This window comes from Pogona vitticeps, chromosome 5, assembly GCF_051106095.1.
Source record: "Pogona vitticeps strain Pit_001003342236 chromosome 5, PviZW2.1, whole genome shotgun sequence".
Classification (NCBI taxonomy): Eukaryota; Metazoa; Chordata; class Lepidosauria; order Squamata; family Agamidae; genus Pogona; species Pogona vitticeps.
Genome location: NC_135787.1, coordinates 26,000,840 through 26,072,928, shown reverse-complemented (window position 1 = coordinate 26,072,928; position 72,089 = coordinate 26,000,840). Strand labels below are relative to the sequence as shown.

General features: G+C 38.6%; 1 long non-coding RNA gene across 1 annotated transcript; it reads right to left on the bottom strand.

Moving 5' to 3' along the window:
* Positions 1 to 12,995: 12,995 nt before the first annotated feature.
* Positions 12,996 to 62,504, bottom strand: LOC144583198 (uncharacterized). Its single transcript, XR_013536863.1, has 7 exons — positions 62,173 to 62,504; positions 59,951 to 60,026; positions 44,529 to 44,714; positions 43,811 to 43,895; positions 42,046 to 42,126; positions 39,829 to 39,895; positions 12,996 to 26,279 (listed from the first exon to the last, which is right to left on the bottom strand). It is a non-coding gene; the product is annotated as an uncharacterized LOC144583198 (long non-coding RNA).
* Between the last annotated feature and the right edge of the window lie 9,585 nt (positions 62,505 to 72,089).

Here is a 72,089-nt window from a genome sequence, read left to right as displayed (position 1 = left end):
CCCTTCTCATTTGATGCAAACTTATTTTATACAAACAAGTGTGGCAAACAACCAGCCAAGGTTAATCATACGTGTAAATCTCTTTTCTTATTATTAATAGTACTCAAGGGATGCTGAACTTTGGCTTGATTGTTCCTCATGCCAAGACATAAGTTCCACTTGGCTATATTTATTTAAATATCCATATGACCAGAAAGATTTATGTGATATAACAACTGGCAGTTAAGTCTGAACTGAGCCGTACTTTTGAACAGTATCCAGGACCTATTCAGAAACCCTAGCAAAGAAGGTTAGCCTAATCATACACACTGCTAAAGCATTGTACATGGGGCTAAAGAAGAGAGCACAAACAATACTAAAGGAAACAGAGAGAGTAAAGTATGCAACCATCATTATGACAGCAGACAAAACATCCACACAGCATCTCCCACTTCATCCCACACACTGTATACACAGGCTCTCCTTCACAATCATTTGCAGGGCACTAGAATGTACTTTTGCTTATGGGACTGAAGTGGAACCAAAAACAGAACAACACTAGGGGATGGTTGATACTCTTGATCTGAACTAGGAAAATGGGTTTGTGGCCTATTATATTTTGTGTACGCTTTGTGCCATCAAGTTGGAACTGACGTATAGTGATCCTAATGGGGCTTTTAAGGTAAATGAGATATTTAAGGAGATATTTACCAGTTCCACATCCACAGTGAGTTTCCATGGCCATGTGGGTATTCAAACCCTGTTCTCCAGAGCCCTAGCCATCACACTATCCACCACATCACACTGGGCCTTTCCAGTATATTTTTGCTTAGATATAATTCCTGCTAAATTAAATAGGTGTTAGTCCCAGATAACTGAGTAGTAAAGATGGGAGTTTCATATTCGTCTCCTAGTGGAGACAAATACAAAGCTCACCACTAGATGTGGCCAGTCCGATTGGACTCCCCTCCAAACTGGCCATCCACTTACCATTTTTGGTGTGGCATGGATGGCTATTGAAGAGCCTCATGGCGCAGTAGTTAAACTGCTGTACTACAGTCAAAACTGTGCTCACGACGTGGGGTTCAATTCTAGGTAGCCGGCTCAAGGTTGACTATTCTTCTATCCTTCTGAGGTCGGTAAAATGAGTACCCAGCTTGCGGGGGGGGCACTATGTGTAGCCTGCATAATTAACTTGTAAACCGCCCAGAGATTGCTTGAAGCACTATGGGGCGGTATATAAGCAGCACACTTTGCTTTTCTTTGCTTTGCTTTGTCCTTCATGCCACACCAATCGTAGAGGGAGTCCAGCTGGGGTTTCCCCATCTCCCTACACTACTGACCAATCCAGTGAAGGGGCAGGATGACAAGCCTCCTCACTCAGATGTTGATTGGTCAACAACACAGGGAAATGGGGAAGCCCCAGCCCGGTTATTTTTGCCATTGTAACAGTGTGAAGGACAATGGCTGCATGCACCATGTGGTAAGTGGACACCTGGTTGATGGGTGTCCAAGCTGACTGGCCAATTGTGCTGGTGAGCTTTGTATTCGTCCCCCCCCCCGGGAGACGAATACAAAGCCGCCATCTCTACTGAGTAATCTTCAAACTGTTTCTTATTGTAGTCCCTCCACTACCACCTTGAAAACAGAAAAATATAAAAATTCATTATTCAGTTTTCACAGGTTTTTATCCAGAAATGTTGATATCCTGTCCCTTTGAAATATCAGCCCAAAGGCAACTAGAGTATGATGCTTTCATTATCATATCTGTATGTACCTGGACATATTTTTTTCTGCAGTTAACAGTATCCAAAGTCTTGATTTCTTCTTTTAGAGAGTATTGGCATTAGGATAGTATTGCTAGTACTTCTGTACATCTTGTTTTTGCAAATATATTACAAGTGGGACTTGCACCAAATGGTTTTACTGTGAAATGTTTCTGTTTATAGCTCCAGTCAGCCTTTTTCAAGGACATTTCATTTGTTCCCTACCAACCCACAATATCTGTTTCACCCCCCAAAAATAATTTAATATTTAATAGCTACTGAGTACATTCAGTGCCTAAAGGACTTCTTAAAACAACAACAACAATGCATTCTCTGAAGGCTGCTAATACTTCATGTGAGTCAATGGTGTCATTTTGAGTACATATGGATTGGCACTTGGACGATGAAGCTGCTATTGTGATATAGGACCTCCATTTTTAAGCTCTTCTTAGCCAAAAGGTCAAACTGTTAAACAATAAAACGTGTTTGAAATAATTAGCAAAATACAATCCTGAAATCCAAATATGAAAATCAAGGTGAAAGTAATACGGATTAGAACTCTTCCAGTCTAAATATCAAAACATAAATAGCCGGTCTGTTAGACTGGTTTCTCAAAGGGTAAACTGCCTGCAAAAAAGTAATTTTCATCAATGTACAATGGGTTTGGCAAATCTGTGAAGACATCTGGTGGATATCAGAAGCTGTGGACTGTTCAGCAGGCTCTCCTTGAAGATCATATATATCAGAAAGACCATTTTGGAGGAAGTATTACTTCAGAAAAACAGGCTAAAATGGATTTAAAGGTTAAAACCAGAATTTTGTATTCTTCTTGGAATCAATCAGTGAAATGCTTTAAGGAGCAATGTGTTAGAGAGCTAAGTGTCAACAATTGTGCTTGTTGAAAGAAAATCTGAAGAAAGATTAGTCTCTAGTTTCTCTAATGTTTTATGAAGACATTTTGGAGCATAGTTTCCTTCTTCAGGAGACTTTATAATTTAAAAAATATTTTAAAGGGAAAACATGGATATACAATGTTACCGCTTTTAAAAAGAACTTTAAAACAAACATAGAACCCAAAAAACCCACAACAACCATTAGATCCCGGCCGTGAAAACCTTCATGAAAACGTAAAACCATTCTATATCAGGCATGTTATAGCCACTTGGCCAATTCACTAATTCGGCCATATAGAGGTAAAACATATGGCACAAACCCACTTTGATTTCATGTCCAGTGCTCTAGAATCAGGAATTTATATTCTGCAATGTGTTATTCTCAGGAAAACACCTGAGATGTTTGCATTTGGAATGAGGCAGTCCTAGCCAGTCTCCAGGAAAAGTTCAGAAGTTAATCAATTTCTCTTGAAAAATGTAGTTGTATTTTTTTTTTCTAGATGTTGAATTCTGGGGACCAGCTGTAGAACCTGAACAGTCTTTCTAGGCAATATTTGTTTGTTTGTTTGCTTGCTTGCTTGCTTGCTTGTTTGTTTGTTTATTTATTTATTTAAACAGCAAAGATGGGGCCAGTCTGGCCTCCTGTGGGAGGGAGTTCCAAAGTCTGGGAGCAGTGACGGAGAAGGCCATCTCCTGTGTCCCCAACAGATGCACCTGTGAAGTTGGTGTGGCTGAGAGAAAGGCCTCTCCTAAAGATCTTAAAACCCGAACCAGCTCATTAGTGAACAGATTTCAAACTTGCAAAATCTAGTTCAGCTGTTTCCTTGACTCCTAACATCCATCATGTGATGCTAAGTGCAGAACAGGAACTTAAAAATAGGGGTGAAGTTAAAATTAAGTAACAGGAGCTGTCCAAATGCATTTCAGCCCTGAATTTTTTTTTCCAGTGCTGGAACAGAGGCCATAGCAATTCCTAGTTCCCTCCTCAAGCTTTCTTTGTTTCATTAATGTCATCTGAGAGAAATTGATACGAAAAATGCTGAACAGTTCTGACTCAAAATTCTTCACAATCAACCGTAAATGATCTATTGGTAGGTCCTATCATCTGCCTATCACTTATGTAAAGGGCATGACAGAAAACTAATTTAGAAATACAGGCTGTACTCTAGTCAGATTCTTTTATGCTCTGTATCCCATAGCCACATTTTCAACAATCCTTCCTGTTGCCAACTTCAGCTGGAAAACGTTCAGCACAGTGAGTCTGTGAATTTGTTCAACAGTGAGTCTGTTATGTATTTTTTAAGAAGGCAATTAATTGCAGTCTGATGTTTAGAAACACAAAGGATTTAGTATGACTGTCACCAATGCATTATAAAATCTGGACACTTTCATTGTCAACATGAGAAACTTTAATTAGTGTCACATGGATCTACTGCAACGCTCACAGGGATTTCTGTTCCTTTAAATCCCATATTTTAGAATCACCAGAGGTCAGGAGAACCACATAGAAATCATTTTGTGTGTAACACTTTTGAACACCCCCATGTCTGAATCCAACACTTAACACTCCACTAATAGTAACTGTATTTAATTCAAACTGCAATTACACATTTAGGTTGCAGCTACACTGACAAGCTGAATCAAAGTGATTCAGCTTTGCTGTGGTTTGATTTGCAGCCTATTGTACGGTTCCATTTGCTTTTAATGATCACGTGGGGCTGCAGTACAATCTGCATTTTAGCCCATAGCACTCCTTCCTTCCTTCCTTCCTTCCTTCCTTCCTTCCTTCCTTCCTTCCTTCCTTCCTTCCTTCCTTCCTTGTTCTGTGTTTTTTCTTTTTTATTCATGGTGGTTGCCTTACTAAATTCTTCAGGTAATTATTACTAATATTCAACAGACTATCTCAGTACTGAGTTCCTTCTAAAATCGGGCCTTCTTTGCAGTTGTTCCTTGGCTGTGGAATGAACTTCCCTCTGAGCTTAGCTAGCCTACTTGATCAATGTTTAAATGTTCTAAATATTTTATGCAAATATGTTTGTATGTTTCGACTGCACTGTTTGTATTTTATTAATTTTATTTACTGTTCTGTTAAATAGTATTTAAATTATGCTATTTATGTATGTTGTAAACTGCCCAGAGTAACTTTCATCCAGATGGGTAGTATAATAAACAAACAAACAAACAAAAAACAAAGAAATACAGTGTTAAGGAAAAGGTGGCATCTTTCCAAAGTTCTTCACAGCATACACAGCATACACAACATATACCTTCACTTTACAAGAATATGTAGTCTTCTGTACTTTCATGAGGTTGTTTCTATTTCATATAATTTTTAAAAAATTATTTTTGGTGCAGAGGTTATCTAATGCTAAACGAATGTATCAATGCAATGACTCAGTGCTACACTTATTTAATTAAAAAAAACCTACGAAAATTGGGGGACTCTCAGGCAACACATTGCAGGGATTGCTGTTCCCATGGTTCTTAAACATCAAGCCCCAATTACATATGTCACCACAACACCAACTGCAGAAATGCCCTGTGTCCTTTGCAAAAGGAAAACACTGGTCACATGGGCGGGGGGGAGTCCATTCAAATTGTCCATTTGAGTCATTCCAGAATGAAAAAAGTAGAAGTGGCAGAGAAAAAAATCTCTTAAGTTGTGGATAATTGATCTTTTATCCTTAAAAACTCTGTAGAAGTCACAAGACACATCATTAAAATGCTTCCAGTTCATTAAGATGATATTTAAGCATGTATCATATGTACAGTTCTGACGAAAATGCCAAGTATAGTGGAAGGAATGTAATAAAGTTTAAGCACAAGTTGATCTGGCCCAGCTCCTAAATTGAGTGTTCTATGGGAAAAGTGATTCGGACAAATCTTGACCACTGCACAATATAGAATCAAGAAACAATCATGCTACACTCATGTTGCAGCAGGTATCTGTAAAATGAACTGTATAAAAAACCCAAAATAGACAAAAGCCAAATTCACATCTTTAAGACTAGTAAAAACATGTTTCAGTGGGAACTCTCACAGATCACAATCCACTTCCTCAAACACAAAGTTTCCAAGTTTAGTACTGTTTTTAAGACGGTACCAAATGTTCCACTCTGAACCTTTTAAGCCGTAGTACTGACACAGAGGAATGCAAATATTGTTGGAATCTGCTTGTTTATGTTTTTCAGACACTGTTCCCGCTGTATCTATCCCCAGTTTGCAATGTTGATGCCAGTTTTACAAAAGACAATAGAAGGCTCCACAAAACCACCATGGCTAATCAAGCATTTTGAAGACAATATAGGGAAACCACCCTGTAGTCAATGAGATTGCCAACAGGAGCAAATCAAGAATGTCTCACTCTAAATATGTTTCCAGAAAATGTCAGATAGTCAATTGCATTTTGCCACCAGATATCATAAAACCAAATCAAAGTGAGGACAGTCCTTCCTACCCTCATTCTATATAGGGAAACATTTCCACTCAGTTTTATAGATATTTATGAAGAATTACCCAAAGGTGGTGGAGACAAGGCATATATTCCCAACAAGGCATTTTTTAGCATTATACACATACATGGTTTTCACTTGGCTGTAATTGAGGTGGCCACCTATTTTTGACTGCTCTGGTCAATATGCTCTGGAATTTGTTCAACAATTGGAGTATATGAACTACACAAATAATGGAGAGAAATTACTCTTTTTTTAAATGCCCATTGAATCTCCCATACATCAGAAAGCAATGCAGCAATACTGGCATTTAAGTTGATGCTATATGATTGTGCTTCATATTACATTTCAAAAGTTCAGCTTTTTAGAAAGAGGGATCATGAAAGTCAGTGATTTCCAACCTTGGGTAACCCAGGTGTTCTTGGATTGTAACTCCCAAGGTCCCAGCCCACACAGCTAGAAGAGAAAGCTTCTTGGAACTGCAGTTCAAGAACACCTGGATTACCCAAGGTTGGGAATCACTGATCTAAAATGATTGAGGGTGATTACAGTCTAGTACCAGCAGAGTGATTCTTAAATTCCATTTAAAAAGGTAAAGGTAAAGGTTCCCCTTGACAATTTTTGTCCAGTCGTGTTCGACTCTAGGGGGCGGTGCTTATCCCCGTTTCCAAGCCATAGAGCCAGCGTTTTGTCCAAAGACAATCTTCCGTGGTCACATGGCCAATGCGACATAGACATGGAATGCTGTTACCTTCCCACCAAGGTGGTCCCTATTTATCTACTCGCATTTGCATGCTTTCGAACCGCTAGGTTAGCGGGAGCTGGGACAAGTGATGGGCACTCACTCCGTCGCATGGATTTGATCTTACGACTGCTTGGTCTTCTGACCCTGCAGCACAGGCTTCAGCGGTTTAGCCCACTGGAGAAACACTATGGACTTTTAACTATGGACTTCTGTGAAATTCCTCTAAAGTTGTATCTTAGTAGTCTTTATGAGTAACACTTGGTGTTATTACTTGTACAACATCTATTGGCTTCATTTTAAAAAAAAAACCTGGAATATGGAGACATTACTTTTTGGACTCCTCAAAATCCCTGAACAAACATGGCTGGCTAAGAGGTTATGGGAAAATGAAAATGGCTCTTCCTTATTCACCATTCTTCATGCATTTTGGTGACTGAAGGGTGAAAGAAGCAAAGCTGGGGAGGAAATAGCATTCTATGGGGGTGGCAGCATCTTATATCAGATGACGTGTGTGGAGAGAAAACAGGGCCTTGAGGTGCTACAATGCATTCTGGGAACTCTTGATCTGGTATGTGGTATGTAAATATATAAAGACATGAGAGCTTGAAGTAGAGTCCACTGAGCTGAAGGATAAACAGGTCCCTGCTGACCCGAGTTATGAACACTCATCCTAGTCCCCCATTCCAGATTCTTTTTCATGATTGCACTAGAATGGGATGGAATGTTGGTTGGTAGAACGGAAGGAAAGAGATGAAATAAGGTTTGTATAAATAGTTTCCAAGCCTATTCCATTCCAAGGACTCAGAATGGATAGAATGACTAAAAACCACAATGATAAAAACAAATAAGTAAGCTCAAGTACAACACGGAAGTGCCCCACTCTGCTTAACATTTTGCTGTAAAAACAAATCTTCATAGGGAAAGGCTCCCTTCCAGCATGGGTCACTGAGCAAATGTTCCTTGTGTCACTGGAGAGCATTTTAAATTTGGTAAGCAGGCAAAACCTGTTGGTTTTGCTTTATTGGTTGGGGAAATTGGGACCGTCCTCCATTTTCCAGCTGCCCATTACTTTTGTGTTGATCCAAAATAATAACTGAACACTGGGTCTGGATAAATCCCTGTTTCTTTATTAATCTATTCTAAGAATGGGATTGTGGCATTTCATGGCATAACTATACAGTGGTAAAGGCAGATGGATGCTACTTAGGTTGCCACTACACCTCATGCAACTGACAGCATTGAGATATGACTCAGACTTCACTTTTGATCTCTCCTAAACAGTAGAGATCAGTAGAGAAGCTGCTTGGAACAATGGTTTAACCTAGACGTCTCCTAGGTATTACAAAAACAGTAATCCTTATATTCAGAATCTCCAATGAAACTTCATTTTTCTGCGTTGCCATACCTTTTGACTGATTTTCCATATGAAAAATAAAATTAATGCTGGCAAGTACTGACTGTGTAATTGTCTGGTTATTGCATAATTATATATATGAAGCTATTGCTAAATGGGATATTTTTAAAAGAAAAATCTGCTTCAAAATACTAAGTTGTCTTCAATGAAGTGGCTTGTGTTGTTATTCCATGGAAAGAATTTGGAATTCTAGTGCTTGGTGTTAGTGAACTAAAGTGGACTGGAATAGGACAGTGTTTTAATCTGGAAATGACAAATTTAGAAGAAATAGAGAGGCTCTAATACTGAAGCAAGACGCAGCATGGGCAGTTAGGGCTGTAATGAAAGGTCTGACCCAATAATATCAATCAGATTCCATGGAAAACTCATCAACACAATCATGGATTGACTCCCTAAAGGAAGCCAAAGGCTTGAGTTTACAAGACTTCAGCAGGGCTGTTCAGGACAAGCCATTCTGGAGATCACTCATTCATAGCAGTGCCATAAGTTAGTGGTGACTTGATGGCATGTAACACGAATTGCTGATTACTACTTTTGATTAATGTAACACATATTATTCTTTTATCTTCCGACAGTTAAAGAAAGGACATTCACCAGAAATTGACTGGCCAAGGGTCTGCAAGCTTCATGACTGAGCACAAATTTGTTATTTTAATGTGCCATCAAGTTGCCTCCAAATGAGAGATCTCCAGAATGTCGTGTCCTCAACAGCCCTGCTCAGCTCTTGCAAACTCAAGCCTATAGCTTTCTTTAGAGACTCGATCCCTCTCCTATTTGGTCTTCCTCTTTTCCTTCCACCTTTTCCAATGTTATTGTCTTTTCCAGAGAAGCCTGCCTTCTCATGAGGTGCCCAAAATAGGACAGCCTCAGTTTCAACATTTTGCCAATCCTAGTCTCACACTCTGTCCACTGTGTGTATTAAAAGAAAGTACACAGATAAAAGGGGTAGGCATAATGTTAATAAAAATAGCAGAAAAGTAGCTTGCAAAAAAACAGAGATTCTGAAAACTTGTAAAAAAATGAATTCTTCTTCTTCTTCTTCTTCTTCTTCTTCTTCTTCTTCTTCTTCTTCTTCTTCTTCTTCTTTTCTTCGTCGTCGTCGTCGTCGTCGTCGTCGTCGTCGTCGTCGTCGTCGTCGTCGTCGTCGTCGTCGTTGTTGTTGTTGTTATTATTATTATTATTATTATTATTATTATTATTATTATTATTATTATTATTATTATTATTATTATTATTATTATTATTATGCTGCATTTCTCCCAGCAAGGGACCCAAAATGGCTCACGACATTAAAATTCACACAATTTAAAAACACAGTATTAAAAGATAAAGTAAACAATATACGATTTAAAATAAAATTAAAAGACTAAAACATAAAAACATTAAAAAGATTTAAATGATCTATAAAATGGAACAGAACAGTGAATGCAATGAGGGAAGGTGCATAAGACTAGGTATATCTGTGCAGAAAAAGAATTTCAAACTCTCTTTAAAACTTCTGCAGCTATCACACGTTGATATGGAAACTGCCATTCTAACCGGCCGGCAGTAGTTGACATACAGCTGACCGATGGCTGCAGCTGATCTGTCACAGTGAGCATATGGGAGAGGCAGTGTCCATAGAACTCTAACCAATTAATTTCTATTGCTTTTGGTTCAGCTGGGCACTTTCCCTGATTAGTGAGAAGCAACATGACCAGAAAATATTGTTTCTGGCTCATTCAGTAAAAATCTGAGTCAGCCGTGGAAGCATCAAGGAAAATTATAGACTGAGAATTCATCATGTAAACACTTGCCTGCTGTGTATTTGGATGGAAAATATGGTTAGTTTTGCCTTGGGCATTGGTTATAGTGGGTTGAATGCAGTACCTATAGACACTTTTATAGTCAAATAACTGATCTTCTGTTCCTATCTCCTGATTAATAATGACATCACTTGCAGATACTAGTTCAGTCTATTCAAGAACCTCCATCTTAACAGTGCTATTGTTCCTACTTTATTGAAAGTTCAAGAAGATCAGATAAGTCTCATTTTGCATGTTCTGCCTCTGCTAGGCTAGGAGGACCCAACAGTTTCTCTGCATTTGGAATTAATGAAAATGTATTTTTCGCTCTATAAGACGCACCTTTCCATAAGACGTACCAATTTTTTAGGAGAAGAAAACAGGAAAATATAATCTGTTTTCTTCGCTCCATAAGACGCAAAGACTTTCCACCCCCCTGTTTTGTGGGGGAAAAGTGCATCTTATGGTGCGAAAAATACGGTATTTGAATAGGCCACCTTGGTTTCCTCAACTCATCTGTGTGTCATTGGTTTCAGGCCCTGTCAAATCACTAACCAGAGCCTCCTGCTTGTATCAGTCTTTGAGAAGAGTAGCAAAAGGCCTCCCTAGGTCCAATAAAACTGTGAGCGGCTCTCTTGCCAGTCCTGCAATATTCAGTGACCAGCCACTTAACAATTTGATGTCATGAGAGCTATGCTTCACACAGATCTCACAATGTGAAAGATGTACCACAAGCAAGTACTGGGACAACAAACTTACTGAAAACAATACAATTTGCCTGATTCCTCCAAGGGAATCCCTTTTCCTTTCCCTAAAGCATTAGTGTCAATTGCTGTGAAAGTAGGACAATAAATATGAAGATGAATTTTTATAACCAACATAATCCCACAATTGTGTGGAGGCCTTTGTGTTCTCCAAAAATTTTCATCAGGCTAGACAGTTTTAAAAATGGAGAAGGGGAGAACTCTCAGAGTTACAGATGGGGACAAATATAAAATGGATCAGCTTTTTCGACGAAAAAAGGCTGTAGCTGCCATCTTTGCAAAGGGCAGCCTGTATTCCCTTAAGGCAGGACAAAGGAATCTAGGCTGCCCTTTGCAAACGGCAGCTGCAGCATCCCTAATCTAATTGAAGTCACAGCTGCCATATTTGCAAAGGGAAGCCAGTCTCCCTTTTTACATGCTATGGCTAGGAGGCCAGATGAAGACCACAGCAGCAGCAATTAAGGTAAAAGGGTGTCGGTGGAGGTTGGCGGGGCTAAGGTAGCGAGAGGAAGAGGTGGAGTGTAGTCCGTGGGGGTGAGTGTCTGTGGGGGGTGGCTGCCTATCAGCTGCCTATCAGCTGCCTATCAGCTGATCAGCAGCCGGTAGGCAGAATTGTTGTTTTGGTTTTTTTTAATAGGAAGAGGGTGTCTGCGGGAGGTCGGGGTGAGGGAGTGGAGGGGGGCAACAGCAGGGGGAGTGGGGGCAGCAGTGGGGGTTGGCAGCAGGGGGTGGGTTTTTTTTAATAACCCCCACAAATTGACAAATAACTTTGTTATTCATTGCTTTACGGGGGCAACTTTGTGCTTCATGAGTCATCAACTTTTGACGACTCACAATGCAGGACAACTGGCCCAAATGGTGAATCATCTCCTTTTCTAATCAGAGTATATCTAGCAACGCCTGCTGAGATGAAATGCAAATGAAGGTCTCCAATCGCTAAAAATACAAGCCCGCTTGGATCCCAGACTGCTTCCTACCTTACCCAAAACTCACAGATTTCTGTATAAAGTACAAAGAAACAACACAGCCTTTATATAATCAAAGCTAAATCCCTTTCTATTGCACTAGTTGAAGTATCAGCTGATATCAAACTGAGAGTACTACCAACTGGTTAGTGCAATAATAAAAATGGTAAGGGTTGTTCCCATCACTGCTCAGGCAAAATTGACTGGTTACAAACAACTGGATAGCTCACTGGTTTAGGTCTCTGGCTGAAGCACCTGAGGTTGGGAGTTCAGTTCCCCACTGTGCCTTCTTGAGAGCGTCTGAACTTATTTATCCATAGTGTCCTTTCCAGCTCTGTAGTTCAAAGGTGATGATGATGATGATGATGATGATGATGATGAAACACCAGGCACAATCAATCAAAACTATAAAAACATTGACTGGTATCATATAACGATACAAGTTTTAACCAAAACCTAAGTATCTGTTTAATATTGGCACAGTATGCATGCTGTTCCTAATACTGTACTGCCATTTTTGTAGCTCTGATGGTGGTATGATTTCTGAGATTTGCAGCTGCTTATAGTACTGTGTGAAATTTCTTGATAATGTTCCCAAAGCCCCAATGACTATGGGGACTACTGAAGTGTGTTTCATCTACAAGTGAGATGTTTTGATGTCCAGGTCTCTGCATTTTGTTAGTTTTTCCAGTTCTTTATTTTCAACTCTGGCTTCCCCTGGAATTGTAATGTCAATGATCCAGACATTTCTTCATTCTATTACTACTATGTATGGTGCGTTATGTTGAAGATCTCTGTCCATTTGCATCCGGAAATCCCACAAAATCTTGACTTCCTCATTTTCTGACACCTTCTCTACCTGATGTTCCCATGGGTTTCTGGAGGCTGGCAAGTTATTTTTTTTATTTTTATTTTTTTGCATAATGACCAGTGCACTAATTTTGCCACTCGCAATCTTTGGTCATTCACAGATGAGGTGTGACACAGTTCATCTTTTTCTTGGCAGAGTCGACATTTGCTGTTAGCACTAATTCCATGGATCTTAGCTTTCATTACGTTGGTTTGGAGTGCTTGTTCTTGTGCAGCAAAAATCAAGCCTTCAGTTTCTTTATTAAGGATCCCCAGTTTTAGCCATGTCCATGTTGAATTATGATCATGCTTTCCATCAATATTTCTCAGGTGTTGTCCATATAGTGGTTTATTTTTTCAGCTGTTTCATTTATTTCCAAATTGTTTTTTCTTATATTGGGCCTTTATTTCTATTGTTTTCAAAATATGCTGTATTATCGCTGCCTGAGTAAATTTTCTCTCCTTTATCCAGGCTTCTTTTTTCACCCTCTACTACCTCCAATTGGATTGGAGGTAGTAGAGGATAATTAATTATTGCAATTATTTGCAGTATTCCACTGCCTCCAATTTTTCATGGTAAATATAATCCATCCATGTCACTTTTTGGATGTACTGCGTGATGCATGTTCATTAGTTTCTGTGTTTTTTAAATCCAATTCTTCTAAATTGAATAAAAAATGCATTTTGGGTCCAATCTATTATTGTAGCTGGGTATCTAATTACTGGAACGGCCAATGTGTTTATGGCTTTGATTATATTTTCCCCATTTAATTTTGATTTTAAGATTTTTCACAGTCCTTTGGTGTATTCCCTTTCTGTCAGTTCTTTAACTTTTGTGTGCACAATGTTATCTGCTTCTAGTATTCCCAGGCAATTATTATTTTCATTGCTTGATAGTTATTTTATAATATTGCCATTTTTAACTCTATTCCATCTAGTTTTTGAGTCTTGCCATGGTGCATAGACAGAGCTGCATATTTGTCAATTTCAAATTCCTTTTGGATATATTCACTGAATATTCACACTGTGTTTAGCAGTGATTCTATCTCCATGGATTTTTATCATTATTGTTGTTGTTTCTGCCGCTGCTGCTTCAGCCAAATGATTGAGCAAGCTCTGAATGAATAGCAACTAAAATTTTCCTACATGTTAAGAAAGGAAGCAATATTTTTCAGTATACCATTCAAATGATTTTCCATTGTTCTCTGCCACAACATTTTCTTCGCAGAACTCCAATTCTCCACTCAACACAGGCATGCACACTTTGTCAACAGGGTCAGAGGAGATTCTTGTTAATTGTTAAGGTTGACCCCCCCCCCAAAAAAAAGCAGTAAGCAGTATTTCAACATACAGTGCTTTTCATTTAAAGGCTTATGACTTAAACCAAAACCAGTGGCATGATGTCAGAAATACTTGGGATATTGTTTTGTCAACACATGGACAGCACATCGCAAGCTTAAGGGGAAATTTTGCATACACTTTAAGAGACTTTTAAGGGCAGAAGACAGACAGGAATTGAAAATGCTTACAGACACACTTCAGGGCTGTCACAGAAACCTAGAACCTATTTATTTATTTATTTATTTATTTATTTATTTATTTATTTATTTATTTAGTTAGTTAGTTAGTTAGTTAGTTAGTTAGTTAGTTAGTTAGTTAGTTAGTTAGTTAGTTAGTTAGTTATTGATTTATTGATTTGATTTATACCACGCCTATCTGGACTACCAGACCACTCTAGGCGGCTGGTAGTCCAATTTAATATGTAGCCCCATGTTATGAACAGCCAGATATTATATACAAATACCGTGTGGGTTCTGTGCTGTCAAGTTGGAACTGATTTACAGCAACCCTAACAGGGTTTTCAAGGTAAGTCAGATATTTACATATTGTCAGTTCCACTCCCCCAGTGAGTTTCCATGGCCAAGTGGGGATTCGGGGGATTTGGATCCTGTTCTCCAGAATCTTAGTCCATAATTCTATCCACTAGACCAGTGGTCTCCAACCTTGGGCCTCCAGTTGTTCTTGGACTACAATTCCCAGAAGCCTTCTCCACCACTTCTGCTGGCTAGGATTTCTGGGAGTTGAAGTCCAAGAACATCTGGAGGCCCAAGGTTGGGGACCACTGCACTAGACCACACTGAGAATCCATACAAATACTAGAATTAATATATTTTAAAGGGGGATATAACTCTACCTATAGCTACAGCTGTTAAAACAGTTTTAGAAAAGTAAAATTTTGCTAGGTATAGAAACAGCAAGTCCACAATCTGTTGGCCTTGGCTGAAACATCATTTCATTACTGTTTTTTACATTGTAAACATTCATTTACATCCCGTGCATGTCTTCTCCGTAACCCAACTGAATTCAGTAGGAGTGATTCCTAACACAGTTTTATAGGAGTAAAGCTTTCAGAAAGATTTTTTTTCTATAAGTTTTTGTTTTGCCTTTACGAAGTCTCTAACATAAATAGAAAACCAACATTTAAAATTATTTGAAATTAGTTCTTTCTTTATTTTTTATGATGCTTTATCACCTTCATATGAATATAACATGATGAAAAGTAACAATTATATAGCAGAACATTTTGTATTGCATGAAAATTCAATTAGTGGTTTCATTCTACCTATAAATTCAACTCTTGCAAAAAAAAAAAAAACCAGAAAATTGTGTTCTTTCTTTTTCTGACCTATTCTATTTATTTGTGCAGCACAGAAACTATGTCTAATATAGGTTTCTCAGCACTCATGCTACCAACATAGTATAGAGGAAATGCAAAATCTGATATCTTGAGAAGACTAACTTTTAAATATAGAAAACTCTTCTATTTTCTCCAAGGTGGAACCATTCAGCTCAATAAACTACAATGCAAGGGGGGTGTCATAACTCATTGATAGAATATGTGTTTTATGTACAGAAAGTTGAAAAATTCTAGCATCTTCCATTAAAAGATTCTGGGATCAAATTATGGCAAATAGATTTGACTGAGATTGTGGAGAGATTCCACCAGTCAAAGTAAACAGTACTAGATTAGATGGACATGTGAAGGAGCTGCATATGGGATATGAAAATTATAAGACCACAGTACATCCAGGAAGCTCTTTTTTGCTGAAGAAAGTTTTTCTGTTAAAAAAACAACAAAAAGCAGTTCATCTTATCTAATATTAAGTCATTTAATTATGCCCTTACCAAATAGAAATTGCTGGCTTCAAATTTGTTTAAAAGGTAAAAGCTCTGACAGTACTGAGTACATAAAATGAATAAGACCCAAACTAGATTTGATATTAAATGCATCAAGGTGTTTAATAACCAAATACTTTTTTGTTTGTTTTTTAATTAGTATGACTGGTTCACAATTAACAGAACCAGAAGCATGGAGATAGGAAATAACTCCTTGTTGTCTTGTTCAAATGCTAGAAAATTCTCCTTTGGTTCCAATGAGGGATTCCCCCCCACAGAAGAGAATACCAGCTCCTGAAAAAGTATTTTCCTTAAAAGCAAAGCAGGAAAGGAAAAGGTTAAAAGCATTCATGTCTCTAAACTGTTTTAGCAATAGCTGCAGTAAGGAGGAAGCTTGGAACAGTAGTTTGGTGGGCAGGGAGATTAACTCTTTCCTCCCCTGACACTTTCCAGCTGAAACTTGCATCCCCAATTAGGAAAAAAAAATATAGGCATATCACACACCTGTATGTTTATTTACTTTCCCAAAAGGGCATAAAGCAGCTGGAAGGAGGGTGAATTTCATTAGGAAAACAACTGGTGAGAAACGGTTAAATCTCTTTTCCCCTGTACATCTGATCTGTTTCATGACCTCCCAAAATCTACTACTACTAAGATTATAAAAACTTTAGAAGAGATTAATTCATCTGTCTCTATCATAATGTCTTGATTTCACACAGACTGGCGATATATAGGTAATATAATTAGAAATATCCTTCACTTTTCACTGCACTCTTTCTTGTAGTGAAGAGGGCATTATGGATGTCTCTATTGGAGGCAAAGTCTTAATTTTATGGGACATTTTATTTTCAAGTACAGGAAGGTTTGTGCAGTAGTTGTAGGATTTAAAAGAGTGATTTACTTCTACTTCTACATATTGTACATCAGCCTTCTACAATCTGATGTCCTCCAGATGTTTGACTACAGCTTCTTGGAAGCCACTCCCAGTTTCTGGATCTCCCTGCTAGGTTCATTCCTGCTCTGTAATCCTTCCATTGGCAGGCAAAAAGGTTTTTATTCAGGCAGGATTTGTTATGTATGCTGGTCTGTGTTTGAAAGGGCTAAACAGACTGTGGCTGTGCATTTCATTTTTGTGTTTTTAATTTTGTCTTTTTGTCTTATGCTTTAATTAAGAGATTTTTAATAATAGAATCATTAAATTGTAGGTTCCAAAGGGTTCCGATTTATCATCTGGCCCAACTCCTGCTAAAGCAAAAAGGACCAGCTGAAAGTTCTCTAACCATAACGCTATCTTTGATTTTAAAAAAATGTAAGTAGAGGCCATCACATTATAAGGTGACATACTCCTTACTAAGTAGCACACTTGCAGGAAGTTCTTTCTAAATTTTAGTCAAACCATCCTTCCTCCTACTTTGAATCCACTTGTCTGGGTCCTCCTACCTTACAGAGCCACAGAAAACAAACTTGATCCATTTTTCATGTGTCTGATAAGAAAGGTGTGCATCTGATTGCACTAGAAAACACTACATCACTCTAGCCCAGCCCCCAAAAGTAACAGCCTTTCTGCTGGACCAAAAAGATCCATGATGCACTAATTCTTGTACATCATGTAATCATCAGGAAATCACTTTCATCAGACCATGTCACAAGTGGTCCAAAATGTGAGCTACAAGCCTATGTGATCACACCTTGAGTCTAAAAAATGTCTAGGTTTGCATATTTAGTTATGTCAATGCTGAATTATCTTTGCCATACACCCCCCTTTTTTTCCCCCTCTCTCTGAGAGCAGAGACATCACTCTTTCCATGTGAGGAGTAGCTATATATCTTCCCTATCATTAAAATCTGCTGGCAGAGCCCTCCTCTGTCTCTCTCTCTCTGTTGGAAGCTGTACATCATGTAGAGACACAGGAGAAGGCTTCTGCAGCTATAGTGCTCCAATTATGGAATGCTCTCCCCTTGGAAGCCTTGCTGGTGCCAACACTATTTTTATTTCAATGCCAAGTTCACACCTGTCTGTTCACCCGGGCATTTGGTAATTATAGAGACTCTGACTTCATAGTTAATCCTTCCATCGGTTTTAATCTTGTTTTAAGCGATTGAACTGTTTTATATTGTTTTAATTGTTCTGAAGTATTTCTGTTGTGATTATTCTCTAATGTGGTCATGCCCTGTTCTGAGAGCTGTTGATATAGGGCAGGTTGGAAGATTTTTCAAGAAATAAATAATGGTTTTTCCTGGCACCAAGTGGAGTAGAATTTCATTTCAGATTATTTTTGAAGTATTTATCAAAATTCTGATTTATGTTTTTTTTTCCCTCTAGCTGGAATGGAAGAAACTTGGGATTCAAAATATGTGAATGCATTGAAAAGAGAGAGAGAGAGAGAGATTTTACTATAACTACCCTAGTTGTAGCATCTTGTATTTATTGAGGGCACTAGGAGAAATCACGGCACAGGCAAGCTGATACAGATGCTTCAGGTATGTGGTTCTTTTAGGGGCTTTAAAGTACCAACACAGTGGCTGAAATCGAGCAGAAAGTCACTAGAGTAGCCTTACCAAAGCTGGGGATTTGGTGAGTTAACACCTATGCTAGTTTTATTGATTCAGTGGTCCTGCTTTGGTTGTGACTGATCTGATGGATTTCAGGCACTGAACTGAGGTCCAGCACTAATGTGGCAGGATTCTACCTGGTCATATTAGTAAAATTCTGACCATTACATTCTGAAGCAGCAGAACACCTAGATCAGATACCAACCTTGGGTCTCCAGATGTTCTTGTACTAAAACCCCAGATGCCTTCACCACTAGCTGTGCTGGCAGGATTTCCGAGAGTTGTAGTCCAAGAGCATCTGAGGACCCAAGTTTGGGAACCACTGGTCTAGATCATTTTCAGAATGAAAATAGGGAACTGTTAATTCATAAACAGATTATTCCATTCTTTGATTTTCGGCACAACACTTTCCCCATAATAACAAAGTGATTTTGATTTTGTTTGTTTCCAGGGAAAGATGTGCATTTTCTAACACTGAAATGTTTCATTTTCATGTCAGAAGACTTGCTAAATTTGACCATTTTGTTGACAGCTGTCAATCAATATGTCTCACAGCTACCCTACCGTGTCAGCCATCAGCTAAACTCCACTTTCCCAGGAACATCTTAGAATGGCATCTTGGTCCTGTTTTCAGATAAACAGATCCAATTTCTCAACAAACAGTCTGCTACAGTCCTTTTGATAACAATGTAATAATTCAAAACAAATGATTCCAGGCTTTGATGATAACACTTTTATGGGTCAGGGAGAAATCCTCCCACCAACATCTGTTTGATTTTATCTACTTGAACTTTATCCTCCCGGTTGAAGATTTATAAGCTGAAATCATCTCAGCCTATTAAAGTCAGACTAAAGTTAAAGCATCGACACAGAGAATGAAAGTGCATTTCACAGGCATCTACATTTGGAAAGCCTGTTTAAGGGAAAGATAGCAGAAGTTTTTGAAAGATGTGTGCTTAACTATACTGGGAATCCTGCGTTCTGTGTAAATCCATGCAAGAGAAGGAGATTAAGAATTCCATTGCTTTACAGTCAGGGCAAGCTATTCAACCTTCTTTTAAAAGGCACTGGAAAAAATACAGATGTTGTTTACATTTAAAGCCTGTTTTCTCAGCAAAACCCATGATGGGTGATGAAAATTCACTCCAGATTTGCATTTTCCTTGGCTTTTCCCTTAAAATTTTCTCACGTGCTACAAATAAGGAGCATAAGAACATGTTTATTAGAATCACTTGGTACTTATTAGCAGATCACATAGACAGTCTGGGGTGTTTTCGTTGGCATGTGGAAATATTCTTGACAACACAGAGCAACAAAACCCTATACATTCATGTAAATCATGTTATCCTCCATTCACTGTCTGTCAAATCTATTCCAGAAAGCTATGAAATCTCTCCCCCTCCCCCCTTTTCTCTCTCACACACAAACAGAAAGATCTCATAATATGTGACTAGCATGCACCTAAAGAGCTGGTTGAAATCAGTAGAGCTTGCTGAGTCTTGGGCTGTTCCAGATACGTTATAAGGAGCATTTGAGAGAAACTTTTTACAGAAAACACACATGCCATGCACTCAGAATAATGGCTATATAAATATTGTCTTTTTTTCCTGTAAATACTTTTGTACATGTTCGAAAACAAATTCCACAAAACTGGCTTATTTTTTTAAAAAAAATGCAAATGCATAAAACATATGCTTTCCCCAAATCATAAGCTTAGCGTTTCTCTCCGTCTCTTTGTACATACACAGTCTATATATGACTGTCAGGATTTTTTTGTATTAAACAACTCAAACTACTTTACACATGCTAAAGTTATTTTACTACTGTAGGAAGAGATGACCCTGGAGATTAGGCGATGCCCTTATCACTGCTAATGTATACAATGCAACTGGAAATCATGCTAGCACAGTTTAAAGTGGCTCGAAAGAACATTTCTTGGCTGCTCTGGAGCATATAAAAGCATTTAAACCTCCAGGAAAAAAAGCAATTAAATGGTGAAATACTGATAAGAGCTAAAAAGCAAACTCATGGTGCCAGTAAAATACAAATACTAGTAAAACATATTCAGTAGTATTTTAATGAACCAAGTGATCAGCTTTTATAAAAGGACATGAGCCTAAATATGTAGTTCCTCAGGTCTCTTTGTTTGAAAAGGCAAATAATAATAATAATAAAATAAAATAAAAGTACAAAGATCAATTGAACTTTCATATGGTCCTGGGTAGTCACAAAATACTGCCACGTATTTTTGCTCAAGCACATGGCCAATCCAGAAAAAGTTTCTTTCTCCAAAACTCATCAAAAAGGAGATCAAATATGTCATCTTATAAATTCACAATATTATTTGCAGGTAGCACAACAGAGCAGCCAATTTGAGGTACAGTTAGAACCCCTAAACAGCTTTAGACAGAATGGCGATGTGTCCTATTTGGCAGAGGGCAGACTGCTATTGAAAGGGCTGTCAGAGGGCAGTCCTGTACTTAAACACACCCTCTGTTTGAAGGATAATAATAATAACCTTAGAACTGCAGAGCCGGAAGGGACCCTATGGATCATCGAATCCAGTCTGTCAAGGAGGCAGACTGGGGAATTGAACTCCCAACCAGATGCCTAAGCCATTGAGCTTTCCAGCAGAGACTCTCTGAGTCCAAGAGCTGAATTCAGTTCCAGAGAAGTTCTCAAGAACTGAACTGTAGTGGCAAGCAAACAGGCAAGACCAAAGGTGGTGGGGAACCCTCATACGTTTTAGTTTAAAGCTTCCATTGTTTATAATTAAGCCTTAAAGAAAGGCATTCAACCTTTCAGAATGGGGATAAAAATATACAAACACTGGGAAACCATAAAATAATGGTGTCATAGGAAAGAGGATGGAACCAGTCTCCCCAAAAAGATAGAATGGGGACCCTAAGAGGGATGGATTGGGCCCAAAGTCCTAAAGGTCCGAATCCCTGTTCTCTTCAAACAGCTGCCCAGTCTAACCTTGGTTTTAAAAAAAACATTAAAAGGCTGCTGGCCAGACAACATTCCTTTTAAGATTTCTAATGTAGAGGAAAGGGAGCTGAAGTTTAGAGGGAGTAGTCCTGAGCAAGCAGTATAAGAGAACTCAGTGCAACTGAAGCTGTCAGTGAAGCAAGGTGTTTGCTGGGAGTTGTCTTTGGTAGTATGTCCAGATTTGTCATGGAGATATCAGGTGAACTCTTAAAATGGCAGAAGCACTGAATGGATAGCTTCCTGCTTGCAAATCAGAAATAGGGCTTCTAATCATGAAAATAAATATGCATAGGGGAAATGGCTGCAAAATCACAAAAGGTTCTTAAGTGTACATACATTTTCCTCTTGCAGTTTGAGAAGGCTGCAATTGTCCAACAAACAGCCTATTCCCTCTTACATCTGTAAAGCTTTCAACAGGACTTCTCCAGCCCATGCCAAAAATTCATGAGGCAAAAGGGCATACAGGGTGTAATACAGAAGTAACTGCTATTTTATTAAGGATATTTAGCTACAGAGTCATACAGAATACTATTTTGAACCCAGTGCACAAACAGTCATGGAAACTGGAGTTGAGGGAAGAGAAAGTCGCAGCTATTCCTGATCTGCTGTTCAAATATGATATACTTAGAGAACAAAACAAGAGCTTTTACCATTTGAGTTGGGAGTCCATTAAAGCTTGCTGGGAGATGAAGAGTGTAATAAAACACAAAAACAATTTTAACTTCCAGGTCATGTAAATAAATGTAATTAGGCTCATGCTTTGAAAATCTTTTCCCTTTTCTGTAAAGCGTGTAATAGACTTACTAGAATTTCTTGTGGGTTTGCTTCATCAGAAATAGTTGAAAGATATTCATGCAATGTAATAACGGAAAGACCTGTCTTGAAAGTGTATTTCAGCAGGGGTGATGCTTTTTAAAAAACATCTTAACATCAGTATATTTAAACTTATGGGAGAAGGCACAACATTTTATACATGCATATATTTTTGTGCACACACATGAAAGGAGGAGGAGAGACAGAGAAGAGCAAGTGTGGGAGAAAATAAAACTATTGCATACCTTTCCCTTGGGTTCTGTCTGTTGCAAGACATTAGCCAGATGAGCATATGTAATTAAGTTCATCTGATTGTCCAAGTTGAAGGAAACGTCAAGAAAATACCATACTCAGAAAATGGAATAATTGGTATCGGGAATATTTATTTAGTTATATCTCACAGGACTGAGATTCAAAGTGATAGACAAGATTTTTTAAAAAATGTACAAATAAAAAAACATATTAAAATATAAATAAGTTATAAGAACTTATAGAAGGATGTGAATAAGAGCAGTATAGCAGCTTCTGTTAAAAGCCTATTTCCTAGCAGCTAATAGACTGCCAAAAGCTCACCTGTTTGTAGAAGGAAAAACAAAGATTTTTAAAAAGTGTGTTGGTTATATACCATCCCATAGTTCTTAAAGCACTCTCTGGGCAGTTTACAATTTGATTATACAGGCTACAAATTGCATCACCACCACAATGAGCTGGGTACTCAGTTTACTGTCCTCACAAGGATGGAAGGCTGACTGAACCTTGAGCTGGCTACTTATTGTTGAACCCGGGTCGTGAGCAGAGTTTTGCCTGCAGTGTTATAGTTTTAACCACTGCACCATGAGGCTCACTACCCTATCCTCTAGTAAAAGGGTATTCTATAACATGGCAGCAGCCACTTGAACACCCTCTTTTGCATTCCCATAAAATATGCCTCTGAGGGTTGCAAAATTATTGAGAAGGTTTCTTCAAAAGACCTCAAAAGCCAGGCAGGCTGTTATACGAGAATACAGTCTTTTAGGTAGATTGGATCCAAATCATACAAGGCTTTATAAGTCATAACCAAAACGTAGATTTGTACCTGGAAACAGCCTATTAAGCTCATTTATTTATTTATTTATTTATTTATTTATTTATTTATTTATTTATTTATTTATTTATTTATTTATTTATTTATTTAATTTATATGCCGCCCACACTACCCAGAGGTCTCTGGGCGGCTTACAACATTTAAAAGGGCAAAATAATTAAAATGCAATTTAAAATATATATTCTAAAAATAGCCATCAGACCCACAGCTGATATTATTTCAATTAAAAGCCTTTTGAAACAGGAAGGTTTTGACCTGCCAAAATGTCATCAGCGTCGGCGCCAGACAAATCTCAGTCGGGAGGGTATTCCATAGTCTGGGGGCAGCTGCCAAAAAGGCCCTTTCTCCACAAGCCCTCCCTCTTATCTCCTTGAGGGACAGCTCATGCCTCCTATAGCTAGTCATAGTCTACAGTCTGACTATAGATATTTAGAGCCACAGAAATTTCTAAATGCTTTTCAAACGTTGCTCTCTGTGCAGTGTGTTATATTAATCCAAATGGAATTGTACTCAAGTATATTTTACCATGGCTAGGTCAGACACTTCCATAAAGAGACACAGTGAGCACATTAAATTTAATTGTATAGATGTACTCATGATCACCACATAAACCCAAGCATTCAGGTTCATGGTTAAATCCAGGAGTACACCTGTACTATGAGCCTGGGTTTAGTCCCATCTAAAAGGCAACAAATTCCTGTTCCTCTGTCTATGTTTAAATGACCATGAACACATTTGTTTCATCCAGAGTAAACTTTAATTTTGTTGCCACAATTCAGTCTATTATTGGCATCTGACACTGATAAATATGTTTTATGAAGGCAAATTTTTTTTGAAGGCAAATGGAAAATAGAATTAAAGCTGGATGACACTGGCATAAGGATAGCAGAAATCCCCAAAACGTCCTGATACTTTCATGAATATGCATTTAGGAGAAGACAGAACTTTGAGGGATCTCCACCAGCCAATGGCTGTGCTGTTGTTGAACAGGAGTGTCCAACCTTAAATCCTGTCTCAGAGAAGTGCACCAGGAGGATACCATATTCAGGGTCTTTGAAAACCACTGAGATATCAAGCAGAAGGAACAGGAAAGAACTCTCCTTATATAGTTTCTGGCAGAGTTCATCCACCAAACAACCAAAGTCATTTCCCTCCCACAACTAAGCTTGCACCAAAATTGGTTTAGAAAATCTGCCTCCTTCAGGAACCTGGGAGATGAGAGTCTACCAAACACTGCAGCACGAAGAATGAAAGATTTGAGACTGGCTGGAAATGTCCAGTACTGTGAAGTACAAGGAGGTGTTTTATCACAAATGTTTTACCGTTACCTCTTTTAGCACATTAGAACCTTGCCATACTGCAGAGAGACAGTCTTTATTCCTAGTTTCCTCTCACTATGCCCCCATTCCTTCCCACAAAAAAACACATTTATGAGCCAGGAAGACCATTATAGATTATAGATGGCCATATTGAGGAAATGTAATGTAATAGGAAAATAACAATGAAGGTCAATCAACTATACATCAAGTGTGGCTTCCTCAATTACCTTTAATTTATTCATTTATTAGAGTCGGGTGACCAGCTCATAAAACTTATTTATGGCTAAAATATACAAAATCCAGTTTAAAAATATACAACTAATTCATAAAACATATTATGTGGCTAAAATATACAAAATGCAGTTTAAAATGTACAATCAGTTCATAAAACATATTATGTGGTTAAAATATAAAATATCCAATTAAAAAAGTGTACAGCTAGTTCAGAAAACATATTATATGGTTAAAATATACAAAATGCAACTTTAAAACTGTACAACAAACACTTGTATATTGATTGTAAAATGTGGGGAGAATCAAATACAGCATTTTTATACAGTAGCTATCCTTTGAACCATTGGATCATCTAGGGCAAACTGGTTTGGACAGGGTTTTTGGGTTATAGGGAGTCCTTCCTACATATTTGTAAAGATCTGTAAGTATTGCCTCCCTTTGGTTGGGACCACAACATTTCTCTACGCTCGACAATAAACCACCCTCATGCTAAAACCAGTCAACCTGTGAACTCAGGAGACTATAAGGGAGCACTGTCCCATTGCTACTGCACGGAATTTTGCTGCAGAGCATGTAATAAGGGAGTCTTGATCGGAAAGAAGTAGCTTGATGTAAAAAATTAATCAGGTCTCCCTGGATATCTGAGAATGATTGGGCTCAGGAGGTTGGTGTTTAGATTTCTATAGAAAAGACAGTACAGTAAGATATGACCTAAAGTTTCCACTTGGCCATCATTACACGGACACCGGCAATCCGAGATAAGTATGTGTTGAAATCTTCCCACTATGAGCTTAGAGGGTAAAACATTAAGTCTCGCTAATGTGAAGGCTCTTCTGGTCCTTTGTAATTTTCCCTAGTCCCCGTCATACACAATCTACATTGGGAGAACGTCATTCATAGCAAAGATACTGAACTGAATATATTGAAATATAATGGCAGATTTGTCGTTCATTCTAGAAAATGAAACGTGACTAGCCCTGCTATGTCTCAGGCCAAAGACACTTTCAGGTTCACCATGAAGAGGAGATGGGCAAAGGCAAGAAGAAAGGATGGAAAAGTTTAAATTTCCTCCTGAAGAATTACTGGAATATGGATCTGAAAACATCACAGACATTTAACTCAGCTTGTGGGCTGCAAGTGTTTTCCCACTGTTTACACCATTTGTGATTCAGTAACCATTCTTGCTCTAGTAAGAACTCACTAATTCCTCCCAACCTTAGGCATATGTCATGGCGCCTGATCCGTTGCTGCAGAATTATGTGGGTTTGCTTCAAGGGTTTTTGTGCTGCTGGAAGACCAGTCTTGCTGAATCATTCAAACACTTTTATTTATTCTACTGCCCACCCACCCCTAATGGTGAAGCACATACTTTGCCCCAGTTGCATAGGAGTGCCAGCCATAGACAGTATGTTAATCTTCAATAGGATAAAACTCCAGGCACTATACAGCTTCATTTTGAATCCTTAGCTTCTCCACTTTGGTTTATCAGGATAAAGATCTGTGAAATTAAAATACCCTCCTGAAACAATAAATGAAATGTATATATAATACAATTTTTTTAAAAAAAATTCTAAAATAAATGTGCTGAAGGCACATTAGGATTTTTGTTTACCAAAAACATAAAGAGTGCATAGGAATTTGAAAACACCATTGAAATACCAGATACAGAACTGCTGTTTTGAAATAATTACTGTTGCAATCATGCTTCCTCACGCATTGAGGATTTGCTTTAAATCTGATATGACAGAGAGACCTAATACTGTATCTCAATGAAATACACGCATAGGCAGAAAAATGAAGATGCACACACCTTCTGCATACTACATATGACATTTTCTGTATCATTATACTCAGATTCTATTTATAAATGGGGTAGGTTTTATAAAACAAAAAATAAGGATCATAACCAGTATATAAAATCACCAGGCCCTTGGACCATAATTAAGCATACAGTGCTGCAATGTTACAAGATAGCATATTTACACTTATAATGTAAACATTTGGGGCAAAATAACTGATGTTCTGGGAGATAGTCTGAATTGAAACATACTCTTTCATTTTTTTTCCTTCTTATATTCTAATTTAAAATAATGTGTAGTACTGTCCTTGCTTTATATCAAATTAATGCAAATAAGAATCCCAATTTAATCATGTGCTGCAAAGGTAAATGGAAAAAGCTAGTGTTTACAGTCCAATGTTATGCATGTCTGTTTGGAAGTAAATACGGTTGGAACATACTACTAGACAGGTGTGTGTAAGATTTCTGATGCAATCACATTTTAACTCCTCTGATAAGGAACAGAACAGGATGCTCAAGGACTGTCAAAGAAATAACCAATTCATAGTTATGGTAAGTAGAATCGACTGGAATAAAAAAAATTCCTACAGGAGTAAACAAGACCAAAAAAAAAATGTGTAGGATTCCATGCCAAATTCAAGGCACTGATGTTGACATAGAAAGCCCTAAACAGTTTGGGATGTTGATACATGTTGCAGTGTCTTTCTCAAAGAACTGCTACCTGTGTCACCTCACAGGTCTTGTTGCTACGAGTACCTACATTGAAGAGGCCCAGAAGGTGCCAGCTAGGAACTGGATCTTCTCAGTACTGGCCCCATCTCTCTGGAACTCACTTCCATCCGAGGTGTGCCAGGCCCCCTCCCTCCAGGCTCATAAGCTGGTGAAGACAGCGCTTCTCAAATAAGCTTCAGTAGTATATCGTCCCTCTGCAGCAGTTTCTTGTTGATCTTCAGCTACAGTATATCTTCTACTTTAGTTGTCACCACACAGTTTTATTGTCATTGTCTATTATTTTATTATTTTCAAATTAAATTTTATAGTTCATAGCTTCCTCATATACAATGTCATATCGCAAAAATATCATTTTGCCAGTGATGAAAAATACCACATAAGGATTCCAGTTTTTTAGATCTAAATCTACAACGGAATTCTCATCAGCTTTGCTAACATTGTATGAATTACTGGATAGCTCAGTGGTTTAGAGGCTGGAAGTTTGTGTCCCCACTGTGCCTCCCTGACAGGGGCTGTACTCAATTATCTATAGGGTCCTTTCCAACTGCATTTCTAAAATGATGATGGTGGTGATGATGATGATTTTCTACCAAGTTTCCATGGACGACAGAAGTATATAATGACAGTAATAAATAACTTTGATGACTGCTGGTAATATCATGAGAAGACTGATATTAAACAAACACAGAGGTAATATTCAGGAGTTGACAGGCAATTCCTGAGCACAGTAGTCAGCTTCTTTTTGCCATTTGACAACAGGGACGATCTCTACTCTTGCCAGTATTGTGTATGCTACTACGCCTAGAGCAAATGTCAGAAGGTGATATGATAGGATCTTAACTGACATTTATGTGCAGAAATCCCCAGTGGTGGAACTTTCGTTGTTTCACGACTGGAAAGAAAATGTAAGAAAGTATTCTTGGGTAAAGAGTCAGAACTTCATTAACTACAACAAACAAGGTCTGCAATGAGCTTAAAATATACAAGGGCTGAGTGTATGCACCCTGTTGCTATGTGAGGCTGCTGGGAAGTCTCCCAACGGTCTCCTGCTGGGCAATGCCACCCTGGCTCAAAACAGATCAAATAACTTGCTGATCCTCTCCTTTCATCACCTGGCTGCCATGAAGGTGAGCCAAGGAGCGCCTGTCCTCTTCAGTCTTCCCTCACTAGCCATCACTTGATATACTAAAGGTTCTATGGGCAAAGAGATGCTCCCTTCTCAAACTCCTTTAAGACAACCAGAATGAAGAGGCAGGGCAAATGACTCTTCAATATAAAGTGCCTCATGGTACTCACCAGAGTATGATAACTCACCTTGTTGGATGTCTATGCTACTTTCCAACTCTGGTAATCTAAGTGGCAGCACACTACGATCTTTTTGTGCTTGTATTCAAGATACAAACCCAAAATTGCTACTCAGGCCACCATAAAATGGCTAAGTAACCCCTTATTTCTGCATTGAGAAGGATGGGTGTGATGACTGAGATTGCCTCACAGAGCACTCACTCTGTGTATCTCATCAACTGAACATCCACCATGAAAGGTGTTCCAATATGATCCCAAATAGCCTTCCTCATCTCATGGGAATAAGACAAAACCACCCTTATGAAGAGACAAAAGCATGACACATATCTTAAAGAATGCTATGGCCAAAATTTAACTGGATAAAAATCAAACACACATAAGAAAAATCACATTGCCATTTTTTGTCTATTTTCAGTTTCTTTTCATACATTCAAGAATGTGGCCATTTCATGTGCCTTAATTTGTTGTATTGGTCATCTCTTGGACCAATGTTGTAGCTGTTTACATAACATTTCAAGCAGTTCTAACGATTTTCAGCATATTGTTGGAATCCCCGGCCACATCATATTAAGCCCATAGAGGATTTAAAGGTTCTTGCACTATGGGAGGTGTTGTTGTTGTTGTTGTTTAGTTGTTAAGACATGTCCAACTCTTCGTGACCCCATGGAGCAGAGCACACCAGGCCCTCCTGTCTTCCACTGCCTCCTGGAGTTGGGTCAAATTCATGTTGGTAGCTTCAATGACACTGTACATCCATCTCGTCTCCTCCAGCACTACAATTCAAAAGCATAAATTCTTTGGTGGTCAGCCTTCTTTATGATCCAGCTCTCACTTCCATACATCGCTACTGGAAAAACCATAGCTTTGACTATGTGGACCTTTGTCGGTAAGGTGATGTCTCTGCTTTTTAAGATGCCGTCAAGGTTTGTCATCGCTTTCCTCCCAAGAAGCAGGTGTCTTTTAATTTCGTGGCTGCTGTCACCATCTGCAGTGATCATGGAGCCCAAGAAGGTAAAATCTGTCACTGCCTCTGGACTGCAGTTCTCATCAGTTATAGCCAGTAGAGGCAAAGATGATGGATGATGGTTCAATCCAGCAGCATGTGGAAGGCTAAAAATTAGCCACCCCCTAGGTTAGAGCTATTGGTTAAAGTAAACATAGAGCTGAGCAAGATAACTGCATCCATAGTCTTTAAGAAGAAGTAATTAACAATTGGTTAGTGCAGGTGGACTTATTTAGTCACTGCCTAAGTGACAAGAAGGACACAGCCTTGTGGAATTAACTCCTATGTGGTAAACCACTAATTTGATTGGTTGGAGGTAGTATAAATTAAGAGGCTGGTTAGTGTGCCCTTCACAGTTCTATTTTGATTGTCATGCTTACGTTCTGTCTGTTTGACTGCTGAATGCCTAGGTTTATGTTCCTGTGAGCACTATGTAAATATGTACAGCAAGTAAATATTATCTGCACTTATTCCTGGTGTCTTCCTGTGTGCCTTACTACACTAGAGCTTCTGGTCCAAACCTTTGTAAGGAGAAAATCTTCTGCTATGATTTTAAATGCTAACACATAGAAAAGAAACATAAATGGAGGATGGGTTTTATACATACAATTGTGCCCTGAATGTTTCCATCCTTGGGATTCTAATATGTTATTAAGAGCAAAGGAGATATCAAGACAAAATGCTAATAGTATTTCTGCTGACAGTCTCGGGTAAAGATATTCAGCATTTTCATGGCTTGATGTGAATAGATTCACAGTATCCAGAATATACCAAAGGGACTTTTCATTTCAGCAAAACAATAAATTATTTTATATTTGGACAGATTGAGATGATGAAAAAGGCTGCCTCCTCATTTTTTCTGAAATGTCTGAAGCTCAAGATTTTCTAAGTAATAACTTGCCAAAATCCATTTTGCACATAGTAAGTTGGTCTAAGTAGCATTTTACTCATTTTGGGAGAAGGGGAAAATAAATAGTTGTGACTATCATGTAGTAGCGGGCATGGAAGAACAAAATTTTCACCAAATTTATTGCCACTAAATTTGCTGTATAATTGGGGCAGGGGGAGGATCCCACCCTGAACCACTGGAAAGCTCAGTGGTTTAGGGATTTGGATGCAGAGTCAGAGGTTGCGAATTTGATTCTCCGCTGTGCCTCCTTGGCAGGGGCTGGACTCAATGATCCATAGAATCCTTTCTAGCTCTGCAGTTCTAAGATGATAATGATGACTCCAAAGTCTTCAGCCGAAACAAAGACTTTGCTCCTGAAACTTCCTGTAAATAAGAACACCTGACTGACCTTACTAGCCTATTTAGATCCAGAATGAGGGTATAAAAGCAAAGATTTTGTTGTTGTTTAGTTGTTTAGTCATGTCCGACTCTTTGTGACCCCATGGACCAGAGCACGCCAGGCCCTCCTGTCTACCACTGCCTCCCGGAGTTGGGTTAAATTCATGTTGGTCGCTTTGATGACACTGCCCAACTATCTCATCCTCTGTTGTCCCCTTCTCCTCCTGCCTTCACACTTTCCCAACATCAGTGCCTTTTCCAGGGAGTCTTCTCTTCTCATGAGATGGCCAAAGTATTGGAGCCTCAGCTTCAGGATCTGTCCTTCCAGTGAGCACTCAGGGTTGATTTCCTTCAGAATGGATAGGTTTGCTCTCCTTGCAGTCCAGGAGAGTCTCAAGAGCCTCCTCCAACACCAACATTACCTCATTGCTAAAAAGTGCATATATTGTTTTGTGATCAGATAAAGGCATGTCATAGAGATCATAGGGAAGGGCACTTGGGTGGGGTATTTTAGGTAAAGGTAAAGGTTCCCCTTGACAGTTTTTGTCCAGTCATGTTCGACTCTAGGGGGCGGTGCTCATCCCCGTTTCCAAGCCATAGAGCCAGTGTTTTGTCCGAAGACAATCTTCCGTGGTCACATGACCAGTGCGACTTAGACACGGAACGCTGTTACCTTACCACCGAGATGGTGCCTATTAATCTATTCGCATTTGCATGCTTTCGAACTGCTAGGTTGGCGGGAGCTGGGACAAGTGACGGGCGCTCACTCCGTCACATGGATTTGATCTTACGACTGCTTGGTCTTATGACCCTGCAGCACAGGCTTCTGAGGTTTAGCCCACAGCGCCACCACCTATTTTAATATGCATCAATTAATTTTAATGAAGTAAATATGTCATTGACCAAAAAAGTTTCATGAAAAAGATATTGTACAAGCAGTTTTTGCAGGTTTCTTGTCATCTTTCACATGCATGGACACATGACCAAGTGTCCAACTCAGCATACAATGGGGACACATAGCAGCTAGCACAATTGTATATACCACTTGCACAATAAATGGTATATACAATTTACAGTGCACAATCCTGAAAGAATTCTGGCCAATGGATACAGTGCCATCCTCAGTCATTGGGTAGAAGTCTCCTTTATTCAGCATAGGGGACAAATTTCATTTATAGAGCATTCCTGTCAAGGTGTGAAACTTTGGTCACATAGAGTGTAGAAAAAAGTGGTATAGAAAAAGCAGTCCTGCAAATGTACATTGTTTAAAAAAAAACAACAAGATTGAAGAGCAGTTTACTGAAAGTCATTGTTAAATAATTAACCAGCTCTCCAGCCAAATATGGAAACAAGGTCATTATATGAAAACCTCGCTTTGCAAAATAATTTTTTTCCATTGGTGACAATTGAACATAGGTGTATATATGTTGCAATCTGTTAATAGAGCCTCATGGCACAGTGGTTAATCCACTGTACTGCAGCCAAAACTACGCTCATGACTTGGGGTTCAATCTCAGGTATCCAGCTCAAGCTTGATTCAGCCTTCCAGCCTTCTGAGGTCGGTAAAATGGGTACCCAGGTTAATAATAATAATAATAATAATAATAATAATAATAATAATAATAATAATAATAATAATAATAATAATAATAATAATAATAATAATAATAATAATAATAATAATAATAATAATAATAATAATAATCAGTATGTTTTGCTTTTTGCTTTATGTTTTTTAATATATACAGAGATTGCAGTTTTCATATCCAATAATTTGCATTCTCTGTAGTTATTATATTCTGTTTTCACAGTACCTTGGTATACTAGATCCTTTATTTTATATGCCTTTATTCCTCAAGGCTTTGCAAATGTTAGTAACAACGATAATGCTTATCATCATGGTGTCCGCCTGCTGGATTTTGGCTTACATTTAGAATTACTTCATGTGTGTTCTTAAAATGCTAAGAGACTACAAGAGTATTTATCTTTAATATATTCTTATTTTTAAGAACTCTGATATTTTCTTTAATATACTTGTATTCTTATTTTTAAGAATTCTGATATTTTAGCGATGTATTATTTGTTTTTTCCCCAATATGACTTCTTTAGGCTATAAGCGTTTTAATTATTGGAATTTAATTAATTATTTATTTTATTTATTTATTTGATTTGTACCCCGCCTATCTGGACCAATGGACCACTCTAAATATACTTTTTGATATTTTTATTGTACCTTTTATGCTACCATATTTTGGATTGAAATCTGACTGAAGTATCTGCCGGAAACTTAAGTTTAGTTTTAATATATTTTTAAGTATTTGTGCCTAGAGTTTTTCATAGTTGTGAAAACTTTGGATGTTTTTCAACAACTCAGAAGTATTCTTGTGCTTATGAAACATAGAAGCAATATACCGGTAGATTTAAAAAAACTTGTAGAATTAGACAACCAGAAGTTGTCTGTAATTATTGCAATGATGGAAATACTTGCACTTTGATACCCAGATGAGTTTTAATATGATTGAAAATAATTGTCAGATTTCATTCTGGAATTAACCTGCAATTGGGATAAATGCCAGCTGTGATAAACATTATTATTATTTCCCTGGAGGTCTGTAAAGTTGTGTAGGACTCATAGGGAGAAGTTCAGGTGTAAGACACCCTGTCCCACACCACATCAGTGTGCTGTGGTCAGAATCCCTCCATGAGGGGGCTATGAAGTGCACCATGGTGGGATTCCTGCAACTACGTCTGCACTCAGATGGGGCAGGAACAATGGCCATCTTTGAGCTTGCCCCACCCCCAGCATAGCAATGCAGGATTGCACTGCATGCACAAGACTTCATGTTGTGCAAATGGTTGTGTTCATAAATCAAAACCAACCTTCTACTTACAAATAGCAACATCTGCACAAGCAGCATGATTTTGTGTTAGAACATTAGGGGGGGGGACTTCCTGATCAGAGGAATCTCAAGGGAATACTGAACAACATGCACAGCTATAGCATCGAAGTAACTGTGCTTGAACTCTTCCATGTAACAAAATAAGGGCTATTCCAGGAGTGGACAACTGTGGCCTTCTGTACATTGTTGGTCCAAAAATTCCATCAGCTCTAGCCACTACAAGCCAAAAATCTCTGAGAGTTCAATTTGCTTATCTCAGGCTCTTACAATCTATGCAAATTGTAGTGTGTTTTTTTTGTTAGAAAGGCAGTGTGATATAGAAAGACAGATATAAATGTAATAAATTAACAAATAAATAAAATCCACGGTATGAAATAAGATAGTATTCCTTTAAGGCACTCTTATCAGCTGAAAGCACTAGCAGGAAAACGGCTTGGGAAAATAAGTTGAATAATTGTGGGTACAAAACAGTTCAGGGACTTACATCTGCCTCTTTAACTCAAGATATCAATTTCCTTCATCCACCATGTTATATGGACTTCCACCAAAGTAAGCTAGGCAAATTTATCGTAGTCAATAATGTTCTGTTAAAAGATACATCCTTTATGAAGGTAATCGGCAATTATAGTTATGCTTTGGAATCTTGACACAAAGTTGGCCTGAAACATATAATATCTCCATATTTTATTGTGCTCTGCAGAAGAATAGGCCTAAATATAGTTTTCTTTTATTTTAACTCCTCAGGCAGAAATCAGTACTTTCCTTGCCCTGAAAATGAAAGCTGGTTATGGAAATTGTTCAAGAGACCTTCTTAACCTTCAACCTATGTTTCTGAAGTTTTGCAGACAAGGGGGTATCTGTTCCTGCTTGTATTTTCTTTCAAGAATTAATTCCGTAAAGAACTTTCACACCTTAATTGAGAACCAACTCAAGTCAAAACTTGAGTCATAAATGAAGCTGTGGCTGCAGAGAACAGCCGATCAGAAGTAAATAAAGATACAACATGGCAAATTATGCTGGCTCAATAACTACCCTCTATAAAAAGACCCTGAGTGCTCACTCTGCACCTGGTAAAGCTTCTAGTACATTTCTAGAGGATTTACAGCTATCAAGCATATGAGGTGGCAGTAGCTGGATCTCTTTCTCCAGCCTTGTTCTGAAAGCATGTCAGCATAGAAGATAGAAAGCATATGCGATATGTGGTCCAAAGACTTTACAACTAAGAGACACATGCAATAGTCTTCAGATTATAAAAAATGATAAAGCCCATTGTTTCTGCCTCTTTTGACCCAAACCATCTCCCCACCTCTGACCCCATGCAGTTTACTAAGCCTGAAGCCACGACTTCCAAACTCAGAGTAATATATACTTATTATAATTCTGGAATATTATCTAAACGCATCTATCAAGAAAACATTACGGCACTCAAATGAACATAATAAATGGACAAAGAAAGAGGTTTTTACTCTCAGTATGGACCGTATATCCAGACATTCAAAACAAGGTTAACATGTGAGATGGGGAGTGTTCTAGCTCTACCTCATCCTTTGTCACTCTCCATGTGTGGAGAGGAACTATCTGAAGAGGCAAGCCTCTGCTACAGAAGGAAATTTTCAGTGCAATCCAGGACCCTGAATTGTCAGGGTCCTGGATTGTATGGATAGTCTCCACATGTAATATTGACTATTGTTTTATATACATATGGAGAGCAACAACAGACAGCAGTAAAGCTAGCATGCTCTTCTCCTCATATGGTTGTTGTTATGTATCATCAGCTGGAAATGACTTATAGCAATCCTAATAGGGCTTCAAGGTGAGATATTTAAAGACTGTTTTTACTCGCTCCATATCCCCAGTGAGTTTCCATGATTGAGCAAGGATCTGGACCCAAAACTCCTGAATCCTAGTCTGTCACTCTATACGCAACACCACAAGGCATATCCATACTCATATAGGTTTTTTTTTATCTTTATTCACAGTGAAATTGATGAAATGAAGCAAGACAAGAACCGTTTATTGATTGAATAAAGGTAAAGGTTCCCCTTGACATTTAGTCCAGTCGTGTCTGACTCTAAGGTGTGGTGCTCATTCCCGTTTCCAAACCATAGACAGTTTCCATGGTCATGTGGCCAGCGTGACTAGACAGAGAACGCTGTTACCTTCCCACTGAGGTGGTACCTATTTATCTACTTGCATTTTTACATGCTTTTGAACTGCTAGGTTGGCAGGAGCTGGGACCAGCAAAGGGAGCTCACTCCGTCGCATGGATTCGATCTTACAATTGCTGGTCTTCCGACCTTGCAGCACAGAGGCTTCTGCCGTTTAACCCGCAGCACTACCACGTCCCTTTATTAATTGACTACCCATCACAATTTTGACTCCCACTCAATCTATACAGACAGTGGGATTTTTGTTTGTGTAAAACCAGCATTTCATGCAGGTCCAAAACAAAAACAAGAACAGTGGTTCCCTGATTGGGAATTATCTCCATCAATACAGAGAGGTGACTAGTTTAACATCATGACTTTGCTCACCTGAGCAGGGACATATCTGAAGAGGGAAGGAGGAGGCTCTATGTATGAGCAAGAGCCCAGATTTTCCAGCAGAAAGCTTTCCTCTTCATATTTGTCTCTGCTTGAGCAGAACAATGGAGGGTCAGAGCTAGCCTCTGCCTGTTAGCATGTTGATGATTCCCATTTAAATAATTGCTGAATACGGCTACTGCTATTTAAAGACAAGCTGGATTCATGCCTTAGCCTACACAACAGGATAGTCTGTTTCAGACTATGAAAGAAAAATTTCAAAGGTTTTTGTACTTATTGCTCCAAAATAGCATCCTTTACCAACAGTCTCTTCAACCAGAATAATTTAGCATCTTTCCACTAAATATTTTTATAGAATCATAGAACTGTACAGCTAGACATCTGGGTCATCAGGTTAAATTCTTTGCCAAAGCAAGAAATGTACAGCTAAAGCATCCCTGTCGTTCTAGCCTATGTTATAAGCCTCCCAACAAAGAAGAGTCCACCTCCTCCATTTCTGTCCCTGCTTCCACACACCTCTCTGAATACAATGCCATGAAGAATTGCTTCAAACCAAGCTGGACTACTTGAAATGCTTTAATGGGAAAACAAAGGAATTATTCTCATGCAAAATATCATTTAGAAAATATGTTCACAACAATTCTTAGTATCTTCTTGATCAATGTTTCCAACTATTCAATTCAGGAAAGAAGTATAAATTCTGCATAGGTAAAATAGGTTTTGTGCACGTTTTCATTAAGATTCTGGAGCTCTTGGATTATGTTTTGTAAATAAGTCAGTTTCCTAGCCAGAGATTAAGGTAAATTCTTCTAAGGACTGAAAGTTGACTTACAGCATTAAGAAGGATTAATGTTTAGCTGTGCCGAAGCTGAAGCACTAGGTTAGCATGTTTACGCAGCACTGTAGATCACAATTAATCCAAAATTAGTATAAAAGATCAACAGCAACTGCTCTTGCATGCCAGCTTGGCTTAGTCCTAAAATCAAGACTTACTTCAGGGGCAAGCTGTGTGCAAAGTTGTGTATGCCGGCCCTAATAGATTTAAAGCTTGCAAAGCAATCTGTGCATTTTAAACATTAAGCATCTATGCCCTCCACTTTAAAAATGGCACTCATCATATCAGATTGGACCCCTTTGCTGTTTTCCTTGTGTTTCACACCCATTTGCAAGAAATGTGCCACATCACAATTAAAGAAAAAAAAGCAAATAAAAGATATTGGGTGGGGCTAGTTAATAGGAATTGTTTATTCTTTTTAACCAAATACATGTAGTCTATCTACTACACTCGGTGTAGTTCCAAGTAATTGTATAGAACAACAAACCTGTTCTCCTAATTTCAAAATAAGGGCAAAATCAACCAGCACTTTCTCAGATGGATTGAAATCTAATATAATGCATATGAAATGTGCAGGAGAAGACCAGATAGAGCTTCTGTTATACAGTGTTAAAACAGAATAGGAATTTCACAATGTCTGTTCCACCTGTTACAAATAATAGCAAAAAATAAACATATATACACATTTCTTATATACACATTCAGTCACCCTGTAGAGTTGTTTGCCATTTTTACAAGAATTAAATTGAATGAATGGCCCACCAGTAGCTATTATTAACACAGCCCAAAATGTAACCCTGATTTTCAGAATCACAGTTTAGACACTAAGAATCTTGGAAAGAAATAATATTGCTTGAGAATTTCTCCAAGGACACTGACTGACCACCATCAACAGAAAGAATATAGTGTTAAATGAACTGTTGGTAGAGGTCAGGATGGCTACTCATATGTATTTATTTTCAAATGTGGATGGATTGTTGGTACCAAAGTGGGTTATTCTGAGGGTAACACATGACATTTAAGAACATGTATTTCTACACAGCTATTAAGGACCCATTAGGACACCACTCAAGTCTTGAGGGAAATGTGTATTGTGTAACTAGCAGTACATAGCAGTGGCAGTGCTATATAAAAACATAGCAATGCCAGCATGATTTCTGTGTCAAAAAAGGACACAGAGACCAAATTTCCTACTTGGTTTAAAGCCAGACGTCTGCCTTTCATTACCTTGCATTCCACTATCATCCATAGTCAGTCAATTCCTCTTTACTGTGGTCTGTATCCCCACAAAGTGTTTTATGATCCTAAGCCAGATAATCCAGGTAAGGAATAGATCATCAGCCCCACCAATCATGCTTTTACTGGAATATTGTATATTGCTGTTTCTCCTGCAAATTAAGCTAGAAAAAAAAACTGGGACAGCTTGTGTGTCATACAGGTAGCAAGCACTCATCTTTAATGCCCAGCACTAGAAGAAAGCAGGATGAAGTGACCCCCCCAAAAAAAAACACCTCATCTGGATTCCCTTGAACATTATAGCAAGAACTAGGGTCTGTATGACATTTTTACCAGCTGTGTGCTTTAAGGCAGATGACTACAATCTTGATACAAAATTTGGAGTATTCAGAAGTGGTTTACCATTCCCTTCTTCTGGGAGCATCCTCCGGTTATGCAGCTTGCCCATGGCCACACAGGCTGGCTCTTCTTTTCAGGGGGGAATTTAATTCTCAGTCTCTAGCTCTGCAGCCAGATACCTAAACCACTGAGCTATCCAGCCAGACATATACAGTATATCTCAAAACAGTCCCAGATCTGTTATTCACCTCTGTCCTCATGCTTCCATATCTCATACCACAGCAGCTACTGTTGCTATCACCTCCCCCCAAACCAGCATTATTGCTTGCTTGCTTGCCTGCCTGCATAACCTGAATACTTCCCCTGTAAAAAAAAGCATTAGCCACAAACTGGCCAGTGCATTTTCACACATCTTGTTGTGGCTGTCACATCTTTACAGAATGTGTTCTCAGGGTAAATAACAGGACAGTGAAGAGAAGTAGCTGAGAGAGACAGCAGCAAGGAAGAAGGGCTGTTAGTGATGGCAACCCTCTTTGGGGCACCTTTTTTAAATTCACGATTCAAAATGAAAACAAACCAAAATGTGCTGCTTAACGCTTCAAAGCACTTAAAGCATTATCTGAATACAGACAGAGCACAGACAGAGTTCTGACTCCTGTCCTCTGAAGATGCCAGCCACAGAGACCGGCAAAATGTTAGGAAGAAGAACCTCAAGAATATGGCCAGACTACAGATCCCGGCTGTGAAAGTCTTTAGGAATACATTCTCTGAGTAGTTTATAATTTAAATGCCCAGGCTACACATTGCCCCAGCCCAGCAAGCTGAGTATTCAATTTACTGGCCTCAGAAGGATGGAAGATTTAGTCAACCTCAAGCCAACTACCTGAATCCACAGAGTATTCACTGCAGTACTGCAATTTAACCACTGTGCCATGAGGCCCCTAGAGGCCAATGAAGGTTCTAGAAGCCAAAGAGCACCACTTACTCTTCCTCTATTAAAGTCCCTTTTGGTCTACAGTTTCTGTGGATCTGCCACTGTATTATTCAAGGTGAAAGATAAGCACTTACTTCCCGGCTTTCAGTGTTTCAGACTCTTAATATTCTTTTCTGCTGTGTCAGCTGCATGCTCTGGCACCTGAGTCATGTAAGCAACACGGGAAAAGATTAGAAAACATTTTTGAACAAAACATACACCATGGCACAGAACATCAAAAGAAAAATTGCACACAACAAGCCTTTTTGACAATTGACAGGAAAACAGGAAAAAAGAGCAAAATTAGCTGCCATAAAGGCAACAATGTTAATACAAATATTCCTTTATAGGTCTCTCTTTCCTTCTTTTTGTTTTTTACCTCTGCTAGCTGTCAAAGAGCTCAAAATGTTCTTTATCATTCTTGGTTCCCTGTAGAACTGACTAGGCCTGGGCATCCACTGTAGGTTTCACAAAGGATAGCAAGTTCTTAGCCCTTAAGCCTAGGCCTTAATCTGTTCCCTCAGGGCTTAGAATCATTTGTCTCTTTATCCTGGAAGCCTCAACTGCCACCCATACAGTTGCAGGAGAGGGGAGCAACTTATTTTCTTCTGGAGATAAATCCTCATGTGTCTCTTTGGCTTTTTTACCTAGAGACCCACACACAGGGATGCATGCAATACCCTTCCCCCTCCCTCAGCTGACCACAAGTTAGCCCACACTGTTGCCTAGGTTACCAGCTGGTCAACACCTGTTGTCCTCTCCTCCGACATTGTGCATTGCACAGCCTTTCAGCAGTTTGCACTACCAAACAGTTTCACTGCATCTGGCTCTTAACATTTGGGAATGATGGTTGGAGAGTGGAGAGGCTACCTTACCCCAGCCCAATAAAGTATATTTATAAACAAGTCAAGGTTCCACTGAGGTTTTTCTCTCCAGGTCTCAAAATGTCTCTGTGTTTGGAGACATGAAAAACATGAGGCTCTACATATTTAGGATATTAGATTCCACACTGATGCAATATTAGGACACACAGCATTTGTTGTTTCTTTTGTATTGTCAGAAGAGATAGCTGGAAATGTGATTAAACTACAAATTTGAAGTGTAAAAGTCTTGATGGTTTGTACCCTGGAATCTGAGATTTTGCACTTACTGTGCCACTTCAATAAGCAGAGTAGGATTTCTTTTTTAAAAATTATGTTCATGTTGTCAGTAGTATAAATTAGATAATGGAATCACTAGTCTCCAAGATCCAGGTATATTTATAGCAAAAGTAGATGATATTGACTGAATAAGTTGTAACTGTGATTCTCAGTGTGGTGTAGTAGGCCTAGTGATGGACTAGGGCTCAAGAGAACAGGGTTCAAATCCCCATTCAGCCATGGAAAACCACTGGGGGAGTGGAATTGGTAAAACCATTCCTTAAATATCTCCCTTCCTTTGAAAGCCCTATTACTGCTATAAGACAGTTCCATCTTGATCACATGTAACACACAAGTTACAATTAAAGTAGGCTGTACTGAATCAGTGGAACGTGAGGACGAGTTGACTCACCAAATCCCCACTGATTTAATAGGTTTACTCTTTCTTACTGTGCTAAGCAACTTACTCTGCTAGGCAACAGAATTTCAAAACTCTCTATGCTATACAATTACAGCAGTCTGATGCCATTTTACATTTGTGGCAGTATCCTCTGCAATCCTGGATTTGCAGTTTGGTGATTCCAAATTTGCAGTATGTAGGATTCCTTGCTAGGGAATTCCCTAGACTTAGTGCAGCGAGATTTCTCACAAAGAATTCAAACTACAAGTCCCAGGATTCCATAGAAGTTAAAGTGATATCAAACTGCTGCAACTGCATAGTGCACAGTTTGCTCAGTCAACTAGCTGTTCACCAAATGTGCAAGCTGTGTAAGAAAGGAAACAGGGCAAATGAACAGTTGCTGAATCCCACAGAAGTAGTTGCATCAGCAATTCAGTCAGCTGGAGTGTCAAAGTAGAAAGAAAACTGAAGCCTATCTTTCTACTAAACTCTGTCAGCAGCTGCTTCTTCCCAAGACCAGCATACAAATCTGCAGTGGGAGATGGATCAACTAGCTGCTCACCAAAAGGAAGATATATAGTTCCATCTACAGCTTGGTACACTTAATATATATATTATCCTTCAGCATCTTTTCACTGTATGATAATTTTTATTACTAAATGCATTAATTTAATTTCCACTTTAATTATAAATACACGGAAACTGTTGTGATTTTGATTATTAGTATTTTTTCCCTATTTTCCCAGAAAAAAATTAATCTGCTTTTTTCCTACCTTATTTTCTGGTCTCCTTTTCGAAACATGCATTCATTTTGGCAAGTTATGCCTCTCATACCACACTTCCATGATGGCATCCTGAAATTATGCATCATAATGTAACATTATCCTGTCTAGTGCATAATGACAATGGTAACATCACTAGGTGTTATGGTTGCTCCCACACTCCAGAATAAAGACATGAAACAGCAAATCGAATATTTCTTCTCTGTGTCATGTACATGGAATTTCAATGAGCAGCAACTTAACTATATCTACTCATGCAGGCATCCTGCAGCTTCTGCAGTTTATCCATCCTGTAATTTATCCATGTTTTATTTATATCCTGCCCCTTCTCACTACATATATGATTCATAGTATAACATGCAAGCACCATTAAGACCATAATTTTAAAATCACTGATATATAATAGAAAATAATAAAATAATCAACAATAATCAGCAGTGAGACACATGAAACACTTGATTAACTCATGAGAATGCACAAAAGTATCGCATCTGGTGTCTGAATGAAACAATAAGCAGCAAACTCAGATCTCCCACTGGGACTGAATCATGCCACATGTGGTCACCCTTGTGGGCATCACAAGCACAGCCTTCCTAAGCAATATGAAATCCTATATTGGCAGATGCTGAGGAACATTGTTCTTCAAATACTTCATCCTGTATACATTAGAAGATAGCTGGAATGACCTTCCAGATCTCTACTTTTGCTGGGAAACTCCACCTTGGATAAAAGTGAAAGATCAGTCATTTGACTGACTTGTTCTTTTTCTTGCCTGCTTTTTCTTGAAAGTATGCTTAGAAGGGAGCCCTCACCATCCCACAATAATTTCTAAATGAAACTACATTTTGTCCAAGGCAAATGAATGTCATTCCTTGAAGCATGCCAGTATAGGACATGGCGCACTATTATGAAACCTCCGTTGATTTATAATTTGATATCCAATTGGATATACAAAATACACATCTAATTTACCAAATGAGATATAGTTTATAGAAGTCCTTGCTAAAGATTGAGGTGAGAGTAATGGTAGCATACCATAAATGTAGGGAGATTCACTAGTCATTCCACCTTTCCACCCTAAGCCATACAAATTTAGAACTGACTAAAATCCTGAGGAAGTCTTGGTGATTTCTCCATAAATAATATGGCTAATTGTCCACCTGCTGAGATCTTCCAAAATGAAACGGTTGCATTTTTACTGTTGTTTAACCTGTACTCCTGTACTGTGTCTGCAAGATACTTAGCTACATTTTGGTGCTCTGAGTTTATTATGTGTTGAATACTGTATCCTTGGTGTAGCTGTCTTGTTAGGCTGGCAATTCTTCAGGCAGCATGGTAATTTAGATTTCGTTAATTCCATGCCCTCTGGCAATCTCATCTCTGCAGGGCTGACCAGACTGTAAAAGCATTTGAAGCAGTCACTTGAAGCAACATATTTTTAGGTACAGTACATTCGGGGCTTAGGGAGGATTGGGGATACTCTTTGCAGATTTGCATTTGGGTCCCACCCTTTCTCAATAATCACTGACAGAAATAGGCAATGAGTTGGACAGCAGCACAGACACCACACACACCTTGCCCTCCCATGCCAAATTAAGCCTCAATCCTGAAATCCTATGAGCTCAGTAATGAATATGCTATGTAAAGGAACCTTTAGGAAATTGCACATAGGAGCAGACTACAGATAGATTGGCATGATAAAGATTTCTGGTCACTGGCTCATTTGGATATTTGTAGGAGTGCCAAGTTTTCTCACCAGAATGCCATTATATTGTCTTCTGGTTCAGCAAGAGGGTATGTCTTCTTGATTATGTTATCTTCTCCATCAGCATATCTAGGAACTTAAAAACAAATGCACAGTTAAAGGAAAAACACTTTCAGAACAAGTTGTTGTACACCAGTTGTTCAAGTCTGTTGCTTGAAGTCCGTTGCTTCATTTATTAGCTCAGCATCCAAAATATAAACATACCATGCAGTGTGTTGGCAAATGTAAGTACCTTCGAAACTGGTTGAATGAACAGTGGGATCATGATCGTACAATAAGAATCAAAATAGAGCTATCCCAAAGCACATTCCTTAAGAAGAAAAATGTAACATGCAACAAAAGCGTTAACTGGTTGGAAAATATCCTCGGTTGTGTTTGTATATATTCTTGGTTATATTTGTACAGTATAGCGTTATGGATTTTAACATAGTCAGCTAGAGAAAAGATAAAAACATTTGAAACATGGGTTTACTGCATAATCACCACTTCACCATCACCATTACAACCACAGCTACCCAACATTCTTGGACAAAAATCTTTGCTCTCCCCACCCAAAATAAGGGAGAATGACGACAACTGGTCTATCTTCCTACTGGCAGCAAAACATAATAAACGGCAAATGCCAGGTTTCCAAAGGGCATTTCTTGAGTCTTTTCCTTTACTTTGGAGCTGAGACCAACTTTTGTAGTTTTACCGAAGAGGTACTCACCGTGTGAGAATTTGGACATGCTGTCAATTCCTTTCATGAAATTGAGGCTCCTCAAATGCTCTGTTTTCTTGCTTGAATAACTTCCTTACGGCATGCTATTTGTATTCAATCGAGTTGTGGACATTTTCAAACCTTCTTCTGTCTTTAGCATTTTCATTCCTGGTGGAAAGGCAAGCTAAGAATTCCCTGGAACAAGAGGGAGACCAACAAGGAAGTATAAAGCATATTTTAAAAGACGAATTAATTGCACAGCACAATAAATACAGCAAGCTAGAATACTTGAGCAATTCAATGGGGAGTGGGGAGGAGAGAATGTCATGAGTGATCATTTGGGACAAAATTAATGGGAAAAGAAATATTGGCTGCAGAATCTGAGATACTGGTTTGGACACAACACCATACATGTAGACCTGCCATATCCAAACACAACATAGTGATGTTGAACCATCACACTAAATGACTAAAATATTTTTCAATGTGCTTACCAGACCAATCATATTTAAATTCCAGCTCATTAAAATGCCAAGGAAAAATGAAATACCTTAACCTGGTGCCGAAGAAATGCAACCTAAATTCTAGGCAGATTTCCCTTGGGAGAGTATTGCAAAGTTGGGGCCCCATCACACAATTTTTTTATCATTATGTTTTTCTTTCATGTTTTAATTATAATTCTGTATTTTATCTTTTATGTTATCATTGTTAGCTACCTTGAATATTATTTTTAGTGGAAATACAGGGTATGAATTTAATTAAAACGGATGCAATCCAACACACACTTGTCTCATTTAACTCAATAGGGGTTGACTGTTCTAAGTACATATGGATCCAGCTTTCATTGCATTCAGCTTCTCTAGCATCAAATTGCCCCATGTGGCTGGTATTTAAGGAGTTATTATGTCTATTTCTTTAAGAAAAGGGGAAAAAAAGAAACTCATTTTCAGTTGTGTGACTGTGAAACATTACAAACGAATGTATGAATGTACAACCCTTTCACTGATGTCCTTATCAGCTTTAACAGAATGAAAGGAGGCAGGTACTAAAAAAAGGAGACTGTGTGTCTTGGATGAACATGACTAAGTGGATTTCTTTTTTACACAAAGCCAAAAAACATCTTCTTAGTTGTCATGGGCAGCACATCCGAAGCAGCCTTAATTATATACAGGTGATGGGAATTTGTCTAATGTTTTATGGTGAATCGTTGATGAGGCCTGCAGAAGAAAAATTTGTAGAAATAAAATCACCTTGACAGTAAAGCACTCAGGTCAAAATGCAAAGTAAAGTCTGTGTTCTCAGCTTTAATAAAAACAGTATGATCTGTCATCAAGGCAGCATTTTTACACATTAGGACAATGCACTCTGGGAACTCCTGCTGGGTTTCATTTGATTTTTACTAAAGCCAACAAAACAGCTTTTAGAGCTGGTAATTCATTATGACAGCAGAAAAGTTATAAAAATACACATGCTGGTCCCTTGTAAATAAACAGAATGCCCTGTGGATTTTGTGTCTTTTATGCAGAAGATAGGATAGGAATGATATATGAAGGGACAACGTCATTCTTCTGAGAGCTCACAAAAGTTTGTGAATATATTATATTCATTACAGGATTACAATTGTACAGGAATTTAAAGAACATTTTTATTTAACAGTTTATGTTAGAGGCATAAATACATAGTGCAAACAGCAATTAGAATGGTGATAGGTTTGGGGAGAATCAAAACAAATGAGACCTTGAGTCCTCAGAGATCAAACCAACAGAGCACATAAACATACTGGGTATTAAAGCTGTAGTCCTTATACTGTTCAGACTGAAGCTTAATTGCAAGGGCCACCACAGGATTGACTCCTAAGTAAATAGGCACAAGATTATGCTGCACAGTTGCTATCCTATGGAGTCAGTAGAGAGTCAGATCTACTGAAGACATTCAGATGTAACCTCCAAATAAACACCATGTTGTATTGCACTTTAAGCTGCCTCAAATTGCAAGATTCTACGTTCCTTACACCAGATGAGTATCTCCGATTCCATGAAACTGCCCAAGTGATGTACTATAGCTCAAGTCCCTTATGTTATTTGATGTAATTATGAATCAAAAAGAGACAAGATGAGAAAGGCTGCCTTCATTTGGGATATGGGGAAGATGGAGGGTGGCCATGGCAGGACTGGGGTGGAGAGTACGCAGGGTAATGTGGGAGGCCAGTGGACACCTGGCACTACTTCTGTTTCTGTTTCAGTGCCAGCCCTACCATTAAACCAAAAGTGGGCAAGGTGCAGCCATCCACACCTTGTTGAACAATAACAAAATGTGGATGGGCCACACTTTGCCCATCCCCACATTAGGTGGAAGGAAACAGCCATCTTGATTGACAGACATCCCTCCTGACTTTCCCTCAGCTAAAAGTTTTCACTCTCTTGAACCAATGCCTGGTTATTATGCCAGCTGCTCCTATACTGCAGCATTTGAATGAGCAGGAACCAGGCAGCATGCCAGTCAGTGTGCTATGGTACCTCTTGAGAGATAGAGCTGTGTGTCACATATCTGATTGATTGATTGATTGATTGATTGATTGATTGATTGATTGATTGATTGATTGATTGATTGATTGATTGATTGATTTTATATCCTGCCTATCTGGTCGGTTAAGATCACCCTGTACCCTTTTAACTAGTCTGCTGCCTTCCTTTGTATTGGAGGATATTGTGGGATCATAAAGAATTGCCATTAGATCCAACTGCCAGCACCAGCTTTCCTTTTTATCTCTCATGCAGCAAAAGGTCTTGGGTCATCTCAGCCCCCAACAATTTCAAGAAGACTCATGGTTCTTCACTCTCCCTATTCAAATATTTTATACCAGCACATCCCTCCAAATACATTCAGGGCTAAAACAGAGAGTTGGAATCACTGGGAATCTGCCAAGATCCATGCTTTACAGAGTGGACAGCTGACAAACAGCCCTGCCACCACCAGCTTTTGGGAAGGTACATCTGAGTGATGGGAGTAAGGAGAAGCTACAGCAGTCATCACTTGCTCTCTCCACACCCCCACCCTGGGAACTGGGCCCAGATGAAGAATGAGTGAGTGAGTATTGGCAGGGAAGGAAAAGATGCCAACTGAGAACATTATGATCATCCATCTCTGTCCAAAATACCACCCTACCATACCTGAAAAAACACAGCCCAATCTAATCAGGACAGGGCTTGGGTAAGAGACCGTAAAGGAATACCAGGGATCTCTAGGAAGGGCAAAGATGGACTTCTGTCTAAAATCTTGAAGAACCACTGCTGTCGGTCAGAGCAGACAATACTAGGCTAGATGGACAAGTGGTCGGATTTAGTATAAGGGAGATTCCTTACAATAGCTACTGTAGGCATATGTTCTCAAGATATACAGTGTCATGTTTGCTACTCTCCTCAAACTATTGTGCAGATTGTAAAAGGGCTGCAGACAGTTCAGTTATTAGTATTACATCTTTAATGCTAAAGCAGCATTTGCCTCCATAGGTGCAATAACATGACTGACCTTGGGTTCTGAGCAGCTTGATTCACTACGCTCCACTTGCTGCTCTGTCTCAAGCAATGACTGGCCCCACCTGAAGTTCTTCCAACAACTGTCTCTTCATGAGAGGGAATAGATGGGTGTATTCCAGGTTAATTCTATAATCTAAAAATACATAATTTTTTGTCCAAAGAAAGTTAACTGGACAACCTGTAGTTTCCTGCAGAAATGGACAGTGTAAACCTATACATATCCATTCAGAATTAGGTTCCATTGGGTTGAATGGGACTTGTCAAGCAAGGGTATATAACAGGATAGCAAACAGAGAAAATTGATGTATTTTACAGTGTTTCAAATTACTTTAGTTCAAGGGGCAAGCAGATTAAACTATGTAATACTATGTAGTACTTTTAGAATCCAGCGGGGGTGAGTGGGAATCAAAAGTCTGTTTTATATTCCACTGAGTGCCAATTTTAAAAGCATAACTGAAATATTGGGATAATGCTGAAGCAGAACTGGGAAAGTTACTTTTTGGAATATAATTTCCAGAATTCTCAGAACTATAATCCAGAAAGTAATTCAGCAGGTTCTGAATGGCAATAATTTGTTAAATATCAATAATTTCAATTTAAGCAATAAACAACACTTTTGTGCATGTGCGCATGTTCATGCATGTGCTTGCACAGAGTAAAAAGTGTGTAGATTTGTATTTTTTTCATGGCTGCTTAAAGATAAGAAGGCAAATCTCTGTAATGTTTCTATGTTGGTCAGGAAGCATGGGAAATTTTGTGTAGAGACCTATTGCACCCTTTACATCCAGAACTGCCCTGGACATTATAGGTGAACTCTGTCTTCAGGGAAATAAGGCTGGGGCCCACGAATTGCCTTTTTTAAAGTGATTTTTCCCCACTGAGTCATCTCCCAAATGGGGGACAATTACTTTTCTTCCCCTTCTTCTGAAAGAGAAAAAAAATGATGATGCTTTTTAGCTGTCAGAACATGTCAGCCAAGTAATTCATAAGGTGCTACATTAACACTCATAAAATGAAATGAAAAACAGCTTGGGTGGGTGTGTGACCTTTCACTTTGGCCAAAGGTGTGACAAACATACTGGAGGGCAAGGTAATATCCATTTTACTAGCCAAATAAATTTGAAGCAACAAGTCAAAGTGCTACGTATTCAGGACAGAGTAAATTCTATTTACAAAGCCTCCCCACTCACTTCTATAACAGAACCTTCCAATTTCTCCACCTTATATTTATTTATTTTATTTATACTATGATACTTGAGCATGCATAAATGAAACAATGAACATCAGAATCAGAATTTATGAAAGTTCCTTTTGTTACACTAAAATTCCTAGCATTCTTTAGCCAAAATGATCTGCAGTTCTTTATGAATAATGGGATATAGTTCATGGCTGAGGAGTGCAACATTTTCTTACAGGCTCTTCACAAAGGCCTTTACTACCTCGGGTCCCATTATTGGAAGAAAGGTGGTATATAAATAAAACAAACAAACCTTTCTTTTATCTGGGAAGCAGGGCTTGTCCCTTTCTTGCACAACTTCTTAGAAAAAAGAAGCTATTTGTCTTGTTATTTGTTGCCTACATAATTAAATAACTTGCTGTTGCTACTTCAAGGCACAGCCTGCTGTCCACACATTTCCGTGAATGCTATTGCTTAATTCTACTTGGCTCAGATCTCACATCAGAGCAATTGTGTCTAAACATTTCACAGCTATGTGCCTGAGACATCAAACATGCAAACAAAGTCATGCTGCCTCCTAAGTGACCAGTTACAAAAGAGTGGAAGCTAATTTGCCAAATACAGACTGATTTAAGCTTATGTTACAACAGACAAACTTTTCCTCTTAAGAGAGCACTGTTTCTAGATATAGAATCTGTGTCTCTTCTGAGCCTCTCTCTCTCCCTCTCTCTCTCTCTCTCTCTCTCTCACACACACACACACAGAGATAGAGAGAGATAGAGAGAGAGATAGAGAGGTAATGCACTGTAGTGCAGTGAAGCAGGGCAGAATAGAGGGCAGAAAGTGCCTACTCATCTCTAGTCCTCCAGTCTCTTTAGCCTCCTCTCTAGGCCTTCAATTGCAGTCATTTACTCTATTATACTGTTTCCTTTGCTCTTTGTCCCACAAGTTCACTTGCTAGTTCTTACCCACAAAATATGGCTATACAAGATGGTAAAATAGCACGTGCCAACCAGCCATATGATTGTTCTTTCTATGACTACCACTGCTCAGCAGCCACCATCTAGCCCATACAATTAAAGCAAAGTGTGATGCTTATATACCTCCCCATATCACTTAAAGCATGCTCTGGGTGGTTTACAAGTTAATTATGCAGGTTGCACATTGCCTCCCCCCCCTCCCACCCAGTGAGCTGGGTATTCATTTTACCAACTTTGGAAGGATGGAAGATTGAGTAAACCTTGAACTGGTTATCAGGGATTGAACCCCAGGTCATCAACACAGTTTTAGCTTTAGTACAGCAATTTAATCAATGTGCCACAAGGTTCTCATGTAATGTAATGGAAGAAACATGTGTTTTAGGCCTCTTTAAAAGTATTGGTTGGATTAATGACACTCCAGATTAACTAGCAACCCAGATATCAAAATACAAGTAACATAGTAGATTCTGACACGTTGCTTCTAATCTTTGTCTTCTGCTACTTCGCACTGTGGACACTGAGAGAGGTGAGGGGTACTGTGCTGGTAAAGATTGGGAGCTACCACAAGGATGAAAAAAAGGGCAACCTGAGCTACCTCATAATGCTGAACTGCTAGGGTGTGACGTAGAAGGGGACACAGGAGGTGGGAGGCAATTATGGGCCCATGCTTTGCCTTTCTAATTTATAGACAATGGCACACTTAGTTTACTGTCTTGACATAGCTTCCTTCCAAAGAGACATGCATAAAATTGTGGTGATAAATGCTTAAAGATGCATACAGGACCTCCCAATCAGAATATATGTGTGACATACAATTTAAAAAATTAAAAAGCAATTGAATACAGTAGTTGCTTTTTCAATTTTTGAATTTTATGTCACATACATATTGCAAGCCATATTAGTATTCAATTCCTTGTTGTCACCAGCGTGACTTTTTAAGTGTTTAAAAAATCACATACTAACATACAAAAAGGAAGTGTATTTTGCACACAGGAGACACTCTGCACCAACTCTTCCAAAGGAGATATCTTAAAGTTTACTTTCACATGGGTTTTCACTTTTTGACCTGCTCTTGACCTGGGTAATACTGGCAGACCTGTGAGTTTAAGAAGGCCTGGGATCTATTAAAAGAGTAGTAGCTTGACTTTTACTGAGTAGCATGCTGATGGTTTAAAGTAAATGTTATGGTTTGTCACAGGAACCAATTTGGTTACCGTTTGTTCTTCCTGCTCCTGCCTGCCGATATTTTCTCAAGTGTTTTTCATTCTTTAAATTCTAAAAAGAAATCTGCATGCTGTTATTTTAAACTTCTGCATCTCTCTTTCTAGCAGTTTGGTTTTAAACACAAGACGGTGCACTCAAAGTTTAATCAAAAATGCTGTTTGGCAGAACTTGAACTCAAAAGTGAGCTAACTTTGAGGTCATCTCTTTCCGAACACCCAGAAGATCTTCTGAAAGTCTGGCCTGAACTGTTTTTGAAATTCTAAACTGTCTACAAATCATTGAATTCATCTGCTTGCAAGAAACGAACACCAAGAACTTTAGTCAGTACAAAACATTTCATGGAGATTATTAACAGATTAGATGTATTAGTTCACCGGTCTCATGCTCCTGTCCTTTCTCTGTCTTTGGGTGTTTTTACAAATGATGTGTAAATACTTAAAAAAAAAAAAACCCTGACACCTAAAAAGAAAATGTTGCAAGAAAATGCTTACGTTCATAAAATCTCCATAGACATTATATGTTGTGTACTGAATTACAATATGATATACAATGGATAAGGTCTAGATAGATTTTGTAACGTGACAATTCATATCTAAAAGTTAAGCCATTTGCATAACTTGCGCAACAGGATTTCAGCCATTGTATCTAAAAGCTACCGTGTTTCCCCAAAAATAAGACAGAGTTTTATATTAATTTTTGCTCCAAAAAAAACGCAGTAGGGCTTATTTTCAGGAGATGCTTTATTTTATAGTCATGTCATCTTCTTCTGGTTGCTGCACAATGCTGCACCATGTGGGAGGGCAGGGTTTCACTTAACTGGGGCTTATTTTGGAGGTAGGGCTTATATTATGAGCATCCTGAAAAAATCATACTTGGGCTTATTTTCAGGTTAGGTCTTATTTTCAGGGAAACAGGGTATACATGTGCAGTTTCTTTATTACAATGTGCTGTACTATAAATTCACAAAATAAGTACATTTTTGAATTCTTTAGAACTCTTTTTCAACCTAGACCAGTGGTTCCCAACCTTGAGTAACCCAAGTGTTTTTGGGCTGCAACTGCCAGAAGCCTTCACTACTAGCTTTGTTGGCCAGGATTTCTGGGGGTTGCAATCCCAGAAATCACCCAAATTTTACACAAGTTTTAAAGTTGGGAACCACTGGCCTAGATAGGAAACAATTGGAAGTTGGGGGGGGGGGAGAGAGATGTAAGTCTGAAAATTTGGCTATGTCTTTTAAGCCCTAGAAATCTGCAAATAAATTTGCTCCCAAGATGGCGAGTGGGATCTGCAGTTTCTTTCTTTCTTTCTTTCTTTCTTTCTTTCTTTCTTTCTTTCTTTCTTTCTTTCTTTCTTTCTTTCTTTCTTTCTTTCTTTCTTTCTTTCTTTCTTTCCTTCTTTCTTTCTTGGACTTCCTTTTTTCTCTTCTCCCTACTTTTGTGCCATTAAATCTAATGAAGAGTTCAGCAGAACTCAAAAGCCTGCATAATTTGTGAATTCATTCTTGATCTGATTGAAGACATTGTCTACCTGTAGATTCTGTGTTTTGTTCTGTTTGTGTGGATCTACACGGCAGCTATCTTTATTGAAATTTTGTTACTGATAATTGTTAAAAATAACAAACAAGTTACTCTTCAGACTGCAGCCCTGAGAATACATCTTTTTGGACTATTAACTCTCAGAATCTTCCAGCTATCATAGCCAGGTGCTGGGAGATTCTTGGGCTAAAAAACTCTAGTTAAAGGTAAAGGTTCCCCTTCACAATTTTTGTCCTGTCATGTTCGACTCTAGGGAGCGGTGCTCACCCCGATTCCAAGCCACAGAGCCAGCGTTTTGTCCAAAGACATTCTTCCATGGTCACATGGCCAGTGCGACTTTGACACGGAACGCTGTTACCTTCCCACCGAGGTGGTCCCTATTTATCTACTTGCATTTGCATGCTTTCATACCGCTAGGTTGGCGGGAGCTGGGACAAGCGACGGGCGCTCTAGGACTCATAATTCAAAAAGTAACTCTTTCAAGTTCTGCTCTCATAGCACAACAACATCTGTGGTGTTTCTTCCTTTAGGCCATCCTAATCAGATGAAGAGAGAGAAAAATATCTGTATCCATTTTTTTCTCCACACTATGGTCCTCTGCAACCTTTTTTATAGCATCTTTCTCTAACGTGGCTCTTTTATTTGCCTTTTTCCTAAATAGTCATAAATAACATAAAGTTCCATGCAGGGGAGCTGTACCAGCTACATGATTATTGTAACTGCCCTTTCCTGGACTTTTTTCATTCCTCTTTCCTCCCCCCCCCCCCCCGATCTACTGACCAGACATGCAAGCAATGTTCCTGGTACAGCCTCACTTTCAAGATCAAATGCTAGAGCTTCAGTCCTTAGACAAATCTTATATTAGAAGTACTTTCATAAAAACAGAATAATAATACAGAAATAAATTGATCTTGAGTAATTAAACAGCTATGATTGAATGGAGTTGTATTTGCACACATGAGTAACTGTCTGGGGAATCATCCTTTGTTCAATACATTTGCCTATTTCGATGCTCTTAATCTGGGTAAAGTAGATGCATGGAAAGGAAGCTAGCAATTGGGCTGGCTGCCCCTCCTCTCCATACGTTATACACAAACCCAGTCACAGGACTGCAGATATCGAAGGTCCATGCACACAGATTTGAACTGTAGTCATTAACACTGCAAAATAACCTCTACGTTAAAAAAAGGATGTGTGTGGGGGGGGGGAAATCAGCCTTCAGCTCCTGTACCCTCCCCTTTCTCCTGGACAATTAGGCCAGTGAGTATGTTCACTGGGGAATTCTGAGGGCTGCCATCCAAAAAGTTACTTTTCTAAGCTGTGAACTGGAAGCCCTACATTTGTTAAATAGGCTACTACTATAAGAAGGAATAGGTGGATCATTCTGTTTCTCATCTATTTCAGTCTGGTGTGTGTTCATATATAAGTCTGTTCATCCTATTTCTACATTAATATTTATTTATTTATTTTAAAAAATCACACAGTGATTGTTTGTAAATAATCCATACATTGACACATATTCTGGACTTTTTCCCAAAAATACGCCTTTCTAAACATGTTTTCCTGAAAATATATGTTGTTTCCTAAAATGTACGCTTTTATAGCCATTTTAAGGGTTTTTTGGTTGAGTTTTTTGTTTTCATTTGGATTTTTTCTTTCTGTTTTTTTTTTTAAGAAATGAAAGATTTGAAGGCTTGATCCACACATTCACACTCACAGGTGAGGTAGATCGTGTCTATCTGCTTTCAAATAAAAACCAAGCAAACTCCCTGTGCATTTCTAGTTGCCAGATTTCAGTGTGCCGGCTGAAGCCTGAAGGAACAGCAATGATTCTGTCACTCTCTAGACTAAGTAACCAATGCTGAAGGAGTTGAATGTTTAAAGAATGTTATTGTATGTGCTGATTAATGCCTGAGTGCCCATCTTCCCTGTACTCCCAGCTACCACCAGAGTCACTGATTCAGCATGAAGGTCCTTGCATGAGCACATATAATAAATATTACAAGTAACAAATATAGTATTAGAAATAATAAATATAATATATAATAAATATTAGGAAGCCCACACTTTCTCTCCCCCATGTGCGTGTGTATGCATGCACAAACACATACTTGCACAAATGTTATTTTGCACTTGTTTCAGTAGAGCCTACCTCCTGTGATATCAGAAAAGTCCATCTCCTCTTCTCATGTTTTTCCTTGGAATCTCAAGAAACGACAAACTGTATTGGCAAAGGCTTTCACAACCGGGATCTAATGGTTGTTGTGGGTTTTTCGGGCTCTTTGGCCGTGTTCTGAAGGTTGTTCTTCCTGATGTTTCGCCAGTCTCTGTGGCCAGCATCTTCTAGTGCATGAGTGGTGATCAGTGACACTGTCAATTTGGCAAGCCCCTCAGGTGGGGAGTCCAACAGTAACATCTTTCCCACGATCTCCAACACCCAGCAATTAACTCAGATCAGTAACTATATATAAAGTTGATTCTCCAAAAGGTTTTTGTATAAACATTTTAAAAAACACACACACAAAAGGGTGGCATGGATACATAGAAGTTGTGAGGAGTACATGAAGAAAATACACATACCAAAAGAGTCTTAGTCCAACTCCATGGCTTTATTATTTAGGGCCATGGAGATAAGAAGCGTATGGGGGAAGATATATTTTTGTGTATCCTCATGAGAAACAGCAAACATATCACCATGCTTATGGTGTCATGTTTATACTACTTGTCTAACAGACAGAGGGCAGGAATCAGTACAAAAATGCAGAAAACAGCTCTTCATTCTCAGCATTCCATTATGTATACCATAGAAAATACTGTTTAGCAAGATTTCAGACATTGCTTTAGCCTGAAAATAATTTTGATTATGAGACACAAGTTCACATCTGCAGTGAGGGTCTTTTTTGTAGGTGAAACAGAAGTCTATTTTCAGCCATTTTTAAGTACAATGGAACCTACAGAATTGTGACTAAATTGGCTGACAATCATTTCAATATAAATTTAAAAATAATACTTTTCACAAGCAATATATAACCTGAGTTCTGACTCCTGTCCTCTGAAGATGCCAGCTACAGAGATTGGTGAAACATTAGGGGGGAGAAAAACCTCAAGAACATGGCCAGACAGCCCGAAAAATCTACAACAACCATTGGATCCCGGCCGTGAAAGCCTTCGAGAATACAATATATAATCAGTTTCTGAATTTATTGCTGCAGAGAAAGGGGGTTGCTTATTTTGAGGAAGGGGAGAGATTTTTGCTTGTCCATGTTTCAGAACAAACCATCTCACTTCACATTTCAGTCATTTTGACCTTGCACTTTGAAAAACAGTCATGTTGACCTTGCACTTTGAAGTTTACATGGCAATGCTGTTCTTGGCTCAGAATCACTGATAAAGGTACATATATTTAGAAAAGTTGCATACAAATCTATAAAAGTCTGCATTTAAAAAAATAGAAAGATCATTGTGTATAGAACAGACTTATGAATGAAAGCAGCAACCTAACATACACTGGATATAAGTTGATTGTCTCTTATTTTGCATAAACTGGAAAAAATGTAACAATTGATAATCCACTGGAGACAAATGCTGGGCTACATGATATTTTAATATTATACAGCCAAGTCTTATGAGGGGATGAAACAGTTTTGTGTAGGATTTTAACTAATAACAGTGAACATTTGGATAGAAGGACTGAGCTTGATCTGGACTTTATTTAGTATTTCTAGGTCACTCACCAACTAGGGATAGTTGCTTTCTTGTCTAGAGAGTTTGCATCAAAACTCAATAGATGCCATATTTAAATATTAATATTGATTAATAATATTTAATCAATCATGAAGTCTGAGTATTTCATGCCTAAGCAAGTGTTCAGCATTTTGGGTTCCGGCACATTTAACTGAATCATAGAATTGCAGATTTGAGAAGAACCCCATGGAGCATGCAATCCATCACCCTGCCAAAGCAGGACATCCACAGCACAAACGTCCCTGACAAATGGCCACACAACTTCTGTTCTAAAATCTCCAAAACAAAAAAGAAACATCATCACCTTTCAAGATACTTCATTCCATTGTCAAACTGCTCTTACCCTGAGGAGATACTTCCTAACATTTAGCTGAAATTTCCTTTCTGGGAATTTGAATCCATTTCAATCACATGGATCAATTTCTAAAGGTAAAAGTCCACACAGGGTAAATCACATGACCAAGCAGTGATTGCATTAAAGCCAACCATGAGAAAGCTACTCAGTAAGAGAAACTGTGTGTAATCCAGAGGCAAGGATGGGATGCTACCTGTATTAGACCACTAAAGAAATCACAAATGATACCTTTTAGCCTATATGAGCCTTCATGAAGCTAGGCACCACTTGTCTACAGAGGGTGCAGTAAAATCCAAAAGTTCCAAAAGTCATGACTGACATCTGTGTCAATTTCAACATGAAGGCTGCAAAGTCATACCACGAGTGTCGGTTTCAAACTCCACCTCTGGCAGCGTTGACCGAATCATTCCAAACATGTCAAACAAAACAGTCGGCATGCAGTATCTCACAATCATAAAGCCTACTGGTGATATTGTGAAAAATCCTATATCATGTATTTCCTTAACTAGGAGTAAACACCACCAAATGCTTTCAAGTCCCTATTTTACGCATAAAACAGAAGCCAGTTCCTGTCTTAGAGAAAGTATACTCTGGAAAGCCAACACTTAATTCTGTCATTGCTGATACTAATGATCAGCATATCAAATGTTTTTGGACTAAAACTTCCAGAAACATTATGATATTTGTAGTACAGAAAAATAACTTCATCTAGCTCTGTTAGGGGAAAATACAAAGTGCTCAGCATTAGTTCAGTAATCCTTAAAGCAACCTATAACCAGAATCAGGTCTGTATAATTGTTTTCATTTTGCAGATGGAGTGCATACTTGTAGCTGAGAATAGGTACAATTTAATGCTTCTAAAAAGATAACAAGCACTGTGCAATCCCCATTTATAAGAAAGCTATACCTGTTGAATATGTGCATTTCCTGTTGTTCTTAAGAGATATACAATAGGAGCTGTGGGGGAGGGATCATCAGGGGGTGCACAAAATACCTTGGGCTCCAGGTTGTACAGCTCTGTACCATGTCCATGAGCAATCACGTTTTGCATAATATAGTGTAATATAATATTTCCATAATATCATTTGTATAGCATGTGAATGCCTGGACATGAGGAACTACTACACGACAACCTGGTTAGAAAGAAACTCCTGGTGCTTGATAAGGGTGTTGAGGTAGAGAGGAAGTAAAAGAAGTATTGGGTGGCAGGAGAGAAGAAGACTCCTCAGAGAGAAAGAGAAAAGACACTGAAAGGATGTTAAGCCAGAAAAACCTGGTACTGACTGAAGGAGTATTAGATTGGAGGGAGAGAAAGGGCGGCATGAAAGAAAAAGCACTGGAGCCAGGAAAGGAATAGAAGAATGTTGGAGTGAAGGTGGAGCTCATGGATTTCTTACTGGAATCTGAAGAGAATTTGTATCTGAACCTAACATGGAAGAAAATGTTACCTTGAAATTTCACTTCATTGGCTTTGATGTGTTGAACTGGTATTGTGAAGACGCTTGCATATGACCTGTTTTCCAGATTCTGCCCTCCCCCCCTCCTAAAATCGTGAATAGAACTAGACATTGTCATTATAGTCATCTGGACATAAGCCAGAGCATTCACAAAGTATTCTGAACATCTGGAAAAACAAATGAAAAAAAATATGATCAGGACAAGCTGATTTCAATGTATAAATATTGGGGAAGTTACTTTTTGGATGACAGAATCCCAGCCCATGCTGGCAGGAAGCTGTAAGTCCATAAACATTATTTCTCCAAGATCTGGCATATATTTATTTCATGGTAATAAAACCACTCCCCATACAGAACAGGAGTGAAAATATAGAAGTTTTATTTTTTTCATTCTTTTCAAGTCTGCTTGAAAACGATAGCTGTCTAGTATTCTTCAGAAAATTTTTAGAATGTGAAAAACTCAATTTCATGTATTAAATATATTTATTCACTCAAATAATTAATGAACCCAGAAATGTTAATTGTCACAGATCAGTGGATAGTCTTATAAATAAATAAAAAACTAGGAATAGAGAAATACTTTTGGCTAACCTTTTTTTAAAAAAAAAATCAGTTTTCTGCTATAATAAATCAGGAATTCTGGGATATAAAGCATGCTCCTGGGTATTCTTGTGTGCTCATCTGTCTCCACTGGCCTTTTTGAATTAGATCTTGAAGTACACATCCCAGTTGATAAACAAATAAGAAAATACACTGTAACAACTAAGATGATTATTTGCTATCTGTTGTGCAGATTGGCCTTGGACTGATTGTTTTGCTAAGACATTCAAAAAAGACTGGCTAAGATCAGCATCACTTGTAATGTGTAAAAATGAGGCGGGCAGCACATTTAAGAGAAAAGGGGCAAATTCCTATATAAGAAATGAACAGGCTAAAAATACATGTTAACTGCCCAGTATATAACCCATTTGGGTTTAAGGACTAATGTTTGAGTCAACTGCTACTTCACTGAATTCTGTAGATCTTGTAGCCTGCTCTGGTGAGCATGTTCAGGCTGCATTATATAGAATCCAGTTGAAGTAATCCTTCTTAAAAAGTAACTTCTATCATGGAATTTATAATTTTAATGTCCCATATATATTCTTTTTAGAGCTTTGCTAGGGATTCAAGGAGTTGTAATCCAAACTGTAAACTTTTCAACTTCTGGATTTTTTCGCATATATATTTTTGGAGTCACATAATCTGAGTTGCATATCTAAAACCAAGAGTTTTCTTTAAATCATAGGTCTGAATAGAAATGCTAAAATATTCACATGCACTCAATACACAATGTCATTCCTTTAAAATGAGAGGAAGGGTCATGGACTTTGATTTCTACTCTGCCCCGAGGATATTTACAATTATTATAAGATCAGTCACTCACCTTGTGCAACCTCTGGGAGTAAAACTGTTTATCTGTTTACACAATTTCTTTTTTTGCAGCTGAGTCAAAAGGGTCACTAAATGGAGAGACAGTAAACATACAAATTTAACACCCGTGATGTTCAGCATTCCAACAAGAAAAGAATTTCATTGGATTTGACCATCTTTATCAAAGTAGGGGGTTTTTTTGCTCCTCCTGAAATTCATTACACGAAGGAACACAGCTAGCCCTAAAAATGCATGTACTGGTGAGGCTTACAGAGCGTTTTGGAAAAATAAGGCACACACAAAACGCTTTAAAATGTGAACAGCTTAAAGTGTATTTAGGTGAAAAATAAACCCTGCAAGCACTTTTTAGTCATTGGGTAAACATGTATATGTTAGGTATAATATTATATAAATGTGCACATTGGGAAAAATATATTTAAATGTATCATAATTTCCATGTGAGGAGGACCCCAAAGTCTTGCAACAGAATGCAAAACAAAGACAGGAAAAATACAGATGGGGTTTTGGAGTAATGCAACGAAAACAAGAATGAAATGTTTGCGTATTTCTAATATTCACTGTGCCAAGAATCACAGTGACATCTATCACAGATGCAAAACAGACTTCATGGCATCTAGCTAATAATCTTAAAAATCAACCGTCATCCAAACCCTCAGTATGTGAGTGCCATCAGCCATGAATAGCTGATTTCCCATTATATTATTACATATACAACGGTGGTGTCCAACATAAGGAGCATAATGACCACACTTCCATCAGATTTTATGTTCAGCATAATAGAGAATAACCTGACTCTGTAACTCTGTGCATCAGTGCTGATTCAGATATGCATAATATAACTTTTCTGTAAATTTCTTGAAGAGGAAAAGGTGGCTACCTACCAATGGAATGCTCTATTTGTATTTGCTCTATTTTTCCACATATGGTAGTCACTTTATATTGCAGAAATAATATATCCTATTGATATGATCTATATATTGTCTTCTATAATGTCTGATGTATATTGCAGTCACTAAAAAGAGATGTGTATGTGTGAATGCAACTTGGCTACAGAATGTGAAAGAGATGGGATAGTACAGCCCTTCTCTCCAGCTGAGCAGAGAGAAATGATGCCATTTGTTCCTCTAAACTGTTTTCGTTCCAGCTCCCTATTATAAGAAAGTCTGCATAACTTCAGGATTTTGTACCAGAAATTGCTTAATATCCCAAAGAAACATCAACTCTTGGGAAGTGCAAGCAAGGATGTTCAAAGACAGCGTAGACATTTCCGTCGGCAATTTCTTTTACATTATTGATCACCCGAAATATGAAGCTAGATTGATCTTTGAAACCCTTTTAATACACATCAGAAATTGTGTTACATGATGCATTCAAAAACATGCACTGCTAACTCACATTATAAAAACTTTCTGCCAGTCATCCAGCCAAAGAAAGAACAGGCGCCGTGGTTTGAATTACTTAGATCTCTCTATAATTTTACAGCTGGAACAAAACCGTTTCTGTGACTTGTGAGTATATGTTTACAATAAGCCAAGTACCACTCTCTAGATCAAGGATCTTCCCATAAACAGGGATGCCAGAACCTTCCCATTATGGGGGATATCATCTAGCAGGATGCAATGGAGAGAAAATTAGAAAAGAAGGATGTGTTTAAGAAAGTCACTGAAAGTATTGTTGGAATGATGTCTTATTTATTATTAAGAACAAATACACCAGGATTAGAAATACTAGCTGGAAAAAAAAGTGCTAAAAATACAGTTTGGCAGTTGTAATGGGAACTGGGAAGAAAACACTGAACACTGTGGTAAGTCAGAATGTGGAAAAGTTTCTCTTTGGGGCACAATTCCTGGAATCCATCAAGCAGCATGACTACTCGGTAAGCTATAATCTCAAAAGCGACTTTTTCCCAAACTCTGAGTAAATTCAAAATGATCAAGACTGATGACAAACAACCAAGAGTCTGGTTCCTAATTAGTATTGTGCATGGTATCAAGTCAAGCATTACATTTTCTTACATTCCTGTGTTTCCCCCTGAATGACTGAATTTAAAACAAAAAAGAAAACTGGCAGGTCTTTTAAATAACATCAATTTCATACTATCTGTGCAGATTTCAGATTAAAAGCATTCTGAGATTATTTCTGTCCTACAACACCAGTACTACACAAATCAGTAAGAGAACATAGCAAAGCTGAATGGTAAGAACATGCTCTCACCTGTCTGGAAGAGGTGAAGGAAAATGAAGCATTACAGATGTGTTCTTCCATCTATACCATTGCAGAGAATCCTCCAGCCTACTTACAGCTGGAGGAATTGCTGTACCAGTGGAAGCACAAGCAAAATATGCAAGAGATCAGATGTTGCAAGGTCAAGCTTCAGTGGGGGAGTTAGACTTCCTCTTCCCAGTCTTGAGAGACACTGAGCATTGCTAAGGTATCTGGTGAATCTCTAGGGATAAGGTTCAGGCCTTGTCACTACAAATCACCCTCTGCCAAGCAATTTGTGCAGGCAGGATAGAACAGCTGTTAAACAAAGAAGTCTTGGGCTATCCCTTTGGCTGAAAGCATGGCAGTTGCTACTGGGGAGAAGAGACTGGGAGATGAAAGAAAAGCAAACATGCCGAAGTTGAGAGGGCAAGGAGAAGCTCTTTCACCTTCCCACTCAGTTATGCAGAGAGAAATTTTCTGACACATTTGTGAGGGTGTGCATTTGTCCAGTTGTATGGAAGCGGACTTTATCCATTCTTTTGAATCAAAGTCTTTGCTAGGAGACGCAAGATTATATGACACTGTATTCTAGAAAACTTAAAATATCATATAACTTTGGACATAGGCAGCACTTCTGGAATAAATTGTTGTCAGGCTTGGAAGGGATTTCTCTGGCTGGCCAGGAACATTGCTCTGGAGAGAAAAGGAAAATGAGCAGACATATGCATTGGATTTGTAAAGACTGCAAGGCCATTTTGCATCCTTGTATCTCCTAAAAAATGGCAGCAAGGTTCAGCCTTGTTGTAGAGGGAGAAGAAAGCTGAGAAAGGTTTCTGTGTTGACACAAGACATATCATATTATATATGATCTTTCTTACACTTATTTCACTCACTGGTTCCACATGCATACTTCCTCTTTTCAGATCTACCTGAATAAAATGTCAGTCAAAGTAAGCATCTCTGTGCCAAAAAGGTTAAAGGAGTTTCTTTAAACTGAAGTTTGATTCACAATCTGAACTAAATATATTTTGTGTAAACATGGTTTTCATAAACAGGCTTAATGGAACCGGGTGGCCATGTGGGCTATTTTATGGAAGATAGTTTCCTGTGTGGAGGATTAGCAGAAGACATCTCCCCCCCCCCTTATTTTGAGAGGCCACTCAGTCCAATTCCAGCTTCAAGACATGGAATCATGATGGAAGATCAAAGAGAGCTTGATGTGGCACATTAATAGTTACAGTAGCATCAGGACAGTGAACTACTGATCATCTAGATCCTCTTTATTATGGTGAGATGTGTTTTTCTGTTTAAATTATGGCAATTGTTCCTAAGTTTATCTCTACACATAGAAAGTATCATATGCATCTGTTATGCAAACTTGCGTCCTCTTTTGGGTGAATGCATTCTCTCACTCTCTTGTGTATGTGTGTGATAGAGAAATGGAATTGGAAATCATGAGGGGAAAAAATTGAATTTGTTGTTGATGTTGATAATGATAACAATAACAATTTCAATGGCTTTGAGGGAATTCAGACTTCTGAGGGTCTAGGATTTCAAACTGTATCTGCTGATGTAAGCAGTTATCTTAGGTTGTTCACACCATGTTAAATTGGCCTGGTGCTTACAAACAAGAAGATTTCTGTTTCTCAAACCGGAATCCAGGGAATATCCCAGTGATGACAAGGGTATGCAATCAATTTTCATTGATTCTCCTCAACTGTTCAGATATGTGTTTTTTGTTGTTTGTTTCTTTGTTTCTTTGCTTCTTTGTTTCTTTGTTTCTCTCTCTCTCTCTCTCTCTCTCTCTCTCTCTCTCTGTGTGTGTGTGTGTGTGTGTTTTTAAAAAAATGTTTGTACTGGAAATAGGAACCGTTGAGAGCCAACTCCCCAACTCTTGATGAGGAAAGATACTAACAGTGGATAACATCCAGAGGGCAGTAAAGATGGTGAAGGGTCTAGAAACAAGCCCTGGTTTGTTTAGCTTGGAGAAGAGGTAACAGAGGTGTTATAATCACCCGTCTTCCAAGTATTCAAGGATCTGTCATGTGAGAGAAGAGGGAAACGAATTTTCTGCTGCTTAGGAAAAAGAACTCAAAGTAATGGGAACAAATTGCAAGAAAGGTAATTTTGACTAAGCGTTAGGAAGAAGCTCCTGATGGTAGATGTAAGTGACTAATTCTGTTTCTGTTGTATGTGTGTGCTTTGCTTCTCAAAGGGAAAAGATACAGTATTAGCTTTGCCCACACAGTGTGAGTAAGCTATGAAGATCCTGATGAGAACAAATAACTCATTTTGTCTTGTTCTTTCATGGTGATAATAAAGAATCTTATCAAAACATCCTAAATTGATAAGAGATCACAAAACACAAGACTGTGAATTACATATTTGAATTATAATTCCCAGATTCTCTTGTATCTCTACAGCCACTGTTGCCCCTAAAACATAATATTTCTCAGCTCTGGTATATCTATTGTAATTCCACACATATCGATCCAGCATGGCATCTTTTAGTCTTCTGATAGATGGGACTGTGTGCATCTCCCAGTTTCCATTATGTCCTTCCTATACGCAACTATCAGTGGGCCTTATTCTTCTGGATATTGAACAGAGCTAACTACATGTTTTCATTCTATCACAGGGCTTTCCAACTCTGGAAGGCATTGATATTTAGTTTCAGTTTAACCCTATATATAGACTGTCCCCAATGTACTTCCACAATCCCCATTGGGTCAATCCATAAAGACTCCAAATTCTATATGCCAAATTCAATATTTCTCTTTCTTTAACCTTAGTCATGATATCGGGTCATAATGGCTGCCACTCCAAAGATATTGCACAATTTTCCCATCTTAACTGATCTTTTTATAATGTGAAGAGAGAAAAAGGCTATCAAAATGGTGAGAAAATTTGGGGCAGCTGCAAATGAAATGTAGTATAATGTGATTGTGGACCCTCCTAGAATTCTATGAATTGAATTGCAGAATAAAAGCATTGTCCAGAAGCACCTTTTGATTTAATTGGAAAAGGGATTTTACAACTCTTATCACCACTATCTCTCTTCCAATGCTTTTAAGAAAGGTAATGTCAAGCAGGTCTTGTTCCAACGAACTAGATACAAAGATAGATACTCGAACAGTTCCTGGTAAAATTCTACTGGTTGCTCTTTTAGGACCTGTAGAAGGGTTTATGAGAGCTTGGAAGTGTAGAATAGCAATGTAAGCCTCTATGTTTTAGCATACACGTTTGACTCAACAAGGGCATAACATCCCTTTTGCAAAATATCATATTGGCTGAAATCTTGTTGAGGAGTTCCACAAATGCCATGAACTTTTAGATGCAAATTGCCGTAAGTTGCAGTTGTCTCAGTATGCAGCAGATGTCTACGGAAAATTTTTAACTTACAGAAACTCACGTCTAAAGTTATATTGTTTGCATAACTGCACTATGGCATTTCAGCCAATGACTTTAATGTTGGTCAAAATCCTGTTAGCTACGCCCACAAGGATGGGTGTAGCTAAAAAAGCAGACCTTTTGGATGCAAATGCCTCAAGTTAAGAAATCACCTGAGATATTATGTGTTGTATACTGAGTCATAAGACTTGACCCATAAAAGACTGTGATGATTTCTTAACTCAAGGGAATTCACCCCCAAAAGCTATGTTGTTTACATTAAAATACTAACAGGACTTTGGCCAGTTGCTTTTTAAAAAAATTAAACTAGTTCCTTTTCTTTTAAACATTACTGAAGGATTTTAGCCATTTTACAAAGTAGTAATAATTTAAAGTAACATGATAATAATATGTAATTACTAGTAAAGTAAGGAATCCCTTTTTAAAATTGGCATCGTATTTTGTAAAAATAGCATTCTAACCTTTTGGTTAGACAATATGCCAATCTGATACAATTCTTTACTGCTACATCAAGACACACAGATGAAGAATGGCATAATCTGTAAATAAAATGGTGATACTGTGCCACATGAAATTTTCAAATATAAGCATCTGTGCCCATTGTGGTCTGACAGCCTTTATGAATGAGCTCAGTCATAAAGTGTACAGCATAGCTCAGATCCAGTGCTTGGAAATCTCTCTCTCTCTCTCTCTCTCTCTCTCTCTCTCTCTCTCTCTCTCTCTCTCTCTCTCTCTCTGTGTGTGTGTGTGTGTGTGTGTGTGTGTGTGTGTTTGTTTATTTGTTTGTTTGTTTGGGGCTGTGATCCCCAGACCTCTGCTGCCAGAATGCAGAATGGTCAGCTTGTTTGTTGGGAATTATGGGAATGTTTGTGTTTTTTTAAATAAAAAACCCTTTTCCAAACTCTGATCAGACCTGTTCATAAAGCTGCTTAGAGATTTATGTGTGGTTTATTGTGCTTATACAGTACTGAATTAGCAGTGAAGTAGCCATTTGGCCACTCTTACCAATGGATGTCATTATATTCCTGAAGGTACGGCAGACATTTTTGCATTGTGTGTTTACGTACAGAGGCATGCATTTAAAAAGAGATAGGGCAGATTGGAGCAATATGGAGACACACGAGTAATGACAAAGCCCTGGGCAAGGGACAGATCAGAGGGAACAGATGAAACAGAATGCAGCTGGCAGCTGGCCTATTGTGGAGTGGAGCTGTATAAAACCTGAAACTTAATTCTTTTAGTCATTCCTGCCAGAATCATGCCACAAGAAGAGCACGGGATCTGCAGAAGTTAGATCTGTATCTACCAGTAGATCTCTAGATAAGCTGTAGTAATTCAGCAGCAAACTCCTACTCTTAAAAACAGCAACAATAAAATCATTCTCTCCTACCCATCCTACTCCTAGTAAATACTTTTAGTAGGCAATCCAGATTTTTATGTGAAAGGACTATGAGCTCCATTCTGTTCTGACTTTAATTCCAAGTGTTGTTGTTTTTTTCTAATTAGGCTTCAGCTGGGGGATAGTGAGGTTCTTGTGAATGTACACACACACACACACACACACACACACAACCCCCCCTTAAATCTAAAGTCTTCCCACATTATAGAAAATAACAAAAATCACAGATGAATCAGACTGGCTACTTAATGGATGTTCCACTTGCACAGACACTGGGTTAGTTTGCAGCTGTAGGAGTTTCTGGCTCCTACTGATTTAAGTTATACTTCCAAAAGATGTCTGTGATTTCAAATGTTACAGCTTAATGCATGGACACTGTCCAATAATCTATCAAACACAGAGTAGGTACTGTTACATTAGAATACTTCAACCTATCTTTGAAAAGACTGATCTAAATTCAAATAGGACTTGATTTAGTATGGGAAAGTTCTATTTCATTTCTTTTTTTAAAAAAAAATAAGACTTTTTATAAACCTCAAATCCTTTTACTGAAGAGGGAATTCTTGGTTTGAAGGGGGAGAAATAAGGAGATTTAATTAACATTTTCCTATTTTATTATGACATCTGATTTTTCCTCTCTCTCCCTTCCTCCCTCCCTCTCCCGCTCTCCCATAAATACTTGTCAGGTTTATGATTTTTCTATTCATTGGCCAGGAATTGTGTTGCACGAGCTCAGATTTTGGGTGCTCATACCAAGTTTAATTTCACTCACAAGTAGAGTTGACAAAAGATCACAGCCACTAAGCCCTGGAATTACCCTAGATATTGCCCTCTGTGCTCTGCAAATGAAATCCTACAGAAGACCCTTTGGAAAAAAAAGAACATGATGGTTAACACTCAGAAATCCATTTTGCACAGGGCAGCGTTTGTACACAGACAAGCACTGAATGACAGGCCGAGCTGCCAGCTCTTGGATGAGAAAAGTCAGATGCTTAGATGCTTAGCATCTCTCTCTCTCTCTCTCTTTCTCTCTCTCTCTCTCTCTCTCTCTGGCCCTCCCTTCTCTCTTCATCTCCAATCTCTCTCTCTCTCTCTCTCTCTCTCTCTCTCTCCACACACACACACACACACACACACACACACACACACACATACACACACACACACACACACACACACACACACACACACACACACACCACTCATGCCCTTGATTGACTACCAGGTCAGATAAGAAATTAAGACCAGTGAAATCAGAACCAGACCGCACCTGTCCACTGTGCAGTTCCAGAAGAGAACTGAAATAAAGCACTTATGAAACTCCTGTGATCATAACCTTCAAAAACCCTGAGCTCTTCCCCCAGCTGTCTGCTTTCCCAAACCCAGATTGGAAATTTCTACAATGGGCGCTCTGGCAGAGACATCTCACAGTCTATTTCCAACAGAACGTAGTCATTTTGGGAAAAGGTGAGGCATCCCAGCAAGCAGGAAGGTCCCCATTTAGCAACAAAGAAGCTGAAAATAAGCCATGACCTCATGGGCTTGGCTTGCCTAATTTGTCACATTTGTTTTCAAAGGGCGATTTGTATTTATTATTTTTAGTTGAAAAACTAGGGCAAATGGATGAAAGTTCTGCAAATATAGCTGTCAGTCCTTTGGCTGATTTGTGAGATATATACGATCTACTAATTCCTTGCTGTTTACAACCAGTTTTAATTGAAGCTATTGCTGAGCAGCTCTAGAATTTGCACATTTAAGCCTTGTCAAGCCTTAAAGTGGATTTTGAGTTAACCAAGTTAAAGAATTACAATCAGAAGGGCACTTCTGAGCAAGTATAAAGTTCATTTCCCTTCCATCTGGAGCACCAGTTCACCCATACATTTCAAAGGCAGGGAGTAAAGCTTCCAAGTCATACTGCACAACTGTGAGATAGATTTAAACATGAAGGTTGATGCTGCTCTTTTTGAAATAACATTGGAGGGTGTAATAGTTTGTGCCTATATTAAAAAAAGGAAGCTTGCTTTCTCCAAGGACAGGGACATATTCTTGGATGTTATTGGAAATCTCCCCCACCCACGCCAATCTGCTCTCAAACTCTGGAACTCCCTGCTGAGGAAAAATAGACTTTCTATTGTCCTTCTACAAGCAACAATCTTTTCATTCAAGGAAGCCACTGGCATGTGTCCAACTCTGCTACCAGAATGCACCAAATACCCCATCAGTAGGGTATTAGCCAGGTGGTGGTGGTGGTTGTTACATCGTGTTTTTAATGTATTTGTTTCAATGTTATATATTTTTATCAAGATTTTGTTCTCAATTTGCATTTTCTTATTCTCGGCTGCTTTGTTTGTTGACTGTTGGGGATACAGAGAGAAACACAGGACATACATTAATTTAATAATCAAATAAAAATATGTGTGAGGCAGTGGAAGCCAAAGTTTTGCTCTCCCTGTGCTAGAGCACTGGTTTCTTCTGAAGTGAGGCTCATGTCTCACGTTTTACTCATTACATGCAAAATTATATTACATGCAAAAATATCTGATTTTCATAGTTTCCTATTAACATATTTATATATTCATCCATTCATTTATCATATATTGCACTTTCCTCTCAGAACTGGGACTCAAGATGACTTACAATGAGATTAAAAACAAATACAGGTAAAAAAATAAAACTCAATAACTTGGAGGTCGGTTCACATAGTACCAAACAATTGTCAAAAATTTTGTCTGAATGAAAAAGTCTTTGTGAGAAGGACAACAGGAAGACAACCAGCCTCACATCCCTTGGTATGGATTCTATAGCCTGCAAACGGCCACTGATGTGTTGTACTCTAATTCAATGTGCGCATATGTGTACACGACATAGCATTTTTATGGCTGTTTCACAAGTACAAGTCTTTAAACATTTGTGGATATACATATTGTATCACATTTCTTTTCAGGCTTTCTAAGCTCAATTATTTTTGTACACATTGGTTCCTTCTCAAACACAGTGCTTGTTGCATGCAGCTCCCTTTCACAATTAAGCTGAAGGAGATTAATAATGGTCAAATAAATGACTTGTTAAATGTGTGGTCACATTTGCTTAACAGCCCATAGGGAGGATTTGGGGTAGGGGATGAAATAACAATTTGACCATATGATTTTCATCAAAACAACAGCACAAGGAGGGGATGTGAACTATCCACACCAAGTTCTGGCAAGCCAGTGTAGAAGGTAGATAGATAGATAGATAGATAGATAGATAGATAGATAGATAGATAGATAGATAGATAGATAGATAGATAGATAGATAGATAGATAGATAGATAGATAGATAGATAGATAGATAGATAGATAGATAGATAGATAGATAGATAGATAGACAGACACAGACAGACAGACAGACAGACTGACTGACTGACTGACTGACTGACTGACTGACTGACTGACTGACTGACTGACTGATCGATCAATAGACCAATCGATAGATCAATCAATAGATCGATAGTAGAGCAATCAATAGTAGATCAATAGATCGATAGATCGATCCAGCCATCCTCCTTAGATCCTTTTAAAGAGAAAGACAGGGTTAAAAAAAGTTTTGAATGAATGAATCCTATTTGTAACTCCAACTTAAATGTGGACCTGTTGTATCAGTGAGTATTACATAAATATTGATTCACTGTTCAACAACCAATTCAATGCTGTAGTTAGGACTAGCATTGTGTTTAGTCGTTTAGTCGTGTCCGACTCTTCGTGACCCCATGGACCAGAGCACGCCAGGCCCTCCTGTCTTCTACTGCCTCCCGGAGTTGTGTCAGGTTCATGTTGGTTGCTTCGCAGACACTGTCCAGCCATCTCATCCTCGGTCGTCCCCTTCTCCTCTTGCCATCACACTTTCCCAACATCAGGGTCTTTTCCAGGGAGTCTTTTCTTCTCATTAGATGGCCAAAGTACTGGAGCCTCAGCTTCAGGATCTGTCCTTCCAGTGAGCACTCAGGGTTGATTTCCTTTAGAACTGATAGGTTTGTTCTCCTTGCAGTCCAGGGGATTCTCAAGAGCCTCCTCCAGCACCACAATTCAAAGGCATCAATTCTTCGGCGGTCTGCTTTCTTTATGGTCCAGCTCTCACTTCCATACATCACGACAGGAAAAACCATAGCTTTGACTATTCGGACTTTTGTTGGCAAGGTGATGTCTCTGCTTTTCAAGATGCTGTCCAGATTTGTCATCGCTTTCCTCCCAAGAAGAAGGCGCCTTTTAATTTCAGGGCTGCTGTCTCCATCTGCAGTGATCATGGAGCCCAGGAAGATAAAATTTGACACTGCCTCCATATCTTCCCCTTCTATTTCCCAGGAGGTGATGGGACCAGTGGCCATGATCTTAGTTTTTTTGATGTTGAGTTTCAGACCGTTTTTTGCACTCTCCTCTTTCACTCTCATTACAAGGTTCTTTAATTCCTCCTCACTTTCTGCCATCAGAGTGGTATCATCTGCATATCGGAGGTTGTTGATATTTCTTCCGGCAATCTTAATTCCGGCTTGGGTTTCTTCCAGTCCAGCCTTCCGCATGATGTATTCTGCATATAAGTTAAATAAGCTGGGGGACAATATACAGCCTTGCCGTACTCCTTTCCCAATTTTGAACCACTCAGTTGTTCCATGACCAGTTCTAACTGTTGCTTCCTGTCCCACATATAGGTTTCTCAGGAGACAGATAAAGTGGTCAGGCACTCCCATTTCTTTAAGAACTTGCCATAGTTTGCTGTGGTCCACACAGTCAAAGGCTTTCGCATAGTCAATGAAGCAGAAGTAGATATTTTTCTGGAACTCTCTGGCTTTCTCCATAATCCAGCGCAAGTTAGCAATTTGGTCTCGAGTTCCTCTGCCTCTTCGGAATCCAGCTTGTACTTCTGGGAGTTCTCGGTCCACATACTGCTGAAGCCTACCTTGTAGGATTTTGAGCATAACCTTGCTAGCGTGCGAAATGAGTGCAATTGTACGGTAGTTGGAGCATTCTTTGGCACTGCCTTTCTTTGGGATTGGGATGTAGACTGATCTTTTCCAATCCTCTGGCCACTGTTGAGTTTTCCAAACTTGCTGGCATATTGAATGTAGCACCTTAACAGCATC